Genomic DNA, 72,089 nt, shown 5'->3' on the forward strand with positions numbered 1-72,089 from the left:
GAGAGAAAGGGTTAGAGAGAGAGTTTTGAGTTTGTTTATATTTTATTTTTTGCTCTCTTAATTAACATATATTTTAATTAAACGGGTAAAATTACAAAAGTACCCTCATGTGACAAGCACATGATCTCATTTAACGTTAAAAACAAACTAAGTTAGGGTCAAATGATATACAATGCAAAATTTCAAAATATTAAGTACAAAACTCATCAACTTTAAAGACAAAAGACAACGCTTAAAATTAGGTATAAAGATAAAGGACAAAATCTGCAATTCTCTCAGTTATAAATTAAAATCATATAACAATTATTAATAAGAATAATAAATCCAATTAATAACATACCAATAAAATTATTTTAAGTTACGATAAAATAAATGTTATATTTAAAAGATACAGAATAATAAGGGTAATATTTATATAAATTATTACGTGTAATGTAATATGTAATTTATGTACTTTATATATTTGTGTACTACATAAATTTTAGTATTCAATATGTGTAATACACGGGATGTTATGGTAGTTTAGTGTTACTAATTAACATTTGACGGTTATTGTGATAAATTCAAGTTAGTTGTGCAAACTATCATAGGGTAATAAAAATACTTTAGTTATATGAAGTTTTTACATATTATATAATTATATTGTAGAACCCCATATAATATACGTGTCTATAACTTTGTAATACAAATATAACGTTGATAATCAGTAAAAAATTTTAAAGATTAACATATAATGAAAACACTTAACTTTGAGTGTTGATACTTAGACCACAAGGTGTGGTGGCGTGGAGATTGAGGGGAGGTGGGAGCCACTCCACGCCCCAACACAACCCCGTCACTTGTTCGACATGGGCATTGCCCCTTTTGAGGTGGAGATGTTCACGGGTGTTGCCCTTGATTTCTTTGAGAACCTGATTTTTATTAAATCCTTTCATGCTCCTAACATTACCCCATGCCTTTTTTTAATGTAGAAGGTAAAACCCACATAGGTTATGTGACGCTTACACGATAGGCTGGAGGCTCTGGCCTTACCCTTGTTACTCCATATAATCTTAATCTGCATTATCTTTTTTTTAATTCTCGAGGACCCACGTAGTTAGTTGTGTATCTCCTACGATTTTCAAAATATGTGGGCGTTAAGTAGGCATTTTTCTTTATAAATGCGTTATGTTAGGTAGGCATCTGTTGTCTCTTTTCTTTTGGACAAATTTGTATATGTTAAAAGGTTTCTTTTCTATTGTCTTCATCAATTCCACAATCCACATGGTACGTCTATCTCTCTCTCTCTCTCTCTCTCCGTATATATATTGATTGGTCTGTTCCGTAAAATGCATTTATACCTAACGTAAGAAAGATTATTAAGGTAGTGGATATCCAACATGTACCAGTTTATTATAAGGGGAAAGTGAAAAAGACAAGGTTAGATGCGAAACTCTCAATACTAAGTGGTTTCGTTAAAACGAAAACTAAAAATAATATATGATTTTGGAAAACTAACATCTATGTGCCTTCCGCCCTTTCTATCCCTAGTCGAACCTGGTTTTTCAGTTTTATTCATGCTCTTGCATACGCATATCGATTGATCGATCCCATCGCCAAACCATCTGTTGTATTTCAGTTCAAACTCACCAACTTTGATTTCCCCATCCGATTATGGATTTATTAGGTTTTTTTTATTAGGTTGAATATGTTTAATTGTTGTTATTAAAACTGCCTGCAATTCAACTGATTGATCCATCATGGAGGCATTAGCTCGATCTTATTGAAATTACTTAGTTGAGGTCAACTGTCAAGACTATGGTCAAACCGTAGTGAGCTAAAATTAAACTGGTCAAACATGGTGAATGGAAATTAGACAGACCAAACATAGTGAATTAAAAAGAAACGGGTCAAGATATAATGACTTAACATGAAGCTTGTCCAAATAAAGTGGATAAATATTATACAGGTCAAGTATAGAAAATAAAATTGAAGTAGGCCTAACGGGTAAAAATATAGAGAATGGAAATGAAACGGGTAAAAATATAGAGAATTAAAATGATACAGGTAAAATGTAGAGAATTAGAATGAAACGGGTAAAATATAGAGAATTAAAGTATTCAATAAGCTAAATATTGATCATGTATTCTGTAAGCTATTTGTGTCCAACTTTTGGCCTAACATCTTGTTTTCATGCTGCGGTTCACATCTTACCTTAAATGCCTAACATCGACATATTCACTTTCCCCTTTAAATAAATGCACTATGCATATATATCACACCACAAATGGTCGGTTTGTTAGGGTACGCCATGGCACCCGCAATTAGTTGTCAAGAAAAATATAACACATGCGCTTACTGTATTTTTTTAAAAGAAGTTAGCATGCGGAAGTTAATTATAAAGAATTAAATTATTAAGAAAAGAAAATTAGAAAAGGAAAAAAAAATAAAGAATATCACACCACAAACACATGCAAAACTACATAGGCTATCCTCATTGAGGTACAGGATCCTGTACATTAATCCAGAAGTGTGAGAAGTGTATTATAACACTATATATAACACTATATAACATCATATAAACACCGTATAACAATATGTAACGTATAACAATATGTAACACCATATAACACTATGTAACACTATATAACACTATATAACAAATATAACACTATAGTTTGTCTGATAGCATGTCTATGATAGATGTATAGTGTTATATATTGTTATATAGTGTCATATAGTATTACATAGTGTTATATGGTGCTATATGGTATTACATAGTGTTATACGGTGTTTATATGGTGTTATATAGTGTTATTTATAGTGTTGTAATACACTTCTCACACTTCTGAATTAATGTACACTATCCCTACCCTCCTCATTGATTCTCACCTTGATTCTTTCTGTAGATGACTAATGGTGAAAAAAAGTTGCAACTCTACTCTTGTTTCATAAGCCATCCCTCATTTAGTGTTCGAATTGCTCTCAACTTGAAAGGTTTTCTTATTTGATAATCTAATCTTCCTTTAACTGAATATAGACGTTATTTAAATTGCTGATATGAATATTTTGTTTTTTTGATAGGACTTGATTATGAATGCAAATCCATTAATGTGTTCAAAGGAGAGCAGAGCCATCCTGGTAATAAAGTTATTTCATTTAAATTAAGCGCAGTAATCTACTTACATGTTGATGTTAGTTGAGACTTATGAATTTGTTACCAAATTCAAGTATGGATCATCATTAAATGGAAAAATATCATATGTGTTTCACATATAGCTTCTAGATTTACTAGTTCCGACTTCCGATTGTGGTTTCTTTATGTTATGTTCAACTGTTTGATTCCTAATACCAATCGACACGTATGTTTTCTCCCACCCGAGCACACTAGTTCTCCTCTCAACCACCCAACCAACGTATTGAAAACACGTTTGATCATGGTATGTGAGGTGGACATTCCTTATGACCTAGTGCGCATTCGAACGGTGTAGGATTTATCTATTGACAACGGTCACAACATACGGAAATTTCATATAGTTCGTCTATACGAAATATTAGTGGTCATAAGGAATGTATGATCTCAAATACCATCATTCTGTTTGGGGGTTGTAGTTGTGGATGAGAGAAGACTCCAGAGTTAAGCACGCTTTGGGTGTCATGACGAGGGACCACGTTCCACTTAGGCAACCAAAAGCAAATTTGTAAGTTCCTGTTGAGAAAGCCTAATGAAATGAGGGGTCGAATGTTACCTTGTATCTGTCTACGTGTGCATGTGTAACTTAATTTCCTTTTTGTATGCATAGAGTTTTTAAAAATCAGCCCTATGGGGTTTGTGCCTGCTCTTTTAGACGGTGACATGGTGCTTGCTGAATCTTCTGCGATCATATTGGTTAGTAACTTCAAAATTATCTTCATGTTAACTCTAAAGCTCTCTAGCAAGACACTTTTTCTTTTTTCCTATGATACAGTACCTAGATGACAAGTACCCTCAGCATCCTTTGTTACCTCATGATCTTAAGAAAAGAGCAATAAATTATCAGGTAAGATATAAGAATCGATTTCACATATGAATATGTTCAATGTGTTTATTTGAATTCTGGTATATGATATGTCTGTATAGGCTGCAAATATTATCTCTTCAACCATACAACCTACTTTAAGGATACCTATTTTGGTGAGTAAACGTAATCTAGGGGTTGTTTGGTCGCCAATTAATGATTTCATTACGAAGCTACCTCTAAATCCGTCAGAGGTAAAATGTGTTTGGCTCACTTAAAAGACACTTCATCAGTGGTGGATCTAGAAAAATCCACATAGGGGTAACGTTTCAATAAAAAGGGGTAACGAAATAAAAAAAAAAACGTCAAATTTTTCCAAAATTTACACTACCGTCGGAGCGTCATCGAAGTGTCAAGGGGCAACGGAGGTTACCCCTTCTATCACTCTAGGTCCGCCCCTCCACTTAATAAGGGGGGAGGGGGTGGTTATCACTTGCAAAAATTCCATCACTTCCAACATTCAATCAAGTTCCGCCATGTCATCAACCATTATTCCATCACTCACAACTTTACTCACAACACCCAACAATAAACCCACACACCCCCTCACATCCATTTATCACAGAATGGGCCATAACGCGTGAAGTTTATCACGCTAATTAAGTTCCACGCGTGGAAATTGAGAGGTGGGGGTGGTGTGTTCATTTCCATCACTCTTTATTAAGTGCCATCACGTGCAAACAAAGAACCACCCCGCCTCCCCTAATAGTTAATAGAGCTTGGGTAAGTTTTAGAAACATGCTATGCTAACCCATTAAAGGCTACCTCTTAATCGATCAGGCCTCTTAATGGCTAAACACAACAATGCCAAACAACCCCTTATTTATTTATTCATTCTTGTTAATTTGTAAACTCCTCACTAAATTTTATATATCATTCTGAGTTTCAGGCTTACATCAGAGATAACGTTGGTCCTGACGAAAGGATTACATGGGTTCATAAGCATCTTGGAAAAGGCTTTACTGGTAAACATATTTCTTTCTTGCTATTCTCATAATAAATAATAACTGATGACTTCTAAACTATTTGCATCAATAGCTGGTTTAGGAATCCATACGTGTTTTTAGGTGATTTTTGAAGTTGCATGTAAAAGTAGGTAAGTCAAACGGCAGGGCTATCATATGATGTAGTTGTTGTTAGCTAATAAAAAAACTAGTATTTTAATAACTTAAATACCTATATGAGTACGTGTAATTAAGGTTGTCTCCACCGAGAATATGTGGTTAATGTTTAATTACGTTGTTTATATAATTATTACTAATGTGATTTGGGGATTTTGATTAATTTGAAAGAAATTGTAAAATTAATTAAGAAAAGTGTTAACTAATTAAGGAAAAACGACTTCCACCAGAGATTCAGGTTATCGATTTCACACAAAACACCGTTTAACTACTAAAACACCATTGTTTTGGTCAAAAAATTGTAAGATGAACTTAATAACCAAAAATAGAAAATGAGGTTAGGTGCTTATGAAAATGTTATATTTTGTATTCAGGATCCTGGGTCTGCTGTTAGGATCCTCAGCTCTAAAAATAAGATTTTTTTTGAATGGTGAACTTTATGTATAAGGTTACCACACTCTCCAAATCGGAGAGCCCCGTATTGCCCCGCTCTGGCTTCAAAGTTTGGCGTTTTTGGGTGTTCCCCTGGGAAACCATACCGCCGGCTGCCACTTTACAGTCGTTGAGCAGAACTCTCTGGCGTAACACACGGTGGGATGAAAACCCGGTTGGGCTTGGGAATCGAACTGACAACCTCACACAAGGTCAAGTCCAAATCCTTCATTGCCTATATTCACCTCAATATGACACAAGTGGGAATTGAACTTGAGTTTCTCTCCATTGAAAAACCCAAACCTCCTACCACTACGCCAGAAGTGGGGGGATGCTAAAAATAAGTTATGTGTTGGTTTTGCTTGGTCAAAACTTTAATGCATGACAAACAAATCTGAGAATGTTGAAGAACAACCAACATAGAGGATATGTCACGGAGAAAAAGCCCTTGATCTTCTTTGTGAAGATGATATCCGGTACACACACAAAAAAAAAAAAAAAAAAAAACTTACACCAAAGTCATCGGTTACTCTGCTTTATTAGTCAATCATTTTTTGGCTAATTGGTCAGGTTTATTTGGTTAGATTGTCGATTTTCGGTTCTATTAGTAACCCAAACCTTACATGGGTTAATTTTTTTTTTTGTGAAAGGTTTATCATGGTTTTATTTTCATATAGCATTGTTGTGATTATGCTATGGTATTAAGAAGTCACACAAATAAACCCACGCTTCCGCAAAAGCCAGGGTGTGACACATGTCCAGTATGACTCACATCTATTTCCATAAGAGGCATCAATGTTAACCAAGCAATGAACATGCACGAGAAAAGGGCTTACCGAAACTTGATCGGAACCCTATCTGGTTAACCGTCATCACTGTCAGAGCCATGGCAGCCTCCCAGCTAACATCCCCAGTCACTCTCTACTCGTCACAAACACTGGTCGCTGTCACAAACATCGAGGATCTATAGAAAACAAATGCCCTATAATAAATCTCTTACCAGAGCACCACGGTGTAGAATGCTGTCAATTGCAGTATTGCACTACCCTTGTACAACTGATCATCTCAATCTAACAACTTAATATCACATGATCATTTTCAAAATTAACTAATATACCTAAACAAATGTCTATACCTAAATGGAACTCATATAAATTCATATTTAATATACACATTCTGATGTGTAACAGAGCAAATCTGGCCTCAATATGATAAAGGTCAACACTCCTGACAAATAAGAGAATCAAAACTAAATTCAACTTCAGAAAATGCAAAATTCTAACAACCTAATATCACATAATGATCATTTTCAAACTTGTACTGACCTGCTATGTCGACTGAATAATCGCCGTATAATTGTTATGTCAGATCTAGGGTTTCAACATAAAAAACCAAAAACAAAAAACAATAATAACTTTAATAACTTCGATAAATGATGAACACATAAACATAGAACACAAACATCATACCTGCAAAGGAGATTAATGTTAATAAATCAAAAGAACAAATATCGAATAGGTTTACTTACATGATGTCTTGGTAATCTCGCGGAACAAAAAGAAAGATAAGTGCATTAGAGAATGGAATGCATAATCGATTGAAAAGCAAAACGCGATCTTCAATTGAGGTTGTACAGAAAATAAACCCTAATTAGATGAAACTTCACCCATACATCATCAAGCTGTGCAAATTGATGGACAAAGACAATACCGATAAATAATGGATGATGAATCAACGTAGAAGAAGAACAAACGTGTTGATATCTAGGGGTTGTCGAGGAGTGTACCTGTTTGTTGAATTGTTTGGAGAAGATGATGAATCCAGTAGAGCGATGAATGTGAGGGAGGCTCCATGAAGAATGAAGATCTATGGTTTTGGATGATCGTATTGTTATTATTATTTAGGGGAGTGAATTTATTTATTTTGAAGAAGAAAAGAAAGAAAAAGGCGGAGAGAGAGCAGATTTTGAAAGGCTTGGATTGGTCTCACAAAGAAGAAAGAGAGAGCAAATAGAGAGAGAAACCAGAGTTTGAAATTTGAAATGGAAAACATTTAATGAACCCTCTTTCTCTATTTTGAATTTCAAATTCAAATTTCAATTTAATATGGTATTATAAGTTTTAAATAAATTGTTATTTATGACATCATCAGATCTACGTGGCATGCCTGAGAGACTGACACGTATGCAATTCTATGTCATCATCTAAGCTCCCTTAATAGATAGTATAGATTAACTAAATAAATAAATTATAAATTAATATTAAATCTTATCATACTTTAATAAAATATTATCCTCAAATCTAAATTATTAATTTAATATATTTTTAAAACAAATACCTCTATTTCCTACTTATGTTATATTAAATATATAAATAATAAATTAATATTAAATATTATCCTAATTTATTAAAAATATAATTTTTTTTATTATTTGGTATACAAAATTATATTTATTCAACTCGTGTAAAACGTAGGGTTTTTAACAATAATTTTTTTTTTATTTTTACTATTCAAAGTTACATTTATATAATCCGTGTAATACACGAAGTTTTTAAAGATATAACTTTTTATCATTTGCTATGTAAAATTAGATTTATTCAACACGTGTAATACACAGGGTTTTTTAAGGATATAATTTTTTTTATTATTTGGTATATTTTTTAACCCGACTATACACGAGTTTTTTAAAGATGCGACGTTTTTAGTATTTAATATACAAAATCACATTTATTTAATCTGTGTAATACACATGGTTTTTAAAGATATAACTCTTTTTTAGATCTATTCAACACGTGTAATATACGAGGTTTTTAAGGATGCAATTTTTTTTTTATTATTTGGTAGATTTATTCAACCTGATTATACACTGAATTTTTAAAGATACGACGTTTTTAGCAATTAGTATACAAAATTACATTTATTTAAGCTGTGTAATACACATGGTTTTTAAAGATATAACTTTTTATATTATTTGATATATAAAATTACATTTATTTAACCCGTACAATATACGAAGTTCATAAAGTTATAATTTTTTATTATTTAATATATAAAATTACATTTATTCAACCCGTGTAATACACGGGGTTCTAACTTAGTCTATCTACTATAATAAAAGAAACCAAGTTTTGGACACGTGTCATTCATTCATTCATTGAAGGTATCCTCAAATCTATACTTATCTTATATTAAATCAATAAATAAATAAATAATAAATTAATATTAAATCTTATCATACTTTAATAAAATATTATCCTCAAATGTAAGTTGTTAATTTGATATATTTTTAAAACAAATACCTCTCTTTCCTACTTATCTTATATTAAATATATAAATAATAAATTAATATTAAATATTATCCTAATTTACTAAAAAATATTTTTTTTATTATTTGGTATACAAAATTATATTTATTCAACTCGTGTTAAACGCGGAGTTTTTAAAAATATAATTTTTTATTATTTACTATAAATATAAATTTTTTATTATTTACTATACAAAGTTACATTTATATAACCCGTGTAATACACAAAGTTTTTAAAGATATAACTTTTTTATCATTTGCTATGTAAAATTAGATTTATTCAACACGTGTAATACACATGGTTTTTTAAGAATATAATTTTTTTATTATTTGGTAGATTTTTCAACCCGACTATACATGGGTTTTTTAAAGATATGACGTTTTTAGTATTTAATATAGAAAATTACATTTATTTAATCTGTGTATAGACATGGTTTTTAAAGATATAACTCTTATTTAGATCTACTCAACACATGTAATATACGGGGTTTTTAAGGATCTAATTTTTTTTTATTATTTGGTAGATTTATTCAACCCGATTAATTATACACGGGGTTTTTAAAGATACGACGTTTTTAGTATTTAGTATACAAAATTACATTTATTTAATCTGTGTAATACACATGGTTTTCAAAGATATAACTTTTTTATTATTTGATATATAAAATTACATTTATTTAACCTGTACAATATACGAGGTTCATAAAGATATAATTTTTTGTTATTTAATATATGAAACTAAATTTATTCAACCCGTGTAATACACGGGGTTCTAACCTAGTGTATAGATATATGTTACTCGATGAAAGTTAAGATATTAAATTACAAATGAATGTCACTTAAAAGGTAAACTGCCTGATTTAAATTGTTATCTTAAAAGATTTCAAAATAAGCTTTGATATTGAAATTAACTAATTAACCATTTACCCGACGTTGTTACATACAGTAGAAACTCTATAAAATAATACACTTGGGACCACCAAAATTTATTAACTAAAAGAGTTATTAATTAATCGATAAATTAATAATTATTAATTTATATATTAATTAATATTTTATTAATTTATAGTAGAATACTTAGTTTACAAACACCTTTCAAGCTTCCACTTAATTATTGTATACAATACATGTATATCAAATGAACGACCCAATTTGAAAGAAAACTTCAATCTCCCACCTTATTATGCTTCTTGTGTTCAATGTATCACTTTATGGACATTAAAAATATTTTCTATATAAATACAAGATCAAAATAGGTTAACACAAACAAATCATACACACAACATGGCTTCCCATCTTAAAGGTGTGAAAAAAACAACAATGACAGACGAGATTCGAAGAGCATTATGCAAGCACAACAAGGATAATCCAAGCCTCACTCAAAAGCAATTGCAAGAATGGGTTCATAGTAAGTATGGTTTGCAGGTGAGTCAAGCGACAATATCGATGAAAGTTCTACAATGGAGCCCCCTTCGCGAAACGAAGCTATTAAAGCGGCAATCACATTGAACAATTTCTTGTTGAGCTATGAGAAAACAACACCAGAAGTTCTTACCATGCTAAGGAAAATTAGAGACGAGATTCAAGGGGAAATTGATTTCAACAAAAAACAAAAGACGATTGAGTCCTTTTTCAAGAAATCTTCATAAATCATTCATGTAATATGCTATATATAAGGAATTATTAATTTATATTTTATATGGGGTCTAAAGAAATTATCAAAAATGTATTATCTTATAATTTTAGCGAATTATTAATTTAGCTCCCTATCCCCGAGTCGGAACCGGCAAAAAATATTATCTTAGAGAGTTTATTAAATAATCGAGTATTAATTTATCGAGTTTCTACTGTAGTATGGAAACGAACCTTTGTGATCGATTGGGAACGAGTCTTGATTTGAAATTAATTAATTAATCAACTGAGAAAGTTTAGAGAGAGAATTAAAATGAAGAATTTTTATAGGGGTGGGATTTGACATCTTCAAAACTATTTTTTTAGAAAGGGAGTGTAAAAAGTAAAAAGGGAGTGTATTAGCCTACCCCTTAAAAAACCTTCGTACAGGATGAATATGGGTTGAGTAAAATATTATCAAGATGCGTGTTTTAAGATAATGAAATTTGACGTGACATTTATAAATTTTGTTAAGTTAATTTTTAAAGGGATATTGCCTTTAATAATCCCTACTAGACGTCATTGGTTATTGGCAGTCCCACCCTTTTTTTTGTTCTCCCTGACAGTCCCACTTTTCTACTAATTTTCCTCCACCGGTCCTCAGTTAAAAAAAACCCCGTTAAGTTTTTTTTCGAATTACAAACTGATGTTTTAGGGCTTTTGATCAAAACAAGGATACGAGTCGAATGATTTAAAACTTACCTTGAAATTATGCTCCAACGGTGAAAACCGTGATTCAATTTGGTGTTTAAACTTCCAATTAACAAAAATCAAGTTGTTTGGAGCACCGTTTCGAGGTAAGTTTTACATCAATAGACTCGTATCCTCGTTCTGATCAAAAGCCCTAAAACGTCAGTTTGTAATTCCGGAAAAATTTAACTACGTTAAGTTTTTTAACTGAGTACCGATGGAGGAAAAATAGTTGAAAGGTGGGACTGGCAGAAGGAATAAAAAAAGATGAGACTGTTAATGGCCAATGACGTCTAGTTAGGATTATTAGAGGCCAATATCCCATTTTTAAAATATTTTCTTTACAACTATGTATTAGTTTTTTTATTATAATTGATGAATATATTAATTTAATTAAAGTGTACTTAATCCTCTAAATATCATTTTATCACTTTTAACTTAACTAAAATTTCAATTATAATTATAAATATATAGAAATATTAATACATATAAAAATTAAGAACTAAAATTTAGACTTTTTAGTACCACCTGTTATTTTATTTAATATATTTTTATCATTTAAACATCCAACCACATTTTTTTATTTAATATTTTTACCATTCAAACATCCAACCACATTATATATTTGATTTTTTTTGGAAAACACTAATAAAAAGTAATTATTATCATTATTTTTCCTTTTTTATAATGTTTAAACAAACATAATTATGAATTTGGTGTTTTTTAACGGCGTAAAGTTAGGATATCGCTAGCTGGGTTAGTAGTTAGCATCACCGAGTTAGTATTAAAATCCCACCATTGCCTGGACTTGACCCCAGGACCTCTAAGAGAAGCAAAGCTTCCCAATTCCCCACTAACTGCTATTTGAAAACGTAAATAGAAGTGTGTTAAGTAAAAACTAAGGTGATTCCGGCTATAGCTGGGTGGTAAAGGCTCTTGTCTCTTGGAGAAAAAGACCAGGGTTCGATTCCTGGCATGGGGTGAAATTTAGTATTTATTGGTGTAATTTAGAAGTAGAAGTAACATAACCTTTACCATTAAAAAATGTAAAAAGTAAGGTTATTTAGAAAACTCATAATTAATTTTATATTGAATTCACTTGTTAATGAATATAATAACAAACCGAGGGTCAGAGCGAACAGACTATACAAACCCTTGAAGACATGCTCCGTGCGTGTGTCATGGATTTAGGCGGCAACTAGGATACTCACCTACCTTTGGTGGAGTTTTCCTTATAATAACAACTATCATACAAGCATAAACGCCGCTCCGTTTGAAGCTCTATATGGTCGCAAATGTCACTCACCTTTGTGTTGGGCTGAAGCTGGAGACAGATAGCTAATTGGTCCCGAACTAGTCCAAGAAACGACCGACAAGATCTTTCAGATCTGAGGCCGTATTAAAGAGGCTCGTGATCGACAGAAAAGCTACGCCGACCGAAGACGGAAACCGTTAGCTTTCGAGGTAGGAGACATGGTTTTTGCTGAAAGTCTCACCTTGGAAGGGTGTAGCGAGGTTCGAGAAATGTGGAAAGTTGAATCCACGATATATTGGTCCATTCAAGATTTTGGAGAAAGTTGGTACCGTGGCGTACAAGTTGGAATTACCAGAGGAACTAAATGGTGTACATGATACGTTCCATGTGTCAAACCTCAAAAAGAGTCCAACCCAGGAAACCGTTGTCATCCCTGCGGATGAAGTTCATATTGACGACAAGCTCCAATTCACAAAGGAACCTGCTGAGGTGATGGACTGGAAAGTCCAGAAAACAAGGAGAAGTCGTATTAGACTGGTTAAGGTATGTTGGAACTCTAAACACGGGCCGGAGTATACTTAGGAATGCGAGGACCAGTTCAAAGCCAAGTACCCCCACTTGTTCGAGGAAGCTCCTGTGAGAGATAACTCAGCATGAATTTCGGGATGAAATTCTTTTAATGGGGGGAGACTGTGACAACTGCCCAAAACCGGTAATTTCCGTACTATTTTAATAAATATTTATTTCCTACATTTATGTGATTACACGCCAACATTATGTGCTTATTTGATATGCAATTGAATTCATGCATGTTCCATATATTAACTGTCACATTATACTATACTTGAAGCGTTGCGTCGAATTAATTAGTAAGCTCGCCGGTTAGACAAGCTGCGTCAGCATGACTGCAGAATACAACTAAACAATAGATTTAGGACTTAGAAGTAGATCCAACATCAAAAATACAATGAACACTAAGTAGATGAACAAAGGTTAATATAAACACTTTCCGGAAGCTAAAACAAACACTAAAAATACCCAAAACGCACTCTAAATGCAGAATTCTACAGAAATTCAGCAAAAACAGCAATTTAACATCAAAATACTATGCAGAATTAAGGTTTAAATGTCTAGAATAACTTGTAAAGTGTCGGGAATGAAGACTGTCACAAAAGGTACTTCATATCTTGCAAAACTGCGTTATTTAGCACTTTAACCGATAACCGAATGAATACTCGGACACTATCCAAAACACCATAAATAGACTAGAAACATTGTTTTAGTGATATAAAGCTAGTTATAATGCTAGAACGCCTTAAAAATCATAAAAACACATAAACACACTTAACATTCCATTTAACACTTAAATTTACATCTTTACACCTTTAACTTTGAAAACTTACATATTACCCCCCCTCTTGGTGACCGGCCCCAAGTGGCCCCACAAACATCATCCATTAAAATATTATGTAATGTGGCTTAGATATTAGACATATGGACTTGTGGACATTAAGATGTTGGAGGATTATAAATATAAACCATAAGACCTTATTCCTTATCCTTTCATTTCAAAATTTTCACCATCTTTCTCCCTCCTCTCTTCTATACTCTCGGCCACACCCACCTACACTATCACCACCATTTTCTTCATCACTTAAGCCTTTCTAAGGATATCAAAAGGTGCTAGAAGGTGAACTATGAAGGTGTGAAGCAAAGGAACTTCAAGGACCTTCTTGGAGAGCTTTTATCCACTCATTTTCTTCATTCTTCATCTTGATCTTGTTCTTGCCACTTCCCTAGCCACTAGAGCTAGTAGTAAGCTTGATGATCTCTATTTTACTTCATGTTAAGCTTATGTACAAGTTACACTTTCAAAGAACATAAACTTTTAAAGATGGTAACTTAAAGATCTAACATAATCTAAGAGAAAACAAGTTGTTTTGAAGTTGTTTGGTGTATAATATGAAAAGAAAATAAACACATGTTTTAAAAACATGGGAAACCTCCATTTTTAGGGAAACTATGTATAAAATTTTGACACTTAAAAAAATATAAGTTGTGGTGAAACTTATTCCCTAAAAATTCACCTAAAAATATTTATCAAGGTTTCCTAATTTTTATACAAAACTTATAAGTAATAAATAAGGATTTCTTCAAGTATAAAAACAATATTAAGTATGTATATTTTTAGGGATATATATATATATATATATATATATATATATATATATATATATATATATTTAGTGGTCACAAAATTATGTGCTAAGTGTATATTATGTGTATTATATGTATTAGTATGTTAGGAACTTGAAAAATACATCAAATACTCCCAAGGAGTATACTACAAAAATACGCATACAAATACTTAAGAAATACACAAAGATACAAGTATACAAAATTACATATAAAAAGGATACATGGACAAATACAAAAATATATATTAATATACATATATTTCCTACAAAATTAAGGACTTGGACAATTATTGGACTTATTGGACAATTTTATATATTTATGGGCTTATACAAAAACTATTACAAGTAATGGCGGAATTATAAAAAAGTGACAAATGACAAAAGTAAGTAAATATATATATATATATATATATATATATATATATATATATATATATATATATATATATATATATATATATATATAACCAATAAACCTTAAAAATATTATTCATTTTAAGAAATAAAATTTCGGAAAGTAATAAAAATCAAAGAATTGAGTTTTGGTTAATTAATACAAATATACAAGAATTTACACTTAAAATACAAGTATACTTTCCTAAGTATACTTACACCAAAAATAATATTGGAAATATTATTTAACATATTACTTATATTTATTTTTGGAGAATAATATAAGTAACATATATTTGAAAAGGTTAAAAATATATTATTTTTAAAATATAACATTTTCAAATCCTACTTACACAAATATATATTTCTGGGATAAAAATATAAATAACAAATACAATATTAAAAATGATGTAACATACATACACAAATGATACAAGGAATAATACATGTAAGACACAATAAGACACATTAAATCCAAATAGTAACTTGTACTTAGAGGTTTACAAGTTAGGTGATTAACATACTTAGAACGTCTATAGGTCACGACATTCAAGTAGCAGAAGCCGGTGCAGCTAGACGCTCAAGACGCAAAGCAGTGAGTTCATGTCCCCACTTTTAAACGTTTTTACTGTTTTCTAAACTTTGAGGAAAATACATGTACAAATGGTATGCTTTAAACAAAGGAATCATACATAGATCATGTCACGAATAGGGTATACGTAAGCACCATCAATCTAGTTTAGACCGAAAGAACAATGGTTAGATCTAATAGGTCCGGGCAGCCTCACTCTCTTGACAACACATAGTCATGGAGTGTCTTGGGTCACAGTCGTTGGGTAAACGATGTCAAAAATCGCCTAGGTTTGGATGCTTCCTATGTCGTCACATATGTTAATGTCCTAGCTAAACATTAGCGATCTCGATTCCATTTCATTACAACTTACAAACTTACATTTTACAATTACATACCATGCTTTTATACAATTACAATTGTTACATTTTACACAAACTGCATGAATTCACATCAACTTTTGTTGATGATTTTTAACTTACATGTATTTCAGGGAATTAGTGGATAATGCTCGCGGGCTCCTTGTCAAGATGTTTAGTGTCTAACCTCCGTCGCCATCTTTTGTGGATTTCTTTACTATATCCCATCCTCTGTGGTGATATAGGAAACAAAACCTTGATCTTTGTTTTGAAATGGTGTTGTGAACTTTCAAACAATTATCTTTTATTTATGATCTTTAAACTATTTTTTTGTATCTTGGATAATCAAACCTGAATGGCAAGATGGAGTTTATTTTATATCATATAGTATGTTTACTTATCGTATGCAATGAGAACCATTCAGATCACACCTCGTGCTTCCGCCTTTGAAAGGGGTGTGACATATTGATGAGGGTTTGGGTTTGTAATTAGGCCATCCGTAGTCATAAAGCCCTTTGTGGGGCGTTATGCGACACGTGTCGTGCCACGTCACACAGGGGCTTTATGGGGCGTTATATCACTAGAGCCCGTAGTCATAAAGCCCCTACCCATCAATACCTAATTATTAATTTTCGTTTTTATTAATTAATTATAAAAACACTAACTAATTTTTGATTGGTCCAAACTTTGAAACCTCCCCCCATATCCGGCGCTATATATATCACGCCTCCCCAATTTTTTTGTCTCATAAAGCCCTTCGTAATGGTGTTTGGGGCTTTATAGGGGCTTTATGTGGGTGCATAGCGCCCCACTACACATTGTCTTAGAGGTCTGATTTCATATTTTAATGCAGGATTGGTGGAGAATACCGAGAGAGAGAGAGAAATAGAGAGAGAGAGAGAGAGAATTTAGTAAGAGAAAGGGTTAGAGAGAGAGAGTTTTGGGTTTGTTTATATTTTATTTTTTGCTCTCTTAATTAACATATATTTTAATTAAGCGGGTAAAATTACAAAAGTATCCTCATGTGACAAGCACATGATCTCGTTTAACGTTAAAAACAAACTAAGTTAGGGTCAAATGATATACAATGCAAAATTTCAAAATATTAAGTACAAAACTCATCAACTTTAAAGACAAAAGACAACGCTTAAAATTAGGTATAAAGATAAAGGACAAAATTTGCAATTCTCTCAGTTATAAATTAAAATCATATAACAATTATTAATAAGAATAATAAATCTAATTAATAACATACCAATAAAATTATTTTAAGTTACGATAAAATAAATGTTATATTTAAAAGATACAGAATAATAAGGGTAATATTTATATAAATTATTACGTGTAATGTAATATGTAATTTATGTACTTTATATATTTGTGTACTACATAAATTTTAGTATTCAATATGTGTAATACACGGGATGGTATGGTAGTTTAGTGTTACTAATTAACATTTGACGGTTATTGTTATAAATTCAAGTTAGTTGTGCAAACTATCATATGGTAATAAAAATACTTTTGTTATATGAAGTTTTTACATATTATATAATTATATTGTAGAACCCCATATAATATACGTGTCTATAACTTTGTAATACAAATATAACGTTGATAATCAGTAAAAAATTTTAAAGATTAACATATAATGAAAACACTTAACTTTGAGTGTTGATACTTAGACCACAAGGTGTGGTGGCGTGGAGATTGAGGGGAGGTGGGAGCCACTCCACGCCCCAACACAACCCTGTCACTTGTTCGACATGGGCATTGCCCCTTTTGAGGTGGAGATGTTCACGGGTGTTGCCCTTGATTTCTTTGAGAACCTGATTTTTATTAAATCCTTTCATGCTCCTAACATTACCCCATGCCTTTTTTTAATGTAGAAGGTAAAACCCACATAGGTTATGTGACGCTTACACGATAGGCTGGAGGCTCTGGCCTTACCCTTGTTACTCCATATAATCTTAATCTGCATTATCTTTTTTTAATTCTCGAGGACCCACGTAGTTAGTTGTGTATCTCCAACGATTTTCAAAATATGTGGGCGTTAAGTAGGCATTTTTCTTTATAAATGCGTTATGTTAGGTAGGCATCTGTTGTCTCTTTTCTTTTGGACAAATTTGTATATGTTAAAAGGTTTCTTTTCTATTGTCTTCATCAATTCCACAATCCACATGGTACGTCTATCTCTCTCTCTCTCTCTCTCTCCGTATATATATTGATTGGTCTGTTCCGTAAAATGCATTTATACCTAACGTAAGAAAGATTATTAAGGTAGTGGATATCCAACATGTACCAGTTTATTATAAGGGGAAAGTGAAAAAGACAAGGTTAGATGCGAAACTCTCAATACTAAGTGGTTTCGTTAAAACGAAAACTAAAAATAATATATGATTTTGGAAAACTAACATCTATGTGCCTTCCGCCCTTTCTATCCCTAGTCGAACCTGGTTTTTCAGTTTTATTCATGCTCTTGCATACGCATATCGATTGATCGATCCCATCGCCAAACCATCTGTTGTATTTCAGTTCAAACTCACCAACTTTGATTTCCCCATCCGATTATGGATTTATTAGGTTTTTTTTATTAGGTTGAATATGTTTAATTGTTGTTATTAAAACTGCCTGCAATTCAACTGATTGATCCATCATGGAGGCATTAGCTCGATCTTATTGAAATTACTTAGTTGAGGTCAACTGTCAAGACTATGGTCAAACCGTAGTGAGCTAAAATTAAACTGGTCAAACATGGTGAATGGAAATTAGACAGACCAAACATAGTGAATTAAAAAGAAATGGGTCAAGATATAATGACTTAACATGAAGCTTGTCCAAATAAAGTGGATAAATATTATACATGTCAAGTATAGAAAATAAAATTGAAGTAGGCCTAACGGGTAAAAATATAGAGAATGGAAATGAAACGGGTAAAAATATAGAGAATTAAAATGATACAGGTAAAATGTAGAGAATTAGAATGAAACGGGTAAAATATAGAGAATTAAAGTATTCAATAAGCTAAATATTGATCATGTATTCTGTAAGCTATTTGTGTCCAACTTTTGGCCTAACATCTTGTTTTCATGCTGCGGTTCACATCTTACCTTAAATGCCTAACATCGACATATTCACTTTCCCCTTTAAATAAATGCACTATGCATATATATCACACCACAAATGGTCGGTTTGTTAGGGTACGCCATGGCACCCGCAATTAGTTGTCAAGAAAAATATAACACATGCGCTTACTGTATTTTTTTAAAAGAAGTTAGCGTGCGGAAGTTAATTATAAAGAATTAAATTATTAAGAAAAGAAAATTAGAAAAGGAAAAAAAAAATAAAGAATATCACACCACAAACACATGCAAAACTACATAGGCTATCCTCATTGAGGTAGAGGATCCTGTACATTAATCCAGAAGTGTGAGAAGTGTATTATAACACTATATATAACACTATATAACATCATATAAACACCGTATAACAATATGTAACGTATAACAATATGTAACACCATATAACACTATGTAACACTATATAACACTATATAACAAATATAACACTATAGTTTGTCTGATAGCATGTCTATGATAGATGTATAGTGTTATATATTGTTATATAGTGTCATATAGTATTACATAGTGTTATATGGTGCTATATGGTATTACATAGTGTTATACGGTGTTTATATGGTGTTATATAGTGTTATTTATAGTGTTGTAATACACTTCTCACACTTCTGAATTAATGTACACTATCCCTACCCTCCTCATTGATTCTCACCTTGATTCTTTCTGTAGATGACTAATGGTGAAAAAAAGTTGCAACTCTACTCTTGTTTCATAAGCCATCCCTCATTTAGTGTTCGAATTGCTCTCAACTTGAAAGGTTTTCTTATTTGATAATCTAATCTTCCTTTAACTGAATATAGACGTTATTTAAATTGCTGATATGAATATTTTGTTTTTTTGATAGGACTTGATTATGAATGCAAATCCATTAATGTGTTCAAAGGAGAGCAGAGCCATCCTGGTAATAAAGTTATTTCATTTAAATTAAGCGCAGTAATCTACTTACATGTTGATGTTAGTTGAGACTTATGAATTTGTTACCAAATTCAAGTATGGATCATCATTAAATGGAAAAATATCATATGTGTTTCACATATAGCTTCTAGATTTACTAGTTCCGACTTCCGATTGTGGTTTCTTTATGTTATGTTCAACTGTTTGATTCCTAATACCAATCGACACGTATGTTTTCTCCCACCCGAGCACACTAGTTCTCCTCTCAACCACCCAACCAACGTATTGAAAACACGTTTGATCATGGTATGTGAGGTGGACATTCCTTATGACCTAGTGCGCATTCGAACGGTGTAGGATTTATCTATTGACAACGGTCACAACATACGGAAATTTCATATAGTTCGTCTATACGAAATATTAGTGGTCATAAGGAATGTATGATCTCAAATACCATCATTCTGTTTGGGGGTTGTAGTTGTGGATGAGAGAAGACTCCAGAGTTAAGCACGCTTTGGGTGTCATGACGAGGGACCACGTTCCACTTAGGCAACCAAAAGCAAATTTGTAAGTTCCTGTTGAGAAAGCCTAATGAAATGAGGGGTCGAATGTTACCTTGTATCTGTCTACGTGTGCATGTGTAACTTAATTTCCTTTTTGTATGCATAGAGTTTTTAAAAATCAGCCCTATGGGGTTTGTGCCTGCTCTTTTAGACGGTGACATGGTGCTTGCTGAATCTTCTGCGATCATATTGGTTAGTAACTTCAAAATTATCTTCATGTTAACTCTAAAGCTCTCTAGCAAGACACTTTTTCTTTTTTCCTATGATACAGTACCTAGATGACAAGTACCCTCAGCATCCTTTGTTACCTCATGATCTTAAGAAAAGAGCAATAAATTATCAGGTAAGATATAAGAATCGATTTCACATATGAATATGTTCAATGTGTTTATTTGAATTCTGGTATATGATATGTCTGTATAGGCTGCAAATATTATCTCTTCAACCATACAACCTACTTTAAGGATACCTATTTTGGTGAGTAAACGTAATTTAGGGGTTGTTTGGTCGCCAATTAATGATTTCATTACGAAGCTACCTCTAAATCCGTCAGAGGTAAAATGTGTTTGGCTCACTTAAAAGACACTTCATCAGTGGTGGATCTAGAAAAATCCACATAGGGGTAACGTTTCAATAAAAAGGGGTAACGAAATAAAAAAAAACGTCAAATTTTTCCAAAATTTACACTACCGTCGGAGCGTCACCGAAGTGTCAAGGGGCAACGGAGGTTACCCCTTCTATCACTCTAGGTCCGCCCCTGCACTTAATAAGGGGGGAGGGGGTGGTTATCACTTGCAAAAATTCCATCACTTCCAACATTCAATCAAGTTCCGCCATGTCATCAACCATTATTCCATCACTCACAACTTTACTCACAACACCCAACAATAAACCCACACACCCCCTCACATCCATTTATCACAGAATGGGCCATAACGCGTGAAGTTTATCACGCTAATTAAGTTCCACGCGTGGAAATTGAGAGGTGGGGGTGGTGTGTTCATTTCCATCACTCGTTATTAAGTGCCATCACGTGCAAACAAAGAACCACCCCGCCTCCCCTAATAGTTAATAGAGCTTGGGTAAGTTTTAGAAACATGCTATGCTGACCCATTAAAGGCTACCTCTTAATCGATCAGGCCTCTTAATGGCTAAACACAACAATGCCAAACAACCCCTTATTTATTTATTCATTCTTGTTAATTTGTAAACTCCTCACTAAATTTTATATATCATTCTGAGTTTCAGGCTTACATCAGAGATAACGTTGGTCCTGACGAAAGGATTACATGGGTTCATAAGCATCTTGGAAAAGGCTTTACTGGTAAACATATTTCTTTCTTGCTATTCTCATAATAAATAATAACTGATGACTTCTAAACTATTTGCATCAATAGCTGGTTTAGGAATCCATACGTGTTTTTAGGTGATTTTTGAAGTTGCATGTAAAAGTAGGTAAGTCAAACGGCAGGGCTATCATATGATGTAGTTGTTGTTAGCTAATAAAAAAACTAGTATTTTAATAACTTAAATACCTATATGAGTACGTGTAATTAAGGTTGTCTCCACCGAGAATATGTGGTTAATGTTTAATTACGTTGTTTATATAATTATTACTAATGTGATTTGGGGATTTTGATTAATTTGAAAGAAATTGTAAAATTAATTAAGAAAAGTGTTAACTAATTAAGGAAAAACGACTCCCACCAGAGATTCAGGATCGATTTCACACAAAACACCGTTTAACTACTAAAACACCATTGTTTTGGTCAAAAAATTGTAAGATGAACTTAATAACCAAAAATAGAAAATGAGGTTAGGTGCTTATGAAAATGTTATATTTTGTATTCAGGATCCTGGGTCTGCTGTTAGGATCCTCAGCTCTAAAAATAAGATTTTTTTTGAATGGTGAACTTTATGTATAAGGTTACCACACTCTCCAAATCGGAGAGCCCCGTATTGCCCCGCTCTGGCTTCAAAGTTTGGCGTTTTTGGGTGTTCCCCTGGGAAACCATACCGCCGGCTGCCACTTTGCAGTCGTTGAGCAGAACTCTCTGGCGTAACACACGGTGGGATGAAAACCCGGTTGGGCTTGGGAATCGAACTGACAACCTCACACAAGGTCAAGTCCAAATCCTTCATTGCCTATATTCACCTCAATATGACACAAGTGGGAATTGAACTTGAGTTTCTCTCCATTGAAAAACCCAAACCTCCTACCACTACGCCACAAGTGGGGGGATGCTAAAAATAAGTTATGTGTTGGTTTTGCTTGGTCAAAACTTTAATGCATGACAAACAAATCTGAGAATGTTGAAGAACAACCAACATAGAGGATATGTCACGGAGAAAAAGCCCTTGATCTTCTTTGTGAAGATGATATCCGATACACAAAAAAAAAAAAAAAAAAAAAAAAAACTTACACCAAAGTCATCGGTTACTCTGCTTTATTAGTCAATCATTTTTTGGCTAATTGGTCAGGTTTATTTGGTTAGATTGTCGATTTTCGGTTCTATTAGTAACCCAAACCTTACATGGGTTAATTTTTTTTTTTTGCCTAGAAACACATGAAATTGAGATATCAATACCATAGTTGTTAAAAGTCATCGCCTCTTGCGCCTAGGCCCATTTTCCAAGCGAGGCGAGACAATTGCGCTTTAATTCTCCAGGTGATGGTTCCAGAGCAGATTCCGGTGAGATTCTAGATTTTGGAGAGTTTCCGGCCAAATTCTCTAAATTCCAACAAGATTCCAACTAGATTTCTACTTTTATCCGAACGAAATTAACTATTCTACACTAATATTTTAGAACTTTTGGTATTAAATAAATTATATTAAATGTTATATAATAGCTTTAATTTAAGACCCTTACTATTATTTAACGGTTTCCGTATAAATATTTACTTAGAATGTGTATTTATAATTACACATACATATAAAAATGCGGGTTTATTAAAAACTTTTACTAATTTAAAACGATACAACGTTATGTAATTAAGTTCATCGTTTAAAGATGACGACAAAACACAGTGCGGAAGCTTGTATCTTGATTGTGTTCGATTCTTCGTTGAGCTTGATCGTCATCCGACCTCCAGTTTATACCTATGATCAAGACCAACCTAAAAGTTAGTTTTGATAACTTAAAAATGAGTTTAATAAAGTTCATAGCCTCGAACAAGCAAAACAAAAATAATTTTCCGGATTCATGCCTCTCGCGCCATGCGAGAGGCTTCCCCTAATCCTTCGCGTACTGCCGCGTGTCGCACCAGTGCCTCCGTATCCCCTCGCGTGCTGCGGAGGAGACCTTTTTCCAGCAGGTTTGTTGCTGGTACCTGCATTTGCCCAACTTTATTTTAAATTGAAAACCACACTTTAAAGTATCATAACTTTTGATCTACTTAACCAATTCGCGTGATTCTACGCGGCCGTAATTTGAATCTCTATCTAATGGAGTTAAAATCCAACATCCAAATTTATGATTTACTAGATTTAAGCCCACGGCTTTAAATTCAATTATTTAACTTTTTGACCCGTTCATGTTTAAAATCACAACTTGTTTCTAAATAGTCGTAGAGTATATGCCTATGTATTTATCTCAAAAGTCTATAGCTCGGACTCTTAATTTTTATAAATTATGTGGCTCATATCCAATTTACGAGCATAATTCGTTTTGACCCGTTTAGAAGATTTAAAACTTTAAGTTTAAATCTTTCCCCATAATATGCATAATCAACTCTATATTAAGATATCAATTATCTGCCACCACAACCATAATTGTGGTGGTTTTAAATGATGTAGATTAGTTATTCCCAATTGTGCCATTCGAAATGTCATATTGCGGCAAAGACCATTTTGATACATATGATCCAAAAAGGCTTATGCCTATAACTTTTACGCTTATTTATAACTTACATGATTATAATACATGTTCTAAAACAACTCATATGGGTCGTTTGCCCAACTTACCCATCAAGGGCATTTTGGTCAAGTTTAGTCCTTTGTTTTACGACGAAGGACTTTCGCTAATCATTTGACCAAAATCGCATGTTTAACTAAAAACTTATTTATGTGTACCTGGCCCGGGTCAACATATTGACCCGTTTTAATAACTTGTCTCCATTTAATTGCTAATTCATAGCATAGCTAATTTACAACCCGTTTTAACCTGTGAGCATAAGACTCGACATACACTTATTAATCGTTAATTGTTAAATGGTATCAACATTTCCATTTGACCCGTTTGGTCTAAATGACCAAACATTTTGCGCTTATGTTTTAATGGTATTTACTTACCATTTCGTTAGGTACTCATTTCAGATTTTTTCACCAATTAGTTAGGTCTCTTAAATCCGTTTCTTACGCATTTACCCAACATGGTTTATGCCACTTGGTGTTGTTTTAAACTTCAACTTTAATCCATTTATACTTTGCTAAATCACTGTTTCACCCCTTTTATTCGTTTAGGCTTACTTATAAAGTAGCGTTCGAAAACTCATTTTATCTTAGTCTTTTCGTGACTAATTTATCGTTCCACCCCTTTTTACCATTAACCATGGTTTTTAACATTTATTTTTGTTCCAACCCGTATCATTTCGTGTCGGAAACCATATTTCGAATATTATCTCTATTGTATTTATAACTTATAGAATAAACACGCATTCTACAAAAGGTGTAAGTTTCACTTACCTTACATCCAAACTGCGCCTTTCTTCCATACTTGAATTCTTTGACCCGCTTCCTTCCCAAGCTTCCACCTAGCTTGTCAAGCGTCAAACTAGCATCATAATTCGTAAGACGGTTAGACTAGTCATCTCTAATTACGACTATTCCGTCTTACGTGTTTTAAGTCGAAATTATTATTCGACCTTATCATTGGTTAATTTGACTTTTAAAAGTCATTTATCCTTAATCGTATATAATGCACATTTGTGTCTCATTTCGGCGATCTCATCAATTTACCCGGTAGACATTATTATGATGCTACCATTTTAAACTACCTTTCCATCCATGTTCATGCTATTATTAACGCCAAGTTAACTTAGCTCTCTTTTATCAAAGATGATTTATTCTTTCATAGTGTAAAATTTACGGATTTTCATCTATAAGTGAATACCCGTTTCATCATGTTATTAGGCATTCATCTAAATACCTATTCAAATCAAGTTCTAACTACGAACTAGTCGGCACCCAATTTCACTTAGGCATTTTAACGAGCACCTTGAGGGCGAGATTCGTATACTTCTTTTGTCAAGTTTTTGATTAACTTTTTAATCGAGTTTCGACATCAATATCACGTCCTTAAGTCTAGTGTTCATAAACCACATCTAGAACTTGCCTTACTTACATCAATGCTCATCCATTCTAACACTCTAATTCTAGTGTTCATCATATAATCATAAAACCCACTAAGCACCTACATAATTAGTTAACCGAAACACTAATTTATGGCGCTAAATTAACGAGTTTACATCTAGGGCTTGTTCCTAGACTTGTACTCATATCAATTTCACTAAAACATTCAACTTTCATACAAGAATTTCGTTCATGCATGTTTATCACAATTTCAAAATATCACCAAAATATAAATTTCGACATACCTCATGATTCTCATGAATAGGTGATCGTTATTATATGTTCAAATCCGAATTTGGGTTTCAATTACCCTTTCAATTTTGAAGATCTTCATGAACTAGGGTTTGCACCCCTAGTTCCTTGCTCCTGGCCGATTACACGCACACACACACTCTTAGTGTGTGTGTTGTGTTGTTTTAGTTGTTTTAGTTAAAACAAGTTTGCCACTTGGCAATATTAGTCCCTATAGTTTCAAGGATTTATAAATGGGTTAACTATTTCAAGTTTCCTTTATTATTCTAAAAACACATAACTAACTAGGTTAATATTCCTAGTTACTTAACCTTATAGGGTAGCCCAGTTGGCCAGCCTCACCCACCCTCTCCCTAGAGGTCCCGGGTTCGAATCTTGGTGTCCGCAACCCACGGCCAAGCTCTTCGCTCTCGGTTGGGTATTCACCCCCAGGCAGCTATGGGGCTAAGCTAGCTTGTGGAGTGTGATCACTCTAGCGATTGGGAGGACCGTGGAATAACCCCCCCCCCCCCCAATATTCCTAGTTACTTAGTGGGTTCGGGGAAGTCATAACCCGTTTCATTTTAAGTCCCGTTAACTCGGGTTTCTTCTAACGTTGTTTTCTCAAAGCATTTGTTCTCCTTTTTAATTAATACTAGGATTATTTGTTTAAGTCCTAATATTCACCGGGTCAATTTTACCACTAATAGTGTTTTACCCGTTCATTATTATTAACGTGGTTTAATTTCCAATCCCATTTTCGAGGTGTTACAAGTCTACCCCCCTTAAAGAGGTTTCGTCCTCGAAACCATCTTTACGTAGTTCCTTGGTTAGGCCAAACGAACTTAGTTTCGTTTTTGAGGCATTCACTCTTTTCGGTCAACAATTATCATTTGTATTGACGTGTGCGTCTTTCATGTACAAGTTTTCACGAACCGTGACTTTTATCGTGTATTTCTTATCCTTGTCGCCTATTTGACCGAGTTGTCATTTGACCAGTCAGTCGTGTTAGTCCGTCAACATGTTTACTCCATGCTAGTCTTATATTAACAAGCGCTTTGCATCAGTCATGACACTCTCTTGACTTTGAATGGTTTTTACCGGCTAGACTGACTAGTCACCGTCACTTCATACCCCGTCACTCGGGTTTACCATATTGCCATTTCCGGCCTTGTGTGCACTTAGGATTTCCTAACCACCTCATATTACCTATGCTTGTTAGAACATTGCTTTTGACTAAAATACTGAATTTTTAGTTTAACATTTTCTCTTTGTCTTACGTCATTTACTTGTATCAAGGAATTTATGTCTGAGGATTTATTCCTTTCCATTATTATTAATGTGGGGAATTATAACTAGTTCCCACGCTTAACCCAAATGACCCTTAGGTTCTTTCACTTAGCCTCATAGGCTATTTCTTTAGATTTTCACCTTTTTAAGGTGAGAGCCCAACAGTTCGTTTTGTTCTATTTGTGACCCAAGGGTCTTTTGGTCCCGTAGACCTTTACATTGTTTACAACCCGAAGGTTAGGGTGATCCCGTAGATCATCTTTTACTCGTGTCATTATTCAATTGCATATATATATATATACACATATGGCGTTAAGGGACCCCTTTTTATGTTTAGAAAAAAAATTATTGTCGCTTTTGAAACTCGTTTGACCTTGACCGTAGTCTAAGGCCACATTCGGTTTCTTTTGGACTACTCCTCCGACTATATGACTTCTTACGTCATTTACGCGCCGGTTTGTTCTCTGTTTAGCATTATCCGGTTTATTCCTATATTTATTTACAACCCGTTACCCGGGTTCTTTTGTATTAATGTTTTTAACGCTCCCGTTGCCCGGTTTGCGTTTTCCTTACATTATCAAGCGTTCTTCTTTATTCCATCCGTTCAACTTGAAATAGTTGAACGAAATTTTCAAAATTTATGTTTGCAATATCTTGTCGTCTTTTAGTCATAACTCTTAATCCGAGTCCTTTAACTTTTAATCCGCGTTCCTGTCTCTTAGTTTACGCGTACTTCTGAAATCCTACCCATCCATCGGGTATTTTACCAAAGTCATTATTATTGCCACCTTTCTGGTACGCGTTAAGACTTCGTTTTGATTTATTTGGTCGTCTTAGCGAATCCCATTGCTTTTATTCGACCAAGTCCTTTATTCTTTATTCAATCCGTTTAACTTGTTCGTGTGAATTTCATCTCTTATGACAGTCAAACTTTATCCCCTATGCCTTAGCATTCTCATTGGTCGGTTTGTATTTTCATTTGCTTTGATTCTCGTCCCTTCCCTCGGGCTCGTTATTCTAATGTAATACGCTTCCGTTGCCCGGCTTACGTTTACATTATCATCAAATATTTTACTTATTTGATATGTTTTGGGTACCTTTTTAATTCGTCCCATTCACCCCGTCGTTACCACATCGAACGTAAATGTGTCTATTATAAAAAATTCACGGTATCATGCGTTCACTACTTACTTGGCCAGAGTAAGCGATCAACACATGGTGCACATGACCTTTTTATAAATTTCACATCACGCCCCATGTAAGTAATGCCTCTATTTATTTCCATATTCTTGATTTCATTCGGTAAAACCTTACTTACTTGCTAACAGTTAGAGGGATCAACACATGTGTATTATGTCTTGTACCTTAAGCAACTATGATTGTATTATTTAAATTTTAAGATACCTATACTTCATGTATTATAATATAATATAGATATATCGAAAAAACGGATTGTTATCCTAAACATGTTAGAGCATTCACATCCATTCCTTTATCCTTATTCCTATAATTACACTAAAAATCATTGTCTTTTCTCTCTCATTTTCAATTATGTAGTAATTTTATTCCTTTATCATTACATTTCTCTCTTCTCCACTCACAACCACTTTCAAAAAATATTAAAAAAAACTAATGGCGGCGAACAGCCCCCCCCCCCCCAACCCCAATATACAGATGAACAGTATTATTATTTCTCTCCTACACTTATAACCACTTCTTATAATATGCAAAACCCATCACAGATGGAAAAGGATGTGAATACTTTTAGTTATATGTTGTAGGCATCCCAACCATAGTGACTTTGGTGATAGTCACATACCACCCAAGGGCCCAACCATTTACCTAATTTTACATTTCACTTCAAAAATCAGATAAAAACATAAATTTCTTTCCTAAGTCACCTGTTCATAGAAATTTTTTTTGATTTTGTTGGAAATAATTGGATTCATAAATAACCAAGTTTTGTGACCCAAATCTAGGACACACCACTTTTCTATTATAATGATCGAATACCACATAGATTACAACACCTTAACCATCTATCTACACTAAAACAACCTTGCTCCTACTAATATGGAACCATATAAATAAACAAATCTCTTTAATTATCTCTAGCTTTTCTATACTCGTATATCTACACCCTTTATTGACGGATTTTAATCTCTTTCATTTGACCTTTCATCTTCCTTGACCTAACCAAACCAACCATTTAATTGTCACACCCTGGCTTTTGCAGAAGCGTAGGTTTAATTGGTGTGACTTCTTAATACCATAGCACAATCATAACAATGCTATATGAAATTTAAAACACATGATGATCATCCATTCATTAAATTTTGAAAGTCACCACAACATCATTGTTTAAATTGTCCACACATAAAACAAAATACAACCATGTCATAATTAAAACGCGTTCGCATGACACAACAAAAGATTTAAATAAAAACATGGTTTAAGGACAAGTAACCCGTCCAGGTAAGGGTTACACCTCCTAAACCTGGATGACATCATTATTCCCTACGCAGCTTGACACGATTGCACACATCGCCAGATCCATTAATTTCCTGAAATACATGTAGTTTGAAAAATCAACAAAAGTTGAGCGAGTTCATGTAAAAGTGAATATGTATAAACCTTTCATGTATGAATAAAAGTCCCTGGTATGTAGCAATAATGAAAAAAAGAGATCACCAATGGGTTGTAAAGCCACTGGTATGTGTGAAAAGGTGCAGGAAGACTCAAACCTAGCAAATTTGTTACCGGGCTTCGGCTGTAAGACACAGTCACCTCTATGGGCCGCCCCGGCCTCACGGGTGTGGGCTCGCTACACCCAAATAGATCTATCACTCTTGTGTCCCTCGGTCCTAACAACGAGGATTGATGGCCATAAGTGTTGTACCCACCCCTCACATGATCTAGTAGTAAACCCTCCCTACGCTAACCATACCATGTAAATAAATGTTTGTAATAATTGTCGCATGTATTTCACCCCCGAAGTATAAAACTGAAAACAGTAAAGAAAAAAAAGGGACATGAACTCACTGAAGCGCGTCTCCTGAAATAGTCGTCAATCCAAACTCGGTCTGCTACGCGACGACCTACACGTCCTAATGCCTATTAGACGGATGGGCCGTGCCTTGGCTTAGGATTTAGTGTTTTGAATTGCGTTACATTGATATTATATCAAGTTTGGCTACTTGTTAAAATAATAATTATTATTTTAACTTAAGTTGTGTTTTTGGAAAATAGTTAGGCAACTATTTCGTATCCACACTTCTCAAGTATTTTATACGTGTATTTCCTTCCCAATGATGGGGGTAGTTATACATGTACACTCATAATTTCCGATAAATATATTTTAAATCCCAGTTAGAAAAATATACTTAAATTATTTGTCTAAAACATCTTAATTCAAAATATATATATTTTTCCCAAAAATATTATATTTTACTTCATAGATTTTCCAAAATAATATTTTACCAAAAATATACGTGTAAAAGTATTTTTCTGAAATATCACATAAGTTATGTTTTAGCGTGACGCATCACAATAATAATTGCGTAACTTAAACATTTATTTCGTGAGGGTTTTGGTATTATTTTGGAGTCGTAATTTCATGATATACATAAGTTATATTATTTTACCCTAACAATAATATAACTAGTTCACAAAATAAACAAATAATCACACAAAAGTTTTAGTATAAAATATATATTCTAAATATATATTTATCGAATTTTATTTTCGAAAATCAACCTCCGACACTTAGTATTTTTGTAATAAAAATTTTGGCGAAGTTTATTTCGAAAACAAGGTTAAAAATATAATTGTAAACACTTACTAGAAAAATATTTTCTAAGTGTTGAAATTTTAGAAAAATTTCGCCAGAGTTTCCTTTGTAAATGGAAGCGTCCATGCTTACTAGCATATCATTTTCTTTTCAAACAATCCATTCAAACAATTCTCAATCGTCAACATACAACCTTTATTTACCAAACTTGTCAAAATCAAGCATAAACTATAAACTTATGAACTTGAAAATTTATAAAAATGTGTAGTAACTTACTAGCACACTTAGTAAGTCTTGTTACCTTCCAAAATGCGATTTGTTCTTTAAAAACTTTATTTTTAAAGAGTTCGAATATTCACAACTTCTAGTCATATTTTCTAAAAATATTTCTTTGTGAAATTTTCTTATTACACAAGTGTTTCTACACTAGTTTATCTACCAAAAATGTGTTAAGTTTATATAAGATCCAAGTTTTAACAAAACTCATACTTTTCACTTGGTTCTTTCGAAAAACCACTCATGGATCTTTAGATCTACAAGATTATAACCTACTTTGATCTTTATTTTTCCAAGAAATCATTTATTTATTCAAGTTCATAGTTTATGTGTGGATGATTCCATCATCCTACACATTTCTAACTTTCTCATCTTGCTAGTTCATGTTTTTAATCATGATCTAGCAAGATCATATGATGGTCCATATCATTTCTACTAGCAAACAATAATCAACAAGCATCACAACACAAGAATATCATGATTTCTTAACCATATTAACACTACTACATCACAAAGTTAGTTTATGTTCAAGACTTTGTTTATGGTTCTTTAGAGTTCTTATCATTTTGATCTTTAAACACCATTAACCACTTAAACAACATGTAAAATGCAAGGATCTAAGTTCTTACCACTAGCACAAGGCTAGGGGAGTTCAAGAGTATAAAAGTGGTGGATAAAAGAAGATAAGAGAGATCCTTGAGCTTCCGAACACACCAAGCTTGTTTGTATGATCTCTAGCACCTTTGGATGTATGTGGATTGCATGAAAGAAACTTGAAGGTGGTGATGGTGGGTGTGGTTGGTTTCGGCCGACCAAGAGAAGAGAAGAAGAGAGAGTTTGAATGTTGTTTGATGTTGGTGATGATAAGAATGATGGACTACAAGGTTTACTTATAATCCTCCATCAAGCTATTGTCCATTAGTCTAAGTGTTCCATAGAGTACATACCATATCCAATAAAATAATTAAGAAAATCATGGGGTGGGAGACCCTATGTAACCGTCCCAAGGGGGGGAGGGGGTGCTTGGTTGAGTTTCAAATATTTAGTTACTAATCTAGTTAGAGATCAAGTGCTAAGTTAGTGGTTTATGGTGTATTATTAATTATATAGTGTGTTAGGGTGTTCGGGGACCCTAACTAGCTTAGAAAAATAAAAACAATGTGTTTGACAATATTTTTGTGTTCCGGGTAAAGTCCGGTTCTTCGGTTGGGTGTTGTCCGTTAAAGTGCTTAATTAATCCGTAAGGTGTCTTTTATAATACTTTTAGTGACACTTTTAATTCCCAACACTTTGGAAAGTATCTAGGACCATTTTGTCAAGTTTTTGCACCTTAATAGCATAATTAAATGCTGAATTTTTGTTATTAAGTGCAGAATTCTGCATTTAAAGTGTGTTTTAGGCACTTCCTGACACTATAACTATCACCTAGTGACGCAGTTTTATGGTCCTCACTTCCCTACACTCCTACTAGTGTAGTACCCTGTCTCTGGCTCATACTGGCCTCAAAACATTGTCTGACTAGGTGCTGGCATTGTCAGCATGTTTTCTGGGTTATCCGCTCACTGTGCTAGCTGTGCTTTGTGCATCAAGTTTGTCACTAAAGTTTGTGTGAAATAAATGGAGTGACAGTATGAAATGTGATGCATATGTATGTATGTATGTAACAGAAAACAGAAAGCAGTTTAATCACAGTTGTAATCAAGCACAGTCATTAAGCACAAATTAAATATTAATTAATTGTACGGATACCTGTAATTGTGAGGGTTGTCACATTCTCCCCCCGTTAAGAAAATTTCGTCCCGAAATTTTAGGTTCTGCTTCTAGTTGCAGGGGTCTTGGGAAATAAATGGGGGTATTTCTCCTTCATACGGTCCTCACGTTCCCACGTGAATTCTGGCCTGTGTCTCGCATTCCATCGAACTTTGACGAGTTTGACACTACTCCGGCGTGTCCTGTTTATCTTCCAATCAGTGACCTCAACTAGTTCTTCAACAAAGTGGAGCGTGTCGTCGATATGAACTTCGTCGGCAGGAATGACAACTGTCTCTTGAGTCGGACTCTTTTTCAGGTTGGATACATGGAATTTATCATGAACGCCATTAAGTTCAGCAAGTAGGTCCAACTTGTATGCTACAAGCCCAATCCTTTGCAGGATTCTGAATGGGCCAATGTAACGTGGATTCAACTTTCCACGCTTTCCAAAGCGTGCCACACCCTTCCAGGGTGAAACCTTCAATAATACCATATCTCCCACCTCGAATTCCAGAGGTTTCCTTCTTCGGTCCGCATAACACTTTTGTCGATCGCGAGCCGCTTTGATGCGCTCTCGGATCTGTGCAATCTTGTCTGTCATTTCTTGGACTAATTCCGGACCAACTAGTTGTCTATCACCTGTGTCGGCCCAACAAATCGGTGATCGACATTTGCGTCCATAAAGAGCTTCGAACGGTGCGGCTTGAATACTTGCATGATAGCTGTTATTGTATGAAAATTCGACCAATGGTAGGTGAGTGTCCCAACTTCCACCTAAATTCATTACGCAAGCTCGCAGCATGTCTTCTAATGTCTGAATTGTTCGTTCACTCTGTCCATCGGTTTGCGGGTGAAATGCTGTACTTAGATTCAGCTGAGAACCAAATGCTTCTTGAAAGGACTGCCAAATCCTTGACATAAATCTTCCATCTCTATCAGAGATGATTGAGAGAGGCACTCCATGTCGTGCACCAATCTCTCTCATGTATATCTCAGCTAGTTTACTCGTGTTGTCTTTTTCCCTGATTGGCAAGAAGTGCGCAGATTTCGATAGACGGTCTACTATTACACAAATTGTATCGTGACCTTTGGGCGTCCTTGGCAATTTCGTTATGAAATTCATTGAAATCTGTTCCCATTTCCATTTGGATATTTCAGGTTGCTGTAGAAGACCTGAAGGCTTTTGGTATTCGACCTTTACCTTGGCGCACGTTAAGCATTTGCTAACATATACTGCAACATCGCCTTTCATCCTTGGCCACCAATAGAAATCCTTAAGGTCTTGGTACATTTTATCTGCTCCTGGATGAATCGAGTATCATGACATGTGAAACTCATCGAAAATAACCTTTCTCAATCCACCAAACAGAGGAACCCAAATTCGTCTCATGAAGCATAAAGTTCCTTCCTCGTTTAGTACCAACTGCTTCTCCATCCCACGAAGATACTCGTCCTCAATATTCCTTTCTTTCAGAGCTTCTTTCTGCGCGGCACGAATGCGCAAGGAGAGGTCTGTCTGGACAATCATTTCCAAAGCCCTAACCCTTATGGGCTTGATCCTTTCCTTCTGACTTAGGGCATCGGCAACCACATTTTCCTTCCCTGGATGATACTTGATCTCACAATCGTAGTCGTTCAACAGCTCTGCCCAACGTCTTTTCCTCATGTTAAGCTCCTTTTGGTCGAATATGTGCTGCAGGCTCTTATGATCAGTGAAGATTGTACATCGCGTACCATACAAATAATGTCGCCAGATCTTTAACGCAAATACCACTGCGCCTAATTCCAAGTCGTGCGTGGTATAATTTTTCTCGTGGACCTTTAACTGGCGAGAAGCATATGCTATAACTTTCTGTAGCTGCATCAACGCGCATCCTAAACCCTGACGCGAGGCGTCACAATATACCACGAAGTCATCCGTCCCTTCGGGTAGTGATAAGATCAGTGCATTACAAAGCTTGTTCTTCAACAACTGAAACACTTCTTCTTGTTTGTTTCCCCAATCAAACTTCTTGTCTTTCTGGGTGAGGGAAGTCAAAGGTTGAGCGATTTTTGAGAAATCCTCAATGAACCTTCTATAATAACCAGCCAAACCTAAGAACTGTCGGATCTCGGTTGGCGTCTTTGGAGTCTCCCAATTCTTTATCGCTTCGATCTTTGTGGGATCTACATGGATTCCATTTCCATTAACCACATGTCCAATAGTTGGACTTCGCGTAACCAGAACTCGCACTTCGAGAAGTTGGCATACAATTTCTCCTTTTTAAGTAGCTCCAAAATAGCTCTTAAATGATGTTCGTGCTCATCCTTCGTCTTCGAGTAGATCAAAATATCATCGATGAACACAATCACGAACTTGTCGAGGTACGGCTTACAAACTCTGTTCATCAAATCCATAAAAACGGCAGGCGCGTTTGTCAACGCAAACGGCATCACCAGAAACTCGTAACGTCCATATCAAGTTCTAAAAGCAGTCTTGGGAATACTTTCCTCTTGAATTCTCAACTGATGATATCCTGATCGCAAATCGATCTTTGAGTAGTAACTTGAACCTTGCAGCTGATCAAATAGGTCATCAATTCTCGGTAGAGGATATTTATTCTTGATTGTCAACTTGTTCAGTTCCTGGTAGTCGATACACATGCGAAAACTACCGTCTTTCTTCTTAACAAACAAAACTGGAGCCCCCCAAGGCAAGAAGCTTGGTCTGATGAATCCTTTGTTTAACAGCTCCTGGAGTTGTGTTGACAACTCCTGCATCTCCGAAGGCGCAAATCGGTAGGATGCCTTAGCGACAGGCGCGACGCCTGGAACTAAGTCAATGTGGAACTCGACTTGTCTTTGCGGCGGTAATCCTGGCAAGTCTTCTGGAAAGACTTCAGTATATTCTTTTACGACTGGAATGTCTTCGATGTTTGGCTCAGCGGCTTCTTTATCCACGATGTGTGCCAAGAAGGCAACACATCCCTTCTGTAAACACTTTCTAGCTTTCAGACAGCTAATGATTCTCAGAGGCGTATCGCGCTTTTCTCCATGGACTACGATCGTCTCTCCATCTTCTATTGGGATGCGGATGGTCTTTTCGTGACAAACAATCTCGGCTTTGTTGCTTGACAACCAATCCATCCCTACCACCACGTCGAAACTTCCCAACTTGACTGGTAGTAGATCCAAAGTGAACTCGCATTCTCCCAGCTCAATTACGCATCCTTTGATGACTTCATTCGCTTCAACTAGCTTTCCATTAGCCAGTTCAATTGAGTACGGAATATCTAGCTTACTAGCAGTTAACCCAAGCATATTCTTAAATTCTAACGATACAAAGCTATAATCGGCACCAGTATCAAACAGAACAGATGCAAAACGTTGGTTTATAGGGAACGTACCAGTGACAACGTTTGGATCTTGGCGCGCTTCCCTTGCGCCAATGTTGAATACCCTCCCACGAGCTTGATTCAGTTTTGGGCATTCCCTCTTAAAGTGCCCAACATCTCCACAATTGAAACATCCCGGTCCACGACCATTACCATTTCCATTTCCACCTTGAGTGTTGTTTTGGTTGCGATTTCCATTCCCAGCTTGATTCGCAACATTTCCACGGTTCTCATTTCCGCCATTTCCTCCCTGTTGGCGGTTTCCATTACCATTCCCATAACCTCGATTACCACCACGCCCAACACCAGTTTCGGCCCAACACGTATCCTTCGAGTGGCCATTCTTCCCACATGATTCGCATTTCCTTAATCTGCACTAACCAGAATGATGGCGCTGGTACGTGTCACACTTGGGCAGAGTGCCCATGTAACCCTTCCCTTTGTTTTCGACACCGGTTGTGGCTCTGGCCGGTGTGCTCGACTCACCCTTCTTTTTCACATTGCTTGTACCTTGCTTGAAGTTGGAAAATTTCCGTTTGTTTTCACCAGATGACTCCACATGAGTCTCCTTCTTCTTCGGTTCAGAAACTGAAAACTTATTCAATCTAATGGCTTCCTCAGTAAGTGCCACACTGAGATCGATGGCTTCCGTGATCGTTGCAGGCTTGAACGTGGTAACCATGCTCATGATCTGGGGTGCCAATCCCTAGATGAAGCGCTTAACACGTTTAAATTCGGGCGTAACCATGTACGACACCACATGGGAGAAATCGTGAAACCTTTGAACATATTCTTCAATCTTGGAACCTTCCATCTTTAGGTGCCAGAACTCAGTCTCTAGCTTCTGTATTTCAGCTCGTGAGCAGTACTTCTTCCTCATTAGCTCTTTCAGCTCATTCCAGGTTAACGTATAAGCTGCCGCTTCTCCTAAAGTTTGCACTTGCAGATTCCACCACGATAGGGCACCATCAAGAAACAGCCCTGAGATGTAGGTCACTTGTTGCTCAGGAGCACACTTGCTCATCCTTAGGACAGAGTCTGTCTTTTCAGCCCACCTGACAAACGCAACAGCACCTCCAGTGCCGTCGAAATTCACAGGCTTACAGTCGAGGAATTGCTTGTACGTGCACCCTGCACATACGTTAGAATTTACAAATGGTATTAGCGGATGTGCTAAAAGTATCCAAATGTATCGTAATATATCTCAAGCGACTTAACATTACCATTGGGTGGATTGTTATTGCCGTTGTTGTTCGAGATATTTCCGCTTGTTTCTGCATGGGAAGCCGCATACTGGGCTATAGCCGCGACAATTATCCCTTGGAGTTCCGCCTCGGTAGTAGGCATGCGTGCGTCGCGTCGTGGAGGCATCTTCTAAAAGACGATCATGTTGGTCAGGTCATAGTAAATATAATAAATATGCATATATAGTAACATTCATCAACCACATAACATCTCATGTAAAAAAAAATTAAAACAAATAATTCAACAAAGCATGTAGTGAGAACGTTGCCATTGGGCTTTCATAAATCATAACTACCATATTGTTTTTGCACGTTTTACAGTACATCACATATCAAAGTAAGATCATGGGGTTACATCACCCCCAAAAATACAAATATGTCTACACAAATCATGTACAAAAGTGTGGTCTCCCCAAAAAGTCTTCGTAAGCTGGCCCAATCGCGACTTTCTCACCAAAATAATCGACCTTCATCAAACCAAAAATATCTATGCTGATGGCGGAGGAGGAGGAAAACGAGAGAAAAGCAACTGGCGCATGTGCACCCAATCCTCCTCTAAGGCACGAATGACGCATAACAAATATGCAATCTGTTGCTCAGATGTAAGGAAACGAACATCCGAATCAGGGGAAAGAGGACGAGGAGTGTGTGGTGCAGCAAAAGGAGTCTGACAGTGACATGGAGGACGTGGAGCTCCTTCTAACTCCTGAATGCGACGACTCAGCGCGTCCTGCTGTAGCTGTAGAGAGATGAGTATGTCCTCTGTCGTGTACCCCACATGATACGGGTGGTACGGATCTGATAATGGCATAACATTGGGCGAAGCCCACAGAAATGGCTCGCCCGACGGTATGAAAGATGATGCAGTATGAGGGAACTGGGACATGAACGGTACTGATGATGGTACGGGTGGAACAGAAACAGGCGGCTGCCTCGATGAACCCTCCCCAGGACGAGGTGGCGGTTTGTCCTGGAGGAATGTGATGGAAAGATTAGTGCGATGGACGTCAGTGGTGTGTGGGTGGAACAATGGGAACTCAGTGGGTGCCGAAACAGATGCTATGGGAGGAGTGACAGGTAGCACAAATGGTGGGTAGTCATCATCCTCGATCCACCCGTTGCAGGTGTCAGCATAACGAGGATCAATGTGAGAAGCAAACGGTGCATGGTCAGCATGCACATGGGCTGAAACAGGTACTAAAGGTGCAACAATGGGTGCATATCGGTGGTAAAGCAACGGGCGCAACAATGATAGGGTCTGGTAAATGTGCAACAACTGGGGCCTCAATGGGGTCATGAGCAACGACCGGCTCCGGACCAACAGGAGCAGGCTCATCAGGAAAAAACTCGACCTCTGGCTTTGGATCATCGTCGAGGAAAACAAGAGGTGCAGCCGACATCGCCATGTCTGAGTCGGAATCAGAGGAATAGGGCTGTACTCCCTGGGCGTGCGATGAAATAGACACTACTGACTCGAATGAGTGAGCACCAAACAGATCAAAAGGAGCCTCCTCTATGGGAGCCTCAACTGGAATGACAGGATCAGCAATGGGTACATCAGCAGGAATCTCAGCCAAGGGAACAACAGGATCGACAACAGGATCATCAGCAAAAGGGACATCGGCATCCATGAGGGCCACTCCATCTTGGTCACCCTCCGGGGGACCCTCTAGGAACAAGTCGACGTCATCATCGGCGAACTCATCAGGAGGCAGATCATCGAGGGGAACTGCGGCAAGCGATAGAGGAGCAGGGACCTGAAGAAGAGGTAGGTCCCCATCGAAAGGGCCATCAGCGATAGGAATATCATCTCCAAAATCGGGAAGAGCAAACGGCTGGAAATCATCCTCATCCGTGCTAGTAGTGTCTGATGTGTAGACCTCACTCTCTGACATAATCTCATCGTCTGACACGATCGCTAAAGGATCCAAGGTGTCCGATACTCCAGTATCTGATGATGACGACATGGCGTCTGTAACACAACCACACATATGCACATATATCAACACAAAATCAAATAAACATGTAAGTCACAATAATGCAAGCAAGTAATCCTCCTAGTCTCCCAGACTATCCCTCCCAGCCTCTCAGACTAAACTTCCTAGCCTCTCAGACTAACTCCCTGGTCTCTAAGACCAACTCCCAGTCTCTAAGACTAAACCTCCCCAATCTCTAAGATTGAACCCCTCAGTCTCTAAGACTGAACCTCCCTCAGTCTCTAGGACTGAACTCCCTCAGTCTCTAAGACTGAACTCCCTCAGTCTCTAAGACTGAACTCCCTCAGTCTCTAAGACTGAAATATAAATTTTTGAAAAGTGTATTTGTGCCTTTTGTTTGTAAAAATGTTTTGTACACTGGATCTGGACGTTTAGTGTATGCAATGTAAAAATGTTTTCGTGAGAGCCCTAGTGATCATAGTCTAGACTCGAGAAGGAATCCTAGTTCGCTATGATGGAGGCTCTGATACCAAGCTGTCACACCCTGGCTTTTGCGGAAGCGTGGGTTTAATTGGCGTGACTTCTTAATCCCATAGCACAATCATAACAATGCTATATGAAATTTAAAACACATGATGATCATCCATTCATTAAATTTTAAAAGTCACCACAACATCATTGTTTAAATTGTCGACACATAAAACAAAACACAACCATGTCATAATTAAAACGATTTCGCATGACACAACAAAAGATTTAAATAAAAACATGGTTTAAGGACAAGTAACCCGTCCAGGTAAGGGTTACACCTCCTAAACCTGGATGACATCATTATTCCCTACGCAGCTTGACACGATTGCACACATCGCCAGATCCATTAATTTCCTGAAATACATGTAGTTTGAAAAATCAACAAAAGTTGAGCGAGTTCATGTAAAAGTGAGTATGTATAAACCTTTCATGTATGAATAAAAGTCCCTGGTATGTAGCAATAATGAAAAAAAGAGATCACCAATGGGTTGTAAAGCCACTGGTATGTGTGAAAAGGTGCAGGAAGACTCAAACCTAGCAAATTTGCTACCGGGCTTCGGCTGTAAGACACAGTCACCTCTATGGGCCGCCCCGGCCTCACGGGTGTGGGCTCGCTACACCCAAATAGATCTATCACTCTTGTGTCCCTCGGTCCTAACAACGAGGATTGATGGCCTTAAGTGTTGTACCCACCCCTCACATGATCTAGTAGTAAACCCTCCCTACGCTAACCATACCATGTAAATAAATGTTTGTAATAATTGCCGCATGTATTTCACCCCCGAAGTATAAAACTGAAAACAGTAAAGAAAAAAGGGGGACATGAACTCACTGAAGCGCGTCTCCTGAAATAGTCGTCAATCCAAACTTGGTCTGCTACGCGACGACCTACACTTACTAATGCCTATTAGACGGATGGGCCGTGCCTTGGCTTAGGATTTAGTGTTTTGAATTGCGTTACTTTGATATTATATCAAGTTTGGCTACTTGTTAAAGTAATAATAATTATTTTAACTTAACTTGTGTTTTTGGAAAATAGTTAGGCAGCTATTTCGTATCCACACTTCTCAAGTACTTTATACGTGTATTTCCTTCCCAAGGATGGGGGTAGTTATACATGTACACTCGTAATTTCCGATAAATATATTTTAAGTCCCACTTAGAAAAATATACTTAAATTATTTGTCTAAAACATCTTAATTCAAAATATATATATTTTTTCCCAAAAATATTATATTTTACTTCATAGATTTTCGAAAATAATATTTTATCAAAAATATACGTGTAAAAGTATTTTTCTGAAATATCACATAAGTTATGTTTTAGCGTGACGCATCGCAATAATAATTGCGTAACTTAAACATTTATTTCTTGAGGGTTTTGGTATTATATTGGAGTCATAATTTCATGGTATACATAAGTAATATTATTTTACCCTAACAATAATATAACTAGTTCACAAAATAAACAAATAATCACACAAGAGTTTTAGTATAAAATATATATTCTAAATATATATTTATCGAATTTTATTTACGAAAATCAACCTCTGACACTTAGTATTTTTGTAATAAAAATCGTGGCGAGGTTTATTTCGAAAACAAGGTTAAAAATATAATTGTAAACACTTACTAGAAAAATAATTTCTAAGTGTTGAAATTTTAGAAAAATTTCGCCAGAGTTTCCTTTGCAAATGGAGGCGTCCATGCTTACTAGCATATCATTTTCTTTTCAAATAATCCATTCAAACAATTCTCAATCGTCAACATACAACCTTTATTTACCAAACTTGTCAAAATCAAGCATAAACTATAAACTTATGAACTTGAAAATTTATAAAAATTTGTAGTAACTTACTAGCACAGTTAGTAAGTCTTGTTACCTTCCAACTTCTAGTCATATTTTCTAAAAATATTTCTTTGTGAAATTTTCTTATTACACAGGTGTTTATACACTTGTTTATCCACCAAAAATGTGTTAAGTTTATGTAAGATCCAAGTTTTAACAGAACTCATACTTTTCACTTGGTTCTTTCGAAAAACCACTCATGGATCTTTAGATCTACAAGATTATAACCTACTTTGATCTTTATTTTTCCAAGAAATCATTTATTTATTCAAGTTCATAGTTTATGTGTGGATGATTCCATCATCCTACACATTTCTAACTTTCTCATCTTGCTATTTCATGTTTTTAATCATGATCTAGCAAGATCATACGATGGTCCATATCATTTCTACTAGCAAACAATAATCAACAAGCATCACAACACAAGAATATCATGATTTCTTAACCATATTAACACTACTACATTACAAAGTTAGTTTATGTTCAAGACTTTGTTTATGGTTCTTTAGAGTTCTTATCATTTTGATCTTTAAACACCATTAACCACTTAAACAACATGTAAAATGCAAGGATCTAAGTTCTTACCACTAACACAAGGCTAGGGGAGTTCAAGAGTATAAAAGTGGTGGATAAAAGAAGATAAGAGAGGTCCTTGAGCTTCCGAACACACCAAGCTTGTTTGTATGATCTCTAGCACCTTTGGATGTATGTGGATTGCAAGAAAGAAACTTGAAGGTGGTGATGGTGGGTGTGCTTGGTTTCGGCCGAACAAGAGAAGAGATGAAGAGAGAGTTTGAATGTTGTTTGATGTTGGTGATGATAAGAATGATGGACTACAAGGTTTACTTACAATCCTCCATCAAGCTATTGTCCATTAGTCTAAGTGTTCCCTAGAGTACATACCATATCCAATAAAATAATTAAGAAAATCATGGGGTGGGAGACCCCATGTAACCGTCCCAAGGGGGGGGGGGGTGCTTGGTTGAGTTTCAAATATTTAGTTACTAATCTAGTTAGAGATCAAGTGCTAAGTTAGTGGTTTATGGTGTATTATTAATTATATAGTGTGTTAGGGTGTTCGGGGACCCTAACTAGCTTAGAAAAATAAAAACAATGTGTTTGACAATATTTTTGTGTTCCGGGTAAAGTCCAGTTGTTCGGTTGGGTGTTGTCCGTTAAAGTGCTTAATTAATCCGTAAGGTGTCTTTTATAATAGTTTTAGTGACACTTTTAATTCCCAACACTTTGGAAAGTATCTAGGACCATTTTGTCAAGTTTTTGCACCTTACTAGCATAATTAAATGCTGAATTCTTGTTATTAAGTGCAGAATTCTGCATTTAAAGTGTGTTTTAGGCACTTCCCGGCACTATAACTATCACCTAGTGACGCAGTTTTATGGTCCTCACTTCCCTACACTCCCTACTAGTGTAGTACCCTGTCTCTGGCTCATACTGGCCTTAAAACATTGTCTGTCTAGGTGCTGGCATTGTCAGCATGTTTTCTGGGTTATCCGCTCACTGTACTAGCTGTGCTTTGTGCATCAAGTTTGTCATTAAAGTTTGTGTGAAATAAATGGAGTGACAGTATGAAATGTGATGCATATGTATGTATGTAACAGAAAACAGAAAGCAGTTTAATCACAGTTGTAATCAAGCACAAGTTAAATATTAATTAATTGTACGGATACCTGTAATTGTGAGGGTTGTCACATTAATTATGATTAAATCCTTCAAATTTTTGCACGTAAACCAATGTAGCTTTGGAGATTTTACTAAAAGATCATGCGGGAAAGTATGCAACCGGAGATGAAATTTGCTTGGTAATTATTGTTTCTTTTGCATTGGATACAAATATTGTATCCTTATAGATTATATACTTACTAACATATATAGGCAGGTTGATGTGCTTCTCGCTCCCCAAATCATTGGTACATTAGAGAGATACAACTATGATATTGTATGTGTTGTATCTTTACATGTGGAATTATTATATTAGTGTTACCACTTTTAGTTTTGTTTGTAAGGTTTACGATTGCAATTTTTTTTGTGCAGAGTAATTACCCTCTTCTATCTAGGTTGAGTGAGTCATACAAGCAGGTACCTGCAATTCGTAATGCCCTTCCTGAAAACCAGCCTGATTTCCCAAAAGAAGTTAAAGGTATCATCTTAATCAGGATTTATTAGGCTAAGCGGGGCATAGCCTCATAAAACGGACGGGTCGGATTGAGTAATGGGTCATTCCAAGTTTGGGTTCGGGCCAAACTGGAACATTTTAGAAACATATCAATTTGGTTTGGGCAACGCCGATCCAAACCTAAATGAGTTTGGGTTGGTTTAGAAAAAATAGAGTACGAAATAAAATGAAATATTAACACAATTAAACTTCGGGGAACTATATTAAAAATACTGGGTGTAGGAAAAATGTTGATGCATTTTATGTGTCTATTACTAAGAGAATAGGTTAGATGGAGAATGTGTTGAATATTGTATAGTTTCGTGTGTGAGAGAAGCACAAGAATCATACGCGCACATGAGTCCTACGTATGCATAAGTCATACGCGCGTAAGAGATATGCACTAGCTGTCCTACACCTGTATATAGGCTACTGATGCGCATGAGCTCATAAGTTTGGAACTTTGAGATTTGAGAGAGGATCGAACTGAATGTTCTTCAACAAGGCTTAATGTTGTATACTCTATCGATATGAAATGGAAGTTAATAAAATCTATGTTGACTAGCCGTTATGCTGCCGACATTTCTACCGAATTAGTTTATTTCTATCCAAACTTCTGTCTTTAATTCATATCAGAGCTTCGGTACCGATTCAATCGATTTAATCGTTGATTGAATCACCTACGCTCATGATTCATGTGTTTTAGACGTAAAATCAAAATTGGCGATCAATTCCCGAGTGAAATGTCAAATTGAAGATCTATTCTTGACCAGAATTGATTTCCGTACCTCTTAGAAGTGGTTTCATCATCAAATTTAAAGAAATGAGAATTTTGGATTGAAAAATTGTAATATGCGTGTTGGGACGCAAGAGTCGTACGCGCGTACCAAAGTCAAACACATGAATCTTCCACAGGCACAGGTGGTATGCGGCGCATGAGTCGTATGCTGAGAGATGATGAGAGTAAAAAATCGAAGAAATGAAGAATTTGGATCGAAAGTTTTAAATCAACGTGTTGGAGCGCAAGAGTCGTACGCGTGCACCACCTAGAGCGTAGGAGTCGAAGGTCACGTATGACTAGCCAAACACCAAGGATACTTAATATAAGTTAAAATACTTATATTTATATAAAAATATCAGTTTACAACTTTCTGATCTAAAATAGTTTTATAAAAATCTCTTTAAACGTCGATTTTTACCGTTTTTAATGCATAGTCTTGTACCGAACTTTACTATAATCATCCCAAATCGTAACGACTTGATATTTTAACATAGCACATGTTATTTATAGAATAAAATGGTACTAATATTCATGTTAGTGCAGATTTAGGTAAGCCACATAAATCATGCAAATTTCACATATTTTACCACTTTTTGAGCTACATGTACAACATGCAAAGCTATATAACTTATGACATAGTTTCATATCACTATAACGCTTCAAATAATATAATTTTTAGTGTTTGTAATCTGATTTAATTCACTTTTGTCATAGCATAACAAATTCATCAACTTATGATCACTTAATCCTCATGTATGCTCATGTACAAGTATCTAACGCATGCTTATCATATCATCATCATCATTCATGAACTTAAATGCATCTTACATATATTTAACTCATATAATCCAAGACATATCAAATCATCATCTAATCATGCTTATAATCATCAAGACTTTAATGCATGTGACATTTATACACTAGTGAACAAAAACTCAAATGTATGCATACATATACATATATATACAACACATGCATATACACATATCCATCCAAGAAATCACTTTTCAACTTTTCCACTTAATATTTTTCATCTTTATGTAGATTCACTTTTATCACACATGCATCAACCTTTCAAGTTTCATCATCATCATATCTCAACTTTTTAACAAAACCCAATATTAACACACACACATATACATACCTAAGACCATACATACATATGTACACACATCCATTTTTACTTTGTTTAAAAGCCCATTTATTATTAGTTTCAAGTTTGTGATTAATTCCAAGTTCAAGAGAAACCTTCCAACATCATCATCATCACCAAGAATCAAGAACACGATTTTTGAGAATATGTTTATACCTTTCAAGATTTTGGTGGGTTTTGACAAGATTTTGATGTTATAGAACTTGTTTCGTCTTGAAAACACCTTGAAATCACCTTTAGATCTTCAAAACACCTTGAAACCTTCTTGAAATGGACTTGGATCTTCAAAGAAACTTCAAAAAATTTTGAATGTAGATGTGTATGTGTGTGTGCGACCATGAGTTAGAGAGAGTGTGTGAGTGAATGGTTTGTGATCTTTGGAAAGGGATTTTATGGACGAATCTTGGATTTAATGATTGCATTATGATCTAGTGTCTACACTTGGCAAAAAAGAAGAAGAATGCAAAGAGACGAGCACCCCATGTGCCGCCACCTATATGCATACACACACATATTCCATGTTAACATACACACATATGTATAATATCTAGTTAAATGCATGTATTTAACTGACTACCGGGTATTTTATCTAGCGTTTTAATCCCGTTTTATGGTGTTTAAAATTATTTTTATCACTCTATGAAAAATAAACTCACCATAATATTGCTGAACAATATTTTATTTGCCTAGACTGGCTGCGTTGTCTGTGTTTCGTAGTATACTCGCTGTATTGCGCAGTATGCGCTTAAATTTCTCAAATTCACAAAAAAGAGATTTTAAGCGGTTTAAATAACTTTTCTTCACGAATATGATTAAAAATAACATTTTAATCATAACGGAATACTTTTAGGATTTTAACATTAATCGGGCGGTCACCGACATTCGTTTCGCATTTTATCCGTTATGCGGTAAGCGTTTATCTTATTATAGCCAACATAATTTTTAATAAACTATAAATTTATCAACACATCAAATATCATCAAATAACACCAATTTCAATAAAATATTGCCTTTATTTATTCATAACACGTGTCACATTAGTACAGGCCCAAAATAGTCGGGTGTCACACTTTTGTCTTGCCTAAATACTCACAACTACCTTCTTTCACATCCTGACCATACCCATGTAGTGAGCATCCTCTTCCATGTATCAGAGCAAGCCATTGCATATGTATCATTATTGCATATCGCTTTCGTGACAATACTCACACACTTCAGTACAGCTCTCTCTATCTCACACAACTACATGTGCATACCTTTTTATATCTGCTCTTGCCAAAGCTAATCCATCCACACTTTACCCCGCAAATGTTGGGGCATCGGCCATGATTGCACAACGAGAGATGTATATGTATCATAACCTTGCATACATCTCCGGTACTAGAAGACCAAGACATGCACGTAGGTAATACACAAAATCAACATGTTAAGTCATCCATTCCTTAGAAACCTAGCTCATTAACCGCATTTTGAGACATTATCACAATATAAGATTTAGCTCATTAACCACATTTTGAGACATTATCACAATATAAGATTTCCAAACAAAAATAAAGATATCAATAAATGTAGAAACTTATGATGGCACAAAGGGATTCCAAGGATGATATGCAAGTTTTCTCTGGTACAATGGGTGTCGAATGATGGACCATGCCAGTATGGTGCCACAATTTCGCTTGAGGCTGATTGGCCCTACTTGCCTATGGTTAACTACATAGCCAACATAAGTACCGACTCTTTTGAAGAATTAAGTTGCGGCTTTCTGGTCCAATTGTACACAACAAAATAACCACACAAAAGACACTATGATACATTATATCATTTAGAGAAAACAAGAAGATTTACGAAGCTTCATGTAAGGCCTTGGTATCAATTGTTGGTGATTTTAGTGTCATTAAGCTATTTTGGGTAATTGAGATCTACTTAAAGACAAAATGGGAAATTACAATATACATTAGAGCAAGTATGTAGTTGTGGAGTATACGATTGTCCAAGACTTCTGTAAATTCGAGAACCCGAGGACTTATGGGAGCACTGCCCCTTGGTGGTGATTAGGTCCAATGGCCTAGATGAGGGGTCTTGGGGTAGCGTTCCGCCTAGGGTTTTGCAAAAGGTTATTCATGAAAATTGCATCAGAAGGTACCAAAGGGAAATAACATGAAGGTACCAAAAAGAAATAGCATGGAAATGATCTACAAGAATTGCGAAGGACATTAGCTACTTTGGAAGGTTAGTATCAAATAAGATGGGTAGCATCTTGTACTTCGGTAGTAAATGCTACTACATGGTATCAAATATGAACATCAATATTAACTCTGAACACCATTGTCAAATCTAAACTTAATTAGAAACTTTGTGCTAAAGTAGTAATTTTGAAATTTTTTTATTGGGGTAAATGCATCAGTTGCTAGACCTTAACTGCAGAAGTTACTCTAGAAGGTTATGGCATTTCACCTTAAATTTTATGATGAAATGACCGCATATCTATAAAGGATTCATATGGTCTTAGATGAAACTAAAATGGTTTCATTACAGGTGTAGGTCCCTAAGGTGCCTCACAGGATCGATAAGAAGTTCACAATCAATACACAAATCTACAGAATCCGTTTGGTATAAGTAACGAGAAATACATCACGTATATAACGATCTATAAAAAATTTAATCTTATATATATATTCAATAGAAGGTAGGTTATACATCTCTCAGAGTAACACACACACATACACACACTCTCACCACTCGTTTCTCAATTTTATAGAAACATAACCCACACAACATATATATAAGCCGAATTAAGTCACACATATGGACCCCATGCGACTTTACAAAGTCGCAGTGGTGATTAAAGTTACACACACATACCTAAATTCCCACAAACTCTTAAACAAAACACAAGCGATTATCGATCGATCAATCTAACCTATCAAACAAGCTTCTATCTCAAATATGTATCAATAATAATAGGTATGTCATATTATAATTAAAGTGGAGATTAGAGGCGAGGACGTCAACAAGGTTTATCTAGAGATAGGCAACAAGTCAGAGATTATGTACGATCACTATTTCCTACAAATGGGTCAATCTATAAGAGTAAAATTCAAGAAGTATAGAATGCCCTTAGTGAACTTCTATAGGGAAATGGTATTCTCAACAGGAAAGATAATGTTGGAATTCTAACTAACAATAAGAAAGTTCAGTGGGAAAAGAGGGCTTTCCTCGTCGTACGGTCCCCTTCTGTTGTAACACATTAATTAGTCGCCCGAAGGTAGTTCATTCAATATAATAGTCTCTGCATCTCATGAGATGATCAAATTCCCTATAAAACACAGTGAAACAACTATCCATTGAGTGTTAGCGGGTTTAGACGAAAGTTTGGGTAGAAAATAACTAACTCAGTAGAAATCTTAACATAAGTGGAATGATTACATTCATACCGAAAGAGTATACATCTTTACAAGCTGGAGAACAAAATTTTTCTAGCATTTCCCCTCTAGAAACTCCAAAACTTATCAACTAACGAACACACAACACACTATATATACTTGAGGTTTGGGACGGATGTACTTCTGTGCAGAAGTACTAGTCCGTGCGGAGGTAGTTACCTCCGTACGAAGGTAACTTACCTCCTCACGAGGGTTACCTCCTCACGAGGGTTACTGTAACGCCCCACTTTTTTCGTAACTTTCTTTAACTAGAAAACATGTCTTGTATTTCTGTTTTTTTTTAGAAGTTTGTTCCTTTTGTATTTCGTATTTCATTTCAAACCATTGTAAATCCAAGACTTCGATCGTAATGAAATTCTATTTTTTTTATACATGCTTATACGTGTGGCAATACTTGGATTATACTTTACCAATCTCGAATGCATACGCGCAACCGATACTCGATATACTAGTACCCATAAGTTATACATGCTTGTTAACTAATAAATACATGGTTAATTCTAATAGTATAATAATAATAATAATAATAATAATAATAATAATAATAATAATAATAATAATAATAATAATAATAATAATAATAATAACAACAATAATAATAATAACTAAACATCAACTTTCGTTGATGTTGATTCTTACAAATATTATTTTATCGAAAAAAAAATATAAAAGAAGAATAGAATCATCTGAATTTCGATCACAGATTTTGATGTTGTTTTAACTTCCTTTTTATTATTTAAATATCCACCACATAATGTTTTAAATAGATAATTAGGTGTTTGCCTAACCTAATTTGATAGTATATATGATACTAAGTCTATTATTGTCACACAAGGAAAAAAAAAAGAAAGTTAAAGGCTGGGAACAACTCCCGATCGCTGATCTACAAGGCAGACTTAAATGCTTTTTTTTTTAATTGTTTTAACAACCAACTAATCATGATTAATGCTCAACTAACCCAACTCTAATGCTTCCCTTATAAATACCAAGCCATCTCCAAGCCATTTTCACTTTTCTAAACACTCTCAACTCTCTCTAATCACTCCCAAACCACTCTAAATTTGCAGCAACATCAGATTCGAGCAGATTCATCAAGCCTCACAAAAATGGGCATAACTTCTTCATTTCTTGGTCTTTTTCATTGATTCTTCATCCTACTTGCTTGGATAATCATTGGGTTTAATTTCTTGATCTCTCCATGGAGAAATCAGACCTGGAATTGCCTTAAAAATGTCCATAAACTTTCTGTTATGTTTTAAACTCTTTCAAAACTTGTTTAAACTTATTAAACTTGAGTCTAACTCATCTCACACCTATGTCCTAATGCTTACAACCTATCTTATGGTTGGTTAGGCTTAAAAACAAGGTTGAGACATACAAAATCAGAGGTTAAACCTCAAATAAATTCTGTTTTAATTAGGGTTTTTAACCCACAAGTCGTGTTCAAGCTTCAACTTGATGTAGGAGTGATTATGGAACAACTTGGGTTTTTCCAACATAAAATCCCCACATGATTTGATGATTTCTCATAGCTTAGATTGTTTATATTATTGTACTAATCTTAGTTCATGACCTTCCTTGTTTGTTCTTACAACAAGTGTAGTGGTGAACGCATACGAGGTGCCTAAATGGAAGCTTGTACTTCCTACCTCCTACATGATTTCTATGACACATTTTGAGGTACCTAAATGAAGATGTAATCTTCTATCTCATGCTTGAAATACTTGAACATTTGGACTTAATAATATAAACTATACAACCTAAATAATATCTATGTACATTCGAACCTTTGATGTTGAATTCATGTTCACTTGTCAAAGTAGTAGGACATCATCTAAGACCTAAACCTTGTTATGATTCTTATGAGTGTTCAACTCATGAAAACATTATTATAACCCTTGTGGTTACCAAGTGTCATACAAGTGTTATGTGTTGAAGATGATTATTTTCACATGTTATTCTCATATGTTATTTTCATATTATTTTATTCCGAATCTCGACTCTAAACATACTTGACCTTTAACCCTTACACATTTAACCTCCTAACCTCATCAATTTCGTCATGTTGGATAATCGGAAGAAATTGCAATAATGTGAGTATACTCGCAACCCCCTTTTTATGTTTACCACTTTTTGGGGTGTAACATGTTACCTTATTAAAACACACTTAAACTTATTCTTTATGCAATGCACGAAAACAATCCTTATACATGAATGCTATGTTACGATACTTGATGCTTACGTGGACCATACTTATGTGATATGTTTTAGTCATTAGCTTTCACGAGCCTCCATTTGACATGTATAGCGCAATAGGAGTAACGCACCGCCCCCCTTAAACTTGGGTCATGTTGAATTAATTAAACTTTCTTGCGTAAACAGAGGTTGGCTAGAAATATTGCATGCCACGCTAGGTTGATCTCGTATAGACTAAGTTGCCATGTGGATTCGTTTTAAACCTTTACACTTATACTTATGCTTAAACTTGTATACTCGCCTTTGCTTTTGCATTGAATTGTATTTAAACATGTTACAGGTTGATGATGACGATGCTATGAAAAGAAGTAGCGTTGATGCCTACATACACATATAGACGTTTAGGTTTAATATGTTGTATCAATTTTGATTATGTTGTTACGTTTTTCCTTTGAACATGTTGTTATTTGAATTTCCGTGTACGTTTGACAATTTATCTATGAAATGAAATCGGTTTATTAAATATTGTCACAAATAGCGTTATGATGTCTCTAGCAATCTTCACACTTCGTCTCATCCCGATGTTTCCGCCATTGGTTGGGGTGTGACAGTTACCTCCTCACGAGGGTTACCTCCTCACGAAGGTTACATTCGTAAGAAGCTCTCTTGTCCTATCCAAAGTCATATGTTCGTATCTAATCTATACAATATTCAACACACGCTCTATCTAGCCTATTCGCACAGTGACAGACATACAACATATGCACCAATAATTTCCCCCTTGATCGTCACTATTTAATCTTGATCTTGAAATATGAGAGTTGTTTTGAATATTCTGCAACTTCAATCGAGCAGCTTGAAATCTTCAGATAATTCCCCATTGATTGATGATTCGGGCTTGCATTATCTTCATTATAAACAAATCCCCCTGAAATGAATCTTCAGGTCTTTGTTTGCATAGTTCCCGACCTCCTCTAATTTGCTTAACTATAATCTTCACGAATTTTCACCAAATCGAAACTAATCAATGCAGCTTCTCAGTTTCGACTATAACCACATCCGCCTTCGGTTTTGATTTAACACTTTTGCACTTGAGCTGAGTCTCTTAATCTTCAAAAACCCAAACGACAATTGATAAAAACTTCAATTCACCACACCGGTAAACTTCAAGTTTGTGAATACCCACGAAAATCTGAAATCTCGTTTTCCGTAATCACCTCTAAGCACATTCTTGAATGATTGATCAGTGTAAACGGTAATCTTCTCAATCAGTAAATCTTCATCGGATAACAAACAAATCATTTGGTAATCATATTCAGATCTGAGAAACATTCTTTCACAATCTTCCTCTTCATTCACGATAACATATATATAGTCTTTTTCATTAGTCCCGGGAACAACTTAATCAATAAACATTGTCATTAAGGCTAGCAATAGATATCTGTATAAGACACGATTAAACCTGTTTACTGAAAAAGTAGACTACTTGGTTTTTTACTTTTTTTAAAAATAAATAGAATTAGGAGGCTACGATCAAACATTTCTTCTCCTTGGTACATAAAACATACAACTGTGTTATAAATATGAGATATAAAGTAGTTAAACAAATTGTATTCATGTTTAATACTTATGTTATTCGCGTCGTCAGAGATCTGTTAAACCCGATAAGATACGATTTGCCAGCCCTAATCGTCATTCCCCGGCGGTTAGTCCGAAAAACGACTCCTCTATTAAAAATTAACCATTTTGACACTTTAGACTATTACTAAGTTGTTATATCTTGTAAGTATAGACAATACTGATGCATCTCTTGACGGTAATCCTACTATCTAGCTTGATGAAGACCTGGGACTCAAACCCTAAGACATCAATCTGGTCACGATCTGAAAATTTGAACTCCATGTGATCACGAACTAACGAATCAAGATCAAATGCATCCCTGGACAATCTGAAATCGGAATCAACCGAATATTGTTGCACGTCATGAATTTCAAAAATACCAGAATTTCAATATATTCAATTCAAATTTTTATTCCCCCTCATTTTTGCAAATTTTGACCTCACTGAATTTCCCCCTCAAACTTGGCAAATTCAGTCTTCTCTCTTCACAGGAAAACTCAACTATGTGGAGAATATGTCATTTTAGTCCACAAAAGTCAGTTTTTCAGCAATGTGGATTTTTCTTTAAGGCCCATTAATAGTCACTATACCAAATGATAATCATGTGATCACGAACTAGTGAATCCAGATCAAATGCATCCCCAATCTGAAGGTGGAACCACCCGAATCCTGTTGCACATCATGAATTTCAAAAATGCTAGAATTTCAATATATTCTAATTAAATTTTTATTCCCCCACATTTTTGCAAATTCTGACTTCTCTAAAACTTATCACTGAATTTCCCCCTCAAACTTGGGAAATTCAGTCCTCTCTGTTCAAAGAAAAACTCAACTATGTGGAAAATATGTCATTTTGATCCACAAAAGTCAGTTTTTCAACAATGTGGATTTTTCTTTAAGGCCCATTAATAGTCACTATACCAAATGATAATCATTCTACACAGGTATCCGTGACTACCCCATTATCTTCACTACTCTGTGATCGTATCATCAAATCTATTCTCTGAACCTCCCGACGGTGTCCCCGAACAGCCCGTATTTGTCACTACTATAAAAAAATGCCTTCGTACGAGGGTAACTACCTTCGTGCGAAGGAGTACCTTCGTGCGGAGGTAATTTTCTCCGTTAGAACAAATATGATTCCATTTTTCGATCCAAAATCTTTATTTTTTTGAATTTCATGAAGATTCTTTCATAGACATGGTCAAAATTCAATTCTAAACAATCCTTTGGTTTCAATTTTAATTTTTGTCCATGGATTGTCCGTTTATTTGATCATTAAGAAACTCAACCTCAGGTAAGTGTTCATATGGGTTAGAGGAGGGAAAACGCGCGAAACGAGTTTTGACAAAGAAGAACATCAAAGATAACCATGATAAAGAGAAGGTTGTACGAGATAAGAAGTATCCTCTAACGGAAAGAAAAAGGTGTTGGGGTTTTGCATTAGGTTTAAAAATGCATTCGCAAAACAAAGAAACCCAATCAAAACCATATGTCACACCCCGACCGCGTATAACATGCAACCGCGGCGGAAACGCCGGGGAGTGTTGTAATAGAATCAATTGTTTCAAATCCATGGCAATTGAAGTTTCGTTTTATTAATCAAACATGAAAGTTTACATTGTTTTATACAAGAACCAAAGAGTACATAACATAATTTAACTAGTTCTTGTCTCGTTTTAAGTCACTAAGGCACAGGTCCACCTAAGTATGTCTTGATAAGTCCTATGCATCATCTCCTGAAAACACATGTGAAAATAGGTACGTCAGCATAAAAATGCCTGTGAGATACATTGGTTTTGTGAAAACGGAATTCATGACTTATGTTTGAGAAAATGTTTAGTCATGAACCTTGTAATTTGCTTTGTCTTGTAAATCATTTGAAAAACGATAAGATCAGATGATATGTATAAATAAGAGAACACTGTATGGTTAAACGGATAACCATGTAAAATGAGTTTGTATAAGATAAGTCGTTTGTAAAACAATGTCTCGTGAAAAGTGTGTTATTTGTATAAAATGTCATATGTCTCAAATTGAAATGATTCAAATAACGCTACGATATGTAATACCATACAAACACTTATATATAGGAAGTACTAGCGGCGTATCCACCATGCTTGTATCATATTACACACGCCTCGTTACTTAATCACTTACTCAAACCAAACCATCAAGATGAAATGTTTAACAATTGTAGAAATGTTTATGTATAGTCAAATGTCTGTTGTCAAATGTAAATCATGTCAACGGATACAACTGGTTTACACGGTTCAATGGTTACAAACGGTTCATATAATCGAAGGGTTAAGACAGTTCACATAGTCAAATGGTTACAACGGTTCAAAATGTTGTATAATGTGTTCATATGCTGGATGAGCATATGCAACAGAAATGCAATGTAAAACAATGTACTAAGTACGCACACAATGGGCATACATAACATGTAATGTATTGTAAAGTGATGTACTAAGTATGCACACAACGGGCATACGTAGCATGAGATGTATTGTAAAGTGATGTACTAAGTATGCACACAATGGACATACATAGCATAGACACAATGAAATCATGTACAATATATGTACTATCGAACATAGCAAGTATATGATGTGTAAACCGGAAAGCATGAAAGTAACAAGTAGGCACATGCGTTTCACCCCAAAACAGTTTGGAAAACAGTAAAAGAGGGGTTCAATGTACTCACCTGAGATTGCTTTGAAGTTCTTGTATAACAACCAAATAATGCTAGAGATCACGGATATCAACGGCACCTTAATATAGGTAACTATGTTAATATACCAGACCTAAATCGGAGGATCGGATAGTATGCGGGTTCGTAAACCAAATGAGTATGGAGACTCGTGTAATGTGATTTAACAAAGCCTACATACTAAAATGAAACCTAACCTAGGTGCTTGCGGCCCATTACGACCCGTTTAGATAGCTTATGCTACCTTAACGCGTCGTTCGCGTAGAACGCGTTTGGAACGCCTAACATCGTGACCACAAGGTATAACCTCGGAAGGTTACAGCTATGGTCACCTAATGTGTTTGGTCGGATCCTAATGATCGACCAAATGGGTCGGGTTCGAAAGTATAAGCGATTGTTTAGATCGCTTACCTTACGACCCTATATAAACACTATACTAAAAGTGACGAGCTAAGCATGTTAGAACATGCTTAACTAAGTTTAGAAAACAGGTTTGGCATCAAAACAAATGGCTTTGATGCTCACGAGTAGTTTGGTTACAAAATACGCAAGAATGCGCATTTTGGCCGAAACTACGACTCGTCACTGAGCCTAGATAACGTGGTAATCAGTAGGTATAGTCGCCATGGACTATAACCATCGTGATCACGCTCACGTTATGAAGTTCCATGAACTTCGTGTTGAACATAGGCTGGTCACACAGAAAGTCAAACAAAATTTTGACTTTCGGACTCGAAAAGCGAATAAAAGAACGAAAGAACACTTACGAAGGGTCCCCGAATGCTAATCTAGATCAAAATGGCCCAGGTATGAAACAAAGGTTCCAACTTAGAGCTTTAGATCAGATTTTTGTGGGTTTTAACCAAAAGGGGGGGGTATTTATAGGAAAAGTAAAGCCGTTAGGATCGTTTCTTGAATTTCGTGCCACGATCCAAGCCGTACACTTGTCAAGATGTTGTGGTGGCTTAATGTGACCTTTATCTCTACAGATTGTGAAAGGGCATTGCCCTTTGGGGTGTTTGAAAGGCCAAGTTGTGCAAGAAAACAAAGTTTCTGCAACTGTAGGGGCCATGCGGCCCGCAATAGGATCAGACAAAACTCAGGCGGGCCGCCTGGGCCTGTCTGATCTGCACATACTTTCAGAAATGGCAGTTTTGGTCCCTGTTGCGTATTTAAGCCATTTCCAACACTTCTAATGCCCGTAAAGCCAACTTTAGGGCCCTAAAATGAAGCCTAAACATTTTGGACATGAAACATGCTCAAAAATATGCCGGATGTTGGTTCGTTTGGTCGTACGATCGCGATGTTCGGTTAATTATGACGGAATGCGCATAAGCGCGAAAAACGATCCAAATGACGCGACGAATGGATTTTTCTTATGCCAACACTAAAATAGATTATTTTAGTGCTTACATAAATTTTTGGATGTCCGGATGCAAACTTGTGCACTTTTTGACACTTTGCCCCTGAATGATCCAAAAGTTTGTTTTAGCATACCAAACCCCTCAAAGCCTATTTCTAAGCCATGTAAAGGATATTTATGGTATGTTTAACTTATGGGCATGTTCCGGAATGTTCGTTACAGTTCAAATTGGCATACTTTCGCAGTTTGTCAAGTTTAGTCCCTGTAAGCGAATAAACTTGTTTTTGCCATAACAAAGCCTTCAAAACTTATTTCTAAGTTATGTAAAGGTTATTTAAGGTATGTTAAGTATATGATGGTGTTCCAGAGTATTTGTTGCATTAAACTGAGTACGTTTACGCCCCAGTTTGCGTATAATTCTCCAGAAAGCGTTGTAGAGTTTGAAATTGAACAAGAACTGATATGTGCAAAAGATACACATATTTATACAAGATCCGAAGTATGAAATACAATATTTCATCGGCTTGGTATTTGTTTGATGGTCGCGGTGACACAGGTGTCACACCATAGGGTGTTTAGAATACATCATAATGATTTTTTATAAAAAGATATACACAATGATAACACGATTTGGATATAATCCAAATCCTTGCCAATCACTAACACGATATCAATCATGTTTCTTGATCGCACGACATGAAATGAACTCAAACCAAGATATGGTTTTGACTTGCAGTGGCTAAGGTAGCAAAATCCAGCATCTGGTTCTAATGCGGTGGTGGTGACAGTAATGTTGCTTGTCAGTGGTGGTGGATTGGGCTGAAAAGGAGGATTGCAACGAATTTAGTTGTAACACCCCAATCGCGTAAAATTGTTTCACAACACATGGTACTTAAGGTTTTGTATTATTGAATTGTTAAATTACATTGTCTTGAAATAAACAGAAACAAAATACAACAATTGTCTTTCGAGTTTTAAGATAACTAAGGCCCACGTCAAATCCTACGTGAAGCATGCATCATATCATCAAACATCAGCTCCTGAAACATATGTGAAAAGAGAGTCAACATAAAAGCTGGCGAGTACATAGGTTTTGTGAGTGTGTCAAATTCATGAATTTGTATACATATTGCAATACCTCGTCAGACTACTAGAGTCGTTAAGTGAAAACCTTGTATCAAAGGTGTTTGATATTGCAATACATTTAACCAACTAAAATACGTTGGTTAGAGTTTGTGAAAATCTTGTAGCCATGAATCTTGACCAAAACATTTCTTTTTGTAAAACCGTGTAGTAAATCTATTTAAAAGAAAACTTCGTATGGTTTATACCTTTAAGTGAAAATCGTTGCGTGACATCGTTTGAAAGCATTTGTCTAAGTGATTTGGATAACACCACGATATGTAATACAATAAAAACACTTATATATAGAAAGTACCAGCGACGTATCCACCATGCTCTTATCATATTACACCCGTCTCGTTATCTAAATCACTTATCATAAACCAATCGTCCATTCGTCCGTGTTATAAACCATTCGTCCGTGTTATAGACCATTTGTTCGTGTTATCAATAAATCATCCGTGTTATAAACCAACCGTCCGTGTTTTAATTGTTAAAACTATGGTTGTTCTTTAATGAACACATTCAAACCTATGTTGACTCGTATAGACTACCAAATGGTCTCTTTAAATCGACTAACAAACCACCAAAGGGATTGTTAAGAATACAGTTTATGTCGTTCCCCAAACTTCCCCACAAACACCGTGAATTTTGGTAACGGGATTGTCAGTTCTGTGGTGCCATAACATACTACTGGTAGGCTTGGCCAAAGCTAATGAATGTCATTCGTGTCATGGATAACGCACCAACAAGTTGTTCACATTATATTGAAATCGTATTGTTTATATAAAGCATAGATTTTGTTTTGAAAACTTGAAAATGATTTAGCACATATGAATCATCCCAAAGCATTTGCAAAACGTAAAAGAGGGGAGCTATATACTCACTTGGAATTGCACGAGTGTCCGTTTTTCAATGATCAAACAAAGCTCAAGAGTTCAAGGATTCAAGTGTGTCCTAATATCGTATAACTATGTTAATGTCGTGACTTAATCAGAGGATTCGGATAGAATGAAGTCTTATAAACCAAATGAGTGTTGGAACTCATGTGATATGGTTTAAATAAACTTAACATTCTAATTTGGAAAAGATCCTAAGTGCTTTTGACCCGTTATGACTCGTTAAGGTAGTTTACGCACGCTACTTTAACGGGTTATTTGCGTAAATATATGTTCGGATGATTAAATATGTCTTATGATAAGTATTTTATGCCAAAACATGTTTGATAATGTTGTAACATCAGTTTATATGTCAAAACTTTGGTTACATATGCTTAAAATTGATTTATGCGTAAAAAGGGTGTTTTGGTTATTTTTAAAGAACTTAAAAGCGACTTATCATAACACTAACCAAACGACGTGACCATAAGGTATAACCTCTGTAGGTTATTCCCTATACAACTATGGTCAGAAATATGTGTTTGGTCAGATCCTAAAATCGACCAAACGGGTCGGATTCGAAAGTCAAAGCGGTGGTCAAGACCGCTCGACTTACGACCCAAATAAAGCACTTAGCTTGAAGTGACAAGTTAGACATGTCAAAACATGTCTAACTAGTTGCAAAAACTAAGTTGGTATCAAAACTTAGTGTTTTGATACCCGAAAATAGTTCCGTCGTAAAATGCACATTATGCGCATTTTTTACCGAAACTTTGACTCATCATTTCGACTAGTAAACGTGGTAATCAAAAGGTGCAATCGCTAGGGATTATAACCTTCGTGATTACGATCACGTTGCAAAGTTCAATTGAATTTTGACTTGACCAAAAATCGTCAGAATTGAAAATCAAACAGAAAGTTAAACTGTTTGACTTTTATCTGAAAATAACTAAAATAAATGAAATAGACTAAGTAAGAACACTTACTTGTGTTCTAGGAAGCCTTAGAATACTCAGTAGGAGGCCTCCAAAAGCTGGAAGCAAGCTCCAAGAGAGTAGGAGAAGAAGAATGAGAAATGAGCAAGGAAGAATGAAGAATGTGGTTGTTATTTATAGTGTTCTTGAAGCTCTAGGATCAATCCAAGTGTCTCTTGATGTGTCATGATCAGAGGAGGTCTTAACACATGTCCAAAGGACGTTAGAAACTTGAAAAATCACGAGCTTGGAGGCCAAGAAATGAGCTGTGAAGCTGCCAGCAAACTTGTTGTGCTGGTACATGCTTACAGACCGTATGGTCCTATGCTTACGGTCCGTATGGACTTGTGCTGGCAAAAAGTTTAAAAAGTTGACAGTCTTGGCCCCTGTACTTGTTTCGTCGTGTTTTGACACTTTTAACCCATTTTAACCTAATTTTTAGGTTATATAAAGGTATTAAGGTATATGTAACTTGAATTTTGCCCGGAAATGTTGTGGATGTCGATTCGTTCGGTTGTACGGTTACGCGTTTCGTGAAATTACGTAAAATGCTTTAATGAACACGAAAATGATCGAAATGGTGCAACGATTGATATTTTGCATTCTTACCAATAAAACAGTTATTGAATAAAAATGTCTGGAATTGTATAATGATTGACAATTATACATTCTCACGAATAAAACACAAAGTTCATTGATTTCGAAATTACTCGGAATGATACAAGGACTAAAATGTACAAATGTCACATTAGTTTTGAATGATGCACGTTTTTTTACGGTAGACGTAAATTTTGGAAGAAGATAAATATTTTTTTACGCCTCATGTAAATGAAATTTGGGTATGCGACAATTTTTTTTCAATTTTTTTTTGCTGAAACAAGTGATTGTTTTTACGACTTTTGAGAAACTTTTTTTTTCCAGAAAAACCTTTTGGATGACCTAGTTCTCGCGGTTCTCGCAACTCTTGGTGGTTCTAATTTGAACCGAATCCTATATATATATATATATATATATATATATATATATATATATATATATAGGGTAGGGATATGGTAAAAAGTGTCTAAAATGTAAGAAGGGTAAGAAGTGTTTTAAACCATTGGATATTTGATCTAATGGTTGAGATCAATAGGGTATAAAAATGTAAATTGTGTTTTAATTAGAGGGACCTTATGTAAAATTGAAGGGCAATAGTGTCTTTTTCAATGTTTGAAATATGGTAACCATATCATACACGACCAAAACCTCCTACATTCACTCCTTTTTCCTTAAATATAGGAATTAATAATTCACCTTAATTGTAGGAGGTCTTTGGTTACATATTCGTCATACATTATCATAAAGAGAACTGTAATCAGATTCATGGCGTGGTGTTTTAAAACAACTGGATGAAATTGACTATGATTCAAGTCATGGTGTTTTATCTGGAGACATTGTTCATGGCGTGGTGTTTTAAACATCTATGATTCAAGTCATGGTGTTTTATCTGGAGACATTGTTCATGGCGTGGTGTTTTAAACATCTATGATTCAAGTCATGGTGTTTTATCTGGAGACATTGTTCATGGCGTGGTGTTTTAAACATCTATGATTCAAGTCATGGTGTTTTATCTGGAGACATTGTTCATGGCTTGGTGTTTTATCAAAACAAAACATTCCTAGATTTTAAAACACCATGACCACGCCATGAACAATGTCTCCAGATAAAACACCATGACTTGAATCATAGTCAATGTCTCCAGTTTTTTAAAACACCACGCCATGAACAATGTATGATTCAAGTCATAGATAAAACACCACGCCATGAACAATGTCTCCAGATAAAACACCATGACTTGAATCATAATCAATGTCTCCAGTTTTTTAAAACACCACGCCATGAACAATGTATGATTAAAAGATGTTACGATTAAAAGATGATGAAGAATATAAAAAAATCAGATGTATAATGTTTCCTAAAAATGTCAAATTACTAATATACCCTTTTGAATTAATTAGGATAAAGGAAACTTGTCATTCCCAAATTATTTCTCACACTTCTCACAAAAGTCTTACTTTTTACAGGATCCTCTACCTATATATATATATATATAGGGAGCCGCTAGAATGAAAACCACCCCGAGTTGTAAGAACCGCGAGAACCACACCATCCGGGTCGCCGTTTACCATGATTTTTTTTTACAACTAGAAGTGTAAATTATAAACACATCCGTAAAAAAAAAAAAAAAATTAAATGCCCCCCCCCCGAGGGGGTAGTTTTTTATACCACAAGTTTGGTGAAAAAAAAAGAAAAAAAAATAAAAACACCAAACTTGTGGTGTAAAAAACTACCCCCTCGGGGGGGGGGGGGGAGGGGGCGTTTAATTTTTTTTTTTTTACGGATGTGTTTATAATTTATACATCTAGTTGTAAAAAAAAATCATGGTAAACGGCGACCCGGATGGTGTGGTTCTCGCAGTTCTTACAACTCGGGGTGGTTTTCATTCTAGCAGCCCCCTATATATATATATATATATATATATATATATATATATATATATATATATATATATATATATATATATATATATATATAGGGGAAGGTTTAAATGAGAACGCTAAATAATGTGAGAACCGTGAGAACAAATAAAAAACCGCAAGAACTTGGTCAAAAAGAATTCAAATTCAAAAACTTTTTCTACACTTATCATTATTATTCGAATACAATGTTAGAAATTTAATTTACGCGTTTAAATTTACGTGAATTCGTAAATAAAGAAAATTTACACATGTGTATGTTTGCCATTTACACATGTGTAAATCTGGCAAACTTACACATGTGTAAATCTGTTATATTTACACATGTGTAAAAAATCTAAAAAGAGTGATTTTGAAAGAAGAAATGAATTATTTGATGTTGTATCTTAATTACAATTAGGTTTTTATTAAAAAAAATTGGTTTTGATTGGTTTTTTCATTCGTTCTCACGGTTCTCGCGATATTTAGCGTTCTCAAGATAATCTTCCCCTATATATATATATATAGGGAGAGGATCATGAGAAAACTACATATAAATGAGAAAACTAGAAAACTAACTAAAAAAACGTAAAAAAGCCTAAAAAACATACTAAAATTTTTTATTTTTTTACAATTTTTTATTAAAAAATCGCTATATTTTATGTATGAAAAAAATTTTCAAATTAATTTTTTACTCATGTGCATTTTATGTGTACTACACATGTGCATTACATGCTTAAAATTAGCTTTTGAGTCTAGTTTAGCTTTTAGGGTTAGGTTTTTTGAAGGTTTAGGATTAGGATTAGGCTTTAGGTTTTTGGGGGGTCGGGGGGTTAGGTTTTTTTCGGGTTTATGTTTAGGGTTTAGTTTTAGGTTTTCGAGAGGGGGGGGGGGGGGGGGTTAGGTTTTTGGGAGTGGGGGGGGGGGGGTTAGGCTTTTGGTTGGAGAGGTGGGGGGGGGGTTAGGCTTTTGGCACGTTTTTAAAACCTTATTAGTGGCGGATCTAGAAAATCCGCCAAGCCGTAACGTTTTATAAAAAAGCCGTAACGAAATCGTAAAAACGTCAAATTTTTCCAAAATTCACACTAATTTTACACTACCGCCAGAGCGTCAAGCCGTAGCGGAGGTTGCCCCTTCTTATATGCTATGTCCACCCCTGCTTATCACTTAACATTTTAGATTACTTAATGTTATGTGTCGTGATTACCATGATTGTACGCTAGTGCACTCAAAGCATGCAATAAGTTTCCCAGATATGTACTTATTAATATGTTTTGTGGGTTAAGTATACACTATGCTATATATGTGACTAGCCTTTATGATTTACTATATTGTTGATAATGTATACATGTACACAAGTTTTCTTTAGTTTAGTGTTGATAGTGGTTTCTACTTGTTTGAGTTTAAATCTCGGTAAGTTGTTGAACTACGTGATACATTTATGCGTCAAACTTCAAATATGGGTTGGTCATTAGACTTCTTGATAGAACCATATGTAATCAGACTTTGGACATTATTAGCCCATTGCATTGCATAATATTTGTACTAAACCTTACTGTTATATTTATACTTTATTACGTAAGCATACCTGATGACGGGGGTAGCCCAAGGCCAAATATAAATGGCTTAAATACATGAATGCTCAAAAGGTTAAATGGTTAAAAGGTTAAAAACCTGGGGAGTTGACATAAAACAATGCGGGAACGGTAAAAGGTCACATCTCCGGTTGCTTCACCAACTCACCAGCCGCAAAAGTGACACAGATTCACAGAATGCACTCTTTTATCCGCAGGTCAAAAGGCTTCAACCCCCGAAAGGGTAAGTCCCCCACTGCAAGCATGTTCACTAGTCAACACATTCCTCTTTGAGCAATGTCTTTTCCTATAAATTAGACACTTCATTTACTGAAGGGGACACTCCGATCAGCTCTGATCCTTGGAGAATCTCTGATCATTGTTCTCGAGTGCTTGCTTCATGCAAGTCACTTTCTTTCACATTCAACACACACATTCCTTTTGCTCATACATCCGAATCTGAACACACTTCAGAGGAGGATCTTGAGCAAACAACAAAAACAATCTAGTGAACCTCTCTCCACGTCTTGCAAACGTGGGGGGACCCCACGACCTGTGTTAGGCAAAGTTGAACCCTTCAACCCTTTTGACTAACCGGCCCAACTATTATCCTTGGTCTATTATTTGTTGCATCAACAAGTTGGCGCCTACCGTGGGGCTACGCCACTATTTTTTCTTCAAAAGACCCAGTAGTGTAGCTCAATTATCTTGAAATTACCATATCAGAAAGCGGATCCCTGAGAGAAGTGAATCAGGTTCCAAACACCTCTATCCCAGGTACTAGCCAGACTCATGTGGCTATACCAACTTCTTTTTCGACTCCGGGAAGCACCCCCGAGTTTCTCACTTTCAACACTCCAACCCCATCCAGATCCGGGGTCCCTTCCCCTAATGTTGGTGTCTCTGGCACCCCCTCACATGTTGAACTTACCCCTGAAGGGGTCGCTAACAATTTCCTTGAGTTGAGGTCTCTCCTCAACCAATATATGAGTAGGGAAAGGGAGAAGGGAGTGAGGATTCGTTAGACTATGATGAGCCAGAACCAACACTATCTCCTGGACCTCCTATCCCTCCTTTTGCATCTAGGTATGAGGCTGGTCCTAGTAATCCTGCTCCAAACCCCAACCCATATTTGTCCGCAAGGCCTAATCCTACAGCATATCCTCTCTTTTCATCTCAACCAGCTACAAATGGTGCTCCTTTGGGCCATGAGCTGACCCTTGACCAGCTCCTAGAGTCCCCAGTGACGAGTATTCCACCCTCAACAACAACTTCATGGGAACATGCCTTATCCGTGCTCCCCTTGGCATGAAGTGCCGTTATGAGCACTCCCTTGGGAGTCAGCTGCTCAGTTGCACCCGGAAGCCTTTAAGGCTTCAACCTTGTGCCCCAGATGATGGCCCAGATGATGGCCAGCTTCCCGTGGCAACACTTTATTGATCAGCTGCTAGCCACTCAAGAAAACAACAATAACAGCAACAACGCGGGTGCAAGAGTTGAAGAAGATTTGGAAAATCCCTATAAGCTAAGTAACCTCTCATGCTTTTCACAGCAAATAGCCGATTATGATTTTCAAACGAAGATTAAGATGCCATCCCACATCAAAACATATGATGGGACTGAAGATCCTGAAGACCATCTTCAGATCTTTACTGGTGCCGCAAGAATTGAGAAATGGTCAAATGCTGAATATTGTTTAATGTTCATGCAAACCCTTGTCGGATCAGCCAGAATCTGGTTCAATGACTTACCTGCTCGAAGCATTCGAAGCTTCAATGACCTCAGCAAGGGGTTCCTGGCCAATTTCTCCCAACAGAGGCGGTATGTTAAAGATGCTATAGTGATCTTTCAGATCAAACAGAGAGATGATGAAAGCCTTCGAGAGTTCATAGAAAGATATAAGAAGGAAGGTCTAACTTATGTGGGGGCAGACGAAAAAATGAGGGTGGCCGGTTTTATGAATGCCATTACATCCAAAAATCTCACAAGAGATTTCAACAAGTCGCTGCCCAAGACCTTGGAATAAGCTCTCGAAAGGGCTGAAGCCCACATCCGGGGAGAGGAGGCAGTAGACATTAAAGAGCAAAGGAAAAGAGAATACAGCTGGCGAGGCAATAACTCAACTAGAAAAAGGGGAAACTTTAACTCCTATGACAGATGCCAAAAGGGTTCAGACCATCGAAGGTCTGAAGGCCGGAACCCTTCCAGCAGGGAGAAAGGCATAAGTTTCACACCCCTGACCAAGACTCATCAAGAAATCCTCGCAACAGAAGAAGTCAAGCAAAACTTTCGGCCTCCTAGGCCTCTACCCAAAAGCAGAAAGAACGAGAACTCCACGTAATACCGTGAATTTCATGAAGAAAAGGGGCACCACACCAATGATTGCTTCCAGCTTAAGAAAAGGATCGAAGAAGCCGTTAAATACGGGGAACTTGCTCACTTGGTAAAGGGAGTAAGGGACAAAATGGCTGAAGGAAAGGGCAAGGAAGTCAATATGGTGGATTTCGATGGAAGGGTTCCACACAAAAGACAGCGGTTGGAAGCTTGGGAGCTTCAGTGTGTTTGCTTTCCTCCAACAGAGAAAGACCCTCTTTCAAACCCTCTTTTGGTAGAAGCAACTGTGGGAACATTACAAACGAGCAGAGCATACATAGACACTGGTGCGGCCACCGAAATCATGTTTGAAAAGTTCTTCAACCGTTTGAGCAATGAAGAACGTTCAAGGCTTCAACCCTCTGGGACCTCCATAAAAGGTATTGCCGATATACCCCTTAAGCCTTTAGGGCAACTGACACTTGATTTTCGTCTCAGTGAAGGACAGAAGGAGAGAATCCAACCACTCACCTTTGTGGTTATCAATATACCTTCAAACTATGATGTGATCATTGGAATGCCAGGGCAGTGTGCATTCTATATGGCTGTGTCTGTAGGCCATGGCACTGTCAAGTTTCCCACCGAGAGGGGAATATCAACCCTTCAACCTTCTCAGGAGGCCTACATGGTTGAAGGTGAAAGTTCCAAAAGTGAAGAAAACAAGCAAAGGCTAATCATAAATCCTAAGTACCCTGAGCAGAGGATAAGGGTCAATCCAAGCCTTTCACAAGAAACCCTCTCATATCTTGAAAAATTGTTAACACATTACAGTGATTTCTTTGCTTGGTGCCCGGAAGATATGACAGGCATCTCTCGAAGCATTGCTGAACACGAGCTGAGAATACCACCTGATGTCAAGCCTGTTGTCCAAAAGAAACGAAGTCTAGCCCCTGAAAGAAGCTTGGCTACATGCCAAGAGGTTGAAAAGCTTGTATCAGTTGGCATTCTCCGAGAAGTCAAGTACCAATCCTGGGTTGCAAACCCAGTCATGGTACGAAAGCCAGACAATTCTTGGAGAATGTGCATAGACTTCAAGGATCTTAACAAGGCTTGCCCAAAAGATTGCTACCTGTTACCAGAAATTGATCTCAAGGTTGACTCCCTCTCCGGTTACCCTTTCAAGTGTTTTCTTGATGCTTACAAGGGTTACCATCAAATCCTAATGAAGGAAGAAGATGAAGAAAAGACCGCGTTCCACATAGACACAGGATCTTTTGTTATCAAAAGATGCCTTTTGGCCTCAAAAACGCTGGAGCAACCTATCAACGCCTAGTTGACAAGGTCTTTGCAAGTCAAATTGGTAGAAACATGGAGGCATATATCGACGACTTGGTGATCAAAAGCAAAACGGAATATCAAATGCTCGATGACATCCAAGAGACCTTCAAGAACCTAAGGAAGGTCAACATGAAACTCAACCCCGAGAAATGTTCATTTGGGTTTGAGGAAGGTAAATTCCTTTGGCATATTGTAGGAAAACAAAGCATTAAAGCCAATCCAAACAAGGTAAAGGCTGTTCTTGAAACCAAACCACCGAGAAGCTAGAAGGAGGTTGAAAGCTTAAACGGGAAGCTTGCAGCCTTGAAGCGTTTTACCTCAAAATTAGCTGAAAGGTCTTTACCCTTTTTCAAAACACTCAAGGGTTGCTCCGATAAGAAGGACTTCAAATGGACTGAGGAGGCCGAAGAAGCCTTCAACCAAATGAAGCAACACCTAACTTCCCTACCTGACAATGCAGCCCCAGAAACGGGAGAATTAATCTCGGTATACCTTTCAGTTGCTGAAGAAGCAATAAGTGCGGTCCTCACCATTAAACGAGACAAGGTTCAGATACCTATTTATTTCTTTAGCAAAACTCTAAAATTGGCTGAAATAAAATATCCTCCCCTGGAAAAACATGCCCTAGCCCTAGTTCAAACTGCTAGAAGGCTTCGAAGGTATTTCCAAGCACACCCGATACAAGTGGTCATCGACCAACCTATTAAGAGTGTGTTTGAAAAACCAGAAAACTTGGGACGATTAGCCAAATGGGTAGTGGAACTAGGTGAGCATAATATCACCTACGTTCCAAGAAAAGCCATCAAAGCCCAAGTCTTGGCTAATTTCATTGTAGAAGTCCCAAAGCAAACAATCACTGAGGTGAACACAACTGCCACTGAACCCTCAGACCTTGAAGGGGAAGCTTTTTACCGATGGGGCTTTAAGCGTTGAAGGGTCAGGGGCTGGGCTCATTCTGATCAACCCAGAAGGGTTAGAATTCACATACCCTCTTTGCTTTGATTTTCAGACCACAAACAACGAAGCCGAATATGAGGCACTGATAGCTGGCTTAAGACTGGCTAAAGAAATGAAAGTCCAGAAGCTTGAAGTGTTCACAGACTCGTTGCTGGTATCAAGCCAAGTGAATGATAGCTACATTGCAAAAGAGCCCAACATGAAAAAGTACAAAGAAAAATCAAAAGAATTGATGAACACCTTCCAAACATGTACCATCAAGCAAATTCCCAGGTCTCAAAACAAGAAAGCGGATGCCTTGAGTAAACTCGCATCTCTCACTTTCGCCCACCTCACCAAGAAGGTATTGGTAGAAATGTTAAAGGCTCCATCAATCGATGAGTTGGAAGTTCAAGATGTAATCACCGAATAAGATCCAAATTGGATGACTCCAATCAAGAAATTCCTTAAAGACGGTGAATTGCCTAGTGATCAAACAGAGGCTGAAAGAGTTAAGATCAAGGCAAGGCAGTATGTACTACAAGGTGAAATCCTCTACAAAAAAGGTTACCTTGCACCCTTGCTAAGATGTGTTGGTCCCGAACAAAGTCAGTATTTGGTCAAAGAGATTCATAAAGGTATATGCGGAGCTCATTTTGGAGCTAGATCGGTGGTTGCTAAACTTATGAACCTTGGGTATTTTTGGCTCTCAATGCACCGAGACACCACTGAGTAACTAAGGAAGTGTCATGCCTGCCAGACTCATGCACCTGTCCCAAAAAGTCCCAAACATGATCTTTTCCCAATAACCTCAGCATGGCCATTCTATGAATCGGGGATGGACATTGTCGGTCCATTTCCCCCCAAGCAAAGGTGAAGTAAAATTCTTGTTGGTGGCCATAGATTATTTCACCAAGTGGCCTGAGGTTATATCACTTGCAAAACCACGGGCATACAAATCATTAACTTCGTTTGGGAAAACATTATTTGCTGTTATGGATTGCCGGGAGTACTTGTCACTGACAATGGAAAGCAATTTGCCGAGAAGCCTTTTAGCGTTTGGTGCAAAGAATTCAGAATCAATCAGGTTTTCAGCTCAGTGGCATACCCACAATCAAACGGTCAAGTTGAGAGGACAAAGCGAAGCATAAACCAGATTGGGAAGGTATGAAAGCAATTGGCTTGAAGAATTTCCAAGCGTTCTATGGGCCATAAGGAGAACCGAAAAAACAAGCACAAAAGAACACCCTATAGCTTGGTATTTGGGTCCGAAGCCGTGATTCCAGCTGAGATAGGAGTTGTAACACAAAGAATTGTCAACATGGATCCCAAAACAAACCAAAAAGAGACCATGTTGAACTTACAACTCCTAGAGGAAGCACGAGACCAAGCCGCAATTCAAGAAGCCAAATACAAGCAACGAATGGAAACCTACTACAACAAGAGAGTCAAGAACGAACGCTTCAAGCCAGGAGACCTGGTGCTTAGAAACAATGAAGCCAGCAAAAAAGAGAACCAGGGAAAGCTTGGCCCAAAATGGGAGGGCTCGTGTACCATCCTTGAAGCACATAAGGGTGGATCTTGCAAGCTAGCAGACTTAGAGGGTAAAAGGCTTCCAAGGCACTGGAATGGAAAAACCTTGAAAAGGTTCCATGTCTAAATGGGAAAGATTGGTTTGTATTTCACAAGTTGTATTTCAAGAGTTGCACTATGAATACCTTTTGTAAAAAAAAATATCTCATGAAGTTGTTTTATCAAATTTGTCTTTATATCCTAAGATCAGGTTGAGAACCTAGCAAAAAACTCCATGGCAAGGGCCATGTAAGGGGATGAGCTCCCAGGCCACATCGCTCAATAGGTTCAAGGGTTGAATGAACCTATATAAGGGGTGAGTTCCTAAATCAACACAACTCTATGAGACTTATTATTGAAAACAAAGTTGTCTCATAGACGGTTTGAACAACCTACACCAAATGTTCCTTAAGCCTTAGAAAAATAACCAACAAATAGGCTTACGAAATCAAATAAAAACAGGAAAATGATGAATAGGATAGGTGCTATGTCTTCTTGTTAAAAGTACCAAGGCTAAGTGACTGCATCACTGAACCCTTTAAGGTATAAAAAACATAAAGACAACACAAACCCAACAAAGACAAAACTGAAAACGAAAATCTAAGGAAAAATACAACAACATGAATAAGAAGGTTACACATAACCAAAAACTCAAAGGTACAAACCAAGTCTTGAAACTAAAGACAAGTCACAAAACTAGGAAGGCCTGAAGGCTTCAAACCACATACGTGACAACTAGAAGCCTCAAAAGCTTCAACCTACACACAGGATAGTCAAAAGACTTCAAGGCTTGAAGCCAACTAAGCTGCCTTAACAAAATAGGCCCAAAAAACACAATACAAGCAAATAGCTAAACATAGTAACATAGCAAAGAAAGCCTTGACAGACTTTCAAACATCCAAACATAAGTTAAGACAAGTCCTAGTGACTTGTGAGTTCAGAAATTGTTCAAATGGCCATAAACGCCTAACCACAACCACATAACAAGAACCTTAAGGGTTCCTGTAAAACCTAATATTGTTTTAGTTAACATTACAAGCCATAAATTGTTTTAAAGAGTGCTAAGAAAGCTACGAATATCATGCATCAATGGAAGGCTTAGAAGCCCCAGAACTGTTACCTTTGGCTTTCTTGGTCTTCTTGATCTTCTTAGCCTTCGAGGCATCACCACCAACAGCTGAACCCTCCAAGCTGGCATC

General features: G+C 36.1%; 2 protein-coding genes across 4 annotated transcripts; both read left to right on the forward strand.

Moving 5' to 3' along the window:
* Positions 1–1,212: 1,212 nt before the first annotated feature.
* LOC110918780 (glutathione S-transferase zeta class) lies at positions 1,213–16,409 on the forward strand. 2 transcript variants are annotated; one of them, XM_022163067.2, is made up of 9 exons: positions 1,213–1,266; positions 2,889–2,976; positions 3,064–3,120; positions 3,783–3,868; positions 3,948–4,019; positions 4,100–4,153; positions 4,927–5,002; positions 15,641–15,696; positions 16,166–16,409. In XM_022163067.2, the coding sequence occupies exons 1-9, from the start codon at positions 1,216–1,218 to the stop codon at positions 16,178–16,180; spliced, it is 555 nt and encodes a 184-aa protein (XP_022018759.1). In that variant the 5' UTR covers positions 1,213–1,215; the 3' UTR covers positions 16,181–16,409. The 2 variants fall into 2 exon arrangements, with proteins under 2 accessions (XP_022018759.1, XP_035844976.1); XM_035989083.1 differs by lacking the exons at positions 15,641–15,696; positions 16,166–16,409 and adding an exon at positions 10,222–10,592.
* Positions 16,410–18,157: 1,748 nt separating this feature from the next.
* LOC110920210 (glutathione S-transferase zeta class) lies at positions 18,158–44,628 on the forward strand. 2 transcript variants are annotated; one of them, XM_022164434.2, is made up of 10 exons: positions 18,158–18,211; positions 19,835–19,922; positions 20,010–20,066; positions 20,729–20,814; positions 20,894–20,965; positions 21,046–21,099; positions 21,871–21,946; positions 44,005–44,066; positions 44,144–44,203; positions 44,299–44,628. In XM_022164434.2, exons 1-10 carry the CDS (start codon positions 18,161–18,163, stop codon positions 44,428–44,430), a joined length of 738 nt encoding a protein of 245 aa, XP_022020126.2. In that variant the 5' UTR covers positions 18,158–18,160; the 3' UTR covers positions 44,431–44,628. The 2 variants fall into 2 exon arrangements, with proteins under 2 accessions (XP_022020126.2, XP_035844977.1); XM_035989084.1 differs by lacking the exon at positions 21,046–21,099.
* Positions 44,629–72,089: the final 27,461 nt, after the last annotated feature.

This window comes from Helianthus annuus, chromosome 4, assembly GCF_002127325.2.
Source record: "Helianthus annuus cultivar XRQ/B chromosome 4, HanXRQr2.0-SUNRISE, whole genome shotgun sequence".
NCBI classification, from domain to species: Eukaryota; Viridiplantae; Streptophyta; class Magnoliopsida; order Asterales; family Asteraceae; genus Helianthus; species Helianthus annuus.

What these genes read in the sequence shown, in the direction of transcription:
- LOC110918780 (XM_035989083.1), top strand. Translation starts at nt 1,216, where the DNA reads ATGTTAAAAGGTTTCTTTTCTATTGTCTTCATCAATTCCACAATCCAC. An exon ending in TCAATTCCACAATCCACATG is followed by an intron (nt 1,267 to 2,888) that starts GTACGTCTATCT and finishes TTCTTTCTGTAG; the next exon opens with ATGACTAATGGTGAAAAAAA. An exon ending in AATTGCTCTCAACTTGAAAG is followed by an intron (nt 2,977 to 3,063) that starts GTTTTCTTATTT and finishes TTTTTTTGATAG; the next exon opens with GACTTGATTATGAATGCAAA.
- LOC110920210 (XM_022164434.2), top strand. Translation starts at nt 18,161, where the DNA reads ATGTTAAAAGGTTTCTTTTCTATTGTCTTCATCAATTCCACAATCCAC. An exon ending in TCTTGGAAAAGGCTTTACTG is followed by an intron (nt 21,947 to 44,004) that starts GTAAACATATTT and finishes AAACCAATGTAG; the next exon opens with CTTTGGAGATTTTACTAAAA. An exon ending in CCGGAGATGAAATTTGCTTG is followed by an intron (nt 44,067 to 44,143) that starts GTAATTATTGTT and finishes ATATATAGGCAG; the next exon opens with GTTGATGTGCTTCTCGCTCC.